The sequence below is a fragment of the Juglans regia genome, chromosome 11 (genome assembly GCF_001411555.2).
Source record: "Juglans regia cultivar Chandler chromosome 11, Walnut 2.0, whole genome shotgun sequence".
In the NCBI taxonomy this organism is placed as follows: domain Eukaryota; kingdom Viridiplantae; phylum Streptophyta; class Magnoliopsida; order Fagales; family Juglandaceae; genus Juglans; species Juglans regia.
Window position 1 is genome coordinate 7,056,916 of NC_049911.1, and position 71,873 is coordinate 7,128,788.

General features: G+C 36.0%; 5 protein-coding genes and 1 long non-coding RNA gene across 12 annotated transcripts; 4 read left to right on the top strand and 2 right to left on the bottom strand.

The window, feature by feature from the left end:
- Positions 1-5,920: 5,920 nt before the first annotated feature.
- On the top strand, positions 5,921-9,535 carry LOC108993548 (AAA-ATPase At5g17760-like). Of its 2 annotated transcripts, none has more exons than XM_018968511.2 (2): positions 5,921-7,081; positions 8,811-9,535. In XM_018968511.2, exons 1-2 carry the CDS (start codon positions 6,107-6,109, stop codon positions 9,318-9,320), a joined length of 1,485 nt encoding a protein of 494 aa, XP_018824056.1. In that variant the 5' UTR covers positions 5,921-6,106; the 3' UTR covers positions 9,321-9,535. The 2 variants fall into 2 exon arrangements, with proteins under 2 accessions (XP_018824056.1, XP_018824057.1); XM_018968512.2 differs by having other exon boundaries at positions 8,820-9,535.
- A 4,446-nt stretch (positions 9,536-13,981) lies between these two features.
- On the top strand, positions 13,982-16,016 carry LOC108993558 (AAA-ATPase At2g18193-like). Its single transcript, XM_018968528.2, has 2 exons — positions 13,982-15,288; positions 15,396-16,016. Exons 1-2 carry the CDS (start codon positions 14,314-14,316, stop codon positions 15,930-15,932), a joined length of 1,512 nt encoding a protein of 503 aa, XP_018824073.1. The 5' UTR covers positions 13,982-14,313; the 3' UTR covers positions 15,933-16,016.
- A 971-nt stretch (positions 16,017-16,987) lies between these two features.
- LOC108993528 lies at positions 16,988-18,956 on the top strand. 2 transcript variants are annotated; one of them, XR_001996517.2, is made up of 3 exons: positions 16,988-17,108; positions 17,474-17,598; positions 18,475-18,956. It is a non-coding gene; the product is annotated as an uncharacterized LOC108993528 (long non-coding RNA). The 2 variants fall into 2 exon arrangements; XR_001996516.2 differs by having other exon boundaries at positions 17,474-17,593.
- Positions 18,957-22,279: 3,323 nt separating this feature from the next.
- Positions 22,280-28,004, top strand: LOC108993556 (thioredoxin domain-containing protein PLP3B-like). 3 transcript variants are annotated; one of them, XM_018968524.2, is made up of 9 exons: positions 22,280-22,557; positions 25,175-25,280; positions 26,225-26,299; positions 26,389-26,436; positions 26,546-26,688; positions 26,822-26,894; positions 27,070-27,131; positions 27,475-27,572; positions 27,645-28,004. In XM_018968524.2, exons 2-9 carry the CDS (start codon positions 25,197-25,199, stop codon positions 27,752-27,754), a joined length of 693 nt encoding a protein of 230 aa, XP_018824069.1. In that variant the 5' UTR covers positions 22,280-22,557; positions 25,175-25,196; the 3' UTR covers positions 27,755-28,004. The 3 variants fall into 3 exon arrangements, with proteins under 3 accessions (XP_018824069.1, XP_035538969.1, XP_018824070.1); XM_035683076.1 differs by having other exon boundaries at positions 22,297-22,557; positions 27,449-27,572; XM_018968525.2 differs by having other exon boundaries at positions 22,300-22,557; positions 25,161-25,280.
- Positions 28,005-30,561: 2,557 nt separating this feature from the next.
- Positions 30,562-38,672, bottom strand: LOC108993523 (probable isoaspartyl peptidase/L-asparaginase 3). The gene is given in 5 exon segments (XM_018968472.1): positions 30,562-30,624; positions 30,700-31,092; positions 31,213-31,277; positions 35,866-35,980; positions 38,535-38,672. Coding segments are annotated over 5 exon segments (774 nt in total).
- Positions 38,673-44,707: 6,035 nt separating this feature from the next.
- Positions 44,708-48,613, bottom strand: LOC108993535 (serine/arginine repetitive matrix protein 2-like). Of its 3 annotated transcripts, none has more exons than XM_018968488.2 (3): positions 48,027-48,613; positions 45,204-47,164; positions 44,708-45,040 (listed from the first exon to the last, which is right to left on the bottom strand). In XM_018968488.2, exons 1-2 carry the CDS (start codon positions 48,377-48,379, stop codon positions 45,244-45,246), a joined length of 2,274 nt encoding a protein of 757 aa, XP_018824033.1. In that variant the 5' UTR covers positions 48,380-48,613; the 3' UTR covers positions 44,708-45,040; positions 45,204-45,243. The 3 variants fall into 3 exon arrangements, with proteins under 3 accessions (XP_018824033.1, XP_018824031.1, XP_018824030.1); XM_018968486.2 differs by having other exon boundaries at positions 44,708-45,043; XM_018968485.2 differs by having other exon boundaries at positions 44,708-47,164.
- Positions 48,614-71,873: the final 23,260 nt, after the last annotated feature.

Sequence of the window (71,873 nt, forward strand, 5' to 3'; positions counted from 1 at the left end):
CATGGATATCGAAGAGGGAGGACTGTGACTTCGAGGGGAGGGATGTGCTATCTTCGACGGAGGTGCTTCAAGGGGATAGACTCGTCGTCTTTGACAGTACTGTAATCGTGGAAGGATCGAGAGAGGGAGTTCTAGTTTGAGGAGGAGAGGAAACGCAGATGCAGAGTGGGAGGGAATGAAGAAAAAAATATTGAGGAGGGAAGGTCGTGGAATCGAAACGGTGCGTATCGATTAAATTTCTCCACATCAGCATATAAATTTAGCCACATAAAATAATTTATGAATTTATTTTGTAGGATCTCTTTGTAATTAGGGGTGTAACCGGTCTGATTCGATCAAATTTTGGAGAAATTTTAGAATCGATACAGACCGATTTATCACCAAAACCAAAACTTTCGATTTTTCCAATTTCGGTTTGGTCCGGTCCAATTTTTCGGTTTGCTATTTACACGTGTGTCACTATATATATTTAATATTATAAATTTTTTAATACTAAACTTAATTGTAAAAATTTAGTATTTATTATTTACAATTACTAATTCTTTAATTTTCAATTATAGTATTATACTAAAAGTTGTGTCTAATTTATTAGTGAGATTAATAAACTTGAATAATAATATTAAAATTTCATATTATATTAATTAGAATTGTAACATATAATATACAATAATAATAATATAAAAATTAAAAATATATATATATGTACGTTCTGATTCGATTTAAACTGATTTTTAAAATATAAAAATTAGTATCGTACTAGATTAAGATCGATTTTTATTTTTAAGAATCAATACCGCACCAGTCCAGTTACAACTCAGACCACTGGAATAATCGAGTTTCCCAATGACAAAAGGAAAGAAAATGAGGAGGTTGCGAATCAAAAGAGGGAAACGGAAGGAGGAAAAGAGAAACAAAGTGACGAGAAAGTGGAGATGAGTACGTGTCATACACGAGAAAGTGGAGAATGACAAAAAAGAGTGACTCCCAAGGATAAGATCTTAACAAGCTGGTCAAGTTTTCTTTGTTGTAATTATCGATACCTTTTTTTTTTTTTTTTTTTTTTACAATTAATATATATATAGTGTTTTCGGATACGACTCGTATACATCTATTTTATTTAGAAAAAGATTTCAATTACTTAAATATTTGAACTTACAAAGAACTAAGACGTTGATACTTGCAGGTAATATGTGAAGCCACCACATATTTTTCTTAGTTTTGATTGGTTAAAAAAATTAATAGGATTTTTTCTTTTTAATTAACTTATAATATCACAAGATATTATTTTTAAAAAATAAAAAAAGTAATGTTATGAAACTAGGATGTTATAAAAAAAATTAAAAAGTTGATTAAAATATTGTTAAAATATATTTTTTAATATTATTTTTATTTTAAAATTTAAAAAAATTAAATTATTTATTTTATTTTATATAAAAATTTAAAAAAATTATAGGGGATGAGACGAAAGTTTTTAAAATTTTAAGTTTTTTCGAAAGCAAACCAAGCGTGCTCTACAGCACCACGCGAATCTTTGAACAAAAAGTTTCTTACATTTACCTTTAAAAAGTACTGGTAGAATTGTTTTTCATCTTTTTAATTGCTTGCTGAATCTGATCTGCTCATGGGAATATTCTCTCTCTATATAAAATATGGTATATTCAGATTTCATGACAGCAAAAATGGAAGCCGTACAATAATCTAACGAGAGTAGTGTTACATAGTAGTCATTATACATACTACGTGGCTGCTTCTAATTTTTTTATTTTATTTTTATACAAAATGCACGCTTCTACCCCTGTCTCTCATCAATTCTTTCTCTCTCCTCGACTCTTTCTCATTAGATCTCTCTTTCATCCCTCATCGACTCTCTCTCATCTTGGTCTCTCTCTCATCGTCACTCTCTCTCTCATCCTCTCTCTCTCATCTCCGCTCTCTCTCATCCTCTCTCTAATTTCGAATTTAAGAGATATATAATTTAGATGATGTCATGTAAGGTATATAAAAATGACTGTTCTCAATAGTGACTATAATAATTTTCCTAATCTAATACCTTATAAGGAGAATTATATGGACGAAAATTTAGTTGACAAGAAAGATCACAGACAAGAAACTTTGTCTTGCTCAACAACCAGCTTACAAGCTCTTGCAGGACAGAATTAATACACATAAATATGTGTTTTAATAAAAATAAATAATATTTATAGTTGTAGAGTGCATGTAATTTTTTTTTTAAAATAAATAAATATGACACACATGAAAATTTTAATAATAAATCTAATATTTTCAAAATAATAACACAGTAATTACTTAATCCACGACCATATATTCTAGCATTACTGTTTAATAAAAGCTGTGATGAAAGTCTGGGATAGAAAAAAACTTGGAATTTTCGAACCTGACGCCGAAAGCTAGTAACGCCATGGCCCCATCTGTTTGCAATGATAAGAGTGTTTGGTTTGTAATTTCCTGGAAAAAAGACACTGACATGAGTGGTACCTACAGCATTCATATTGATTTATACATGCTTTTATATTTGCAAAATCATCTCTTTTAAACATTCATTTTACAGCAAAGTTTTCATATTAATTTATGTATATTTAAAGTAAAATAATAATAAATATTATTATTTTATTATTATTAATTTTTACCTAAATGTTTTGTTATTTTTTAGAGTTTGCAATTAGCACCCAGTAGAAATTCCATTATTTAATCTATGCTCAAAAACAACAATTTCATGCATCCATATTTAGCAATTCCTATAATAAAATACATCAAATTTATATACACCAAAAAATGAATCCCATGTGCTCATAAAATAATCCCCTTGGGGAGTGTTGTCCGAGAGAAAAATAATGAGTAAAATATATTTTATAAAGTGAATAGTAGATCTCCAAACTTACATAGATATTGTTTATAGCTAATTAAATATTTAGAGATGTATAAACTAATATAGATAAATTTAAACTCATATTATATAAATATAACTTTGTAAATAAAGATATATATATTTTTTTTATAAACGGCAGAATTTCATTCATAATAGAGGATATTATAATTTTGACTTAAAAAAAGTCAGTTACAGACGATAAAAGCTCCCCAGCACACTTTTGTGACTGACAAGGTCTAGTCCAGACGGCAGATCTCTGAAGACCTAAGTCTAAGAGGTCTATCATACACAGTAACCGGGTGACAACCCATATTCCGACTAAGCGGATTAGGGTACACCAACCCCATACACCGCCTAAACGGAGAGGAGAGAACATACCAATCGGACCGAAGTCCCGAAGGACATATTTTTAGATTTTTATTTTCTAAAAAGTAAATACAGGATACGAAATAAATACAATAAAACATAATGAATGTAGGAATAGTGCTCCAATGAGGCTGTTGTGGCGAGTGTAGTACACGCGCCGCCCTGAGAGGAGATCGACGGTCGATCTTGGAGACTCCGGACTCACAGACCCCGTAGGCGCCACGTGTGACGTTGGCAGAAGGCCTTCCGGTGGGGCGTGAGAGCCACTCGCCGAACGTTTTTGAGAGTTTTAGCCATGCGTGTGAGCGACTCGCCACTCAGACTGACGCCGTATTTGGTGGTCTTGAAGATCGACTGCTAGGGATCATCATGGAGGGGTGCATGTTGGTCTATGATCGTCAAAAAATCTAGATCGATGACTCTCTCTTATTTAGCCTGTAAACACACAAAATACAAAAAAAAAAGAACACTACACAAAAAAAAAGAAAGTGGGAAAAGAGGGAGGGAGGGGGGACCCCGTCGAGTCAGATCTGTAGTGGAAAGTTTGAGAGAGTTTTGGTTTGAGAGAGTCGAGATGTTAACCAGTGGGATATCTCCAGGTGTGACTCAACAGCTTGGTCGTTTTATTTGGTGAAAATGGTGACTTTGAGATAAACCGTAAATAGAGATATATAGACAAATATAAATGTTCAAAATGAAAATAGTACATATAAAGAGCATTCATGGTGGGCTCGGCAAAGCTACTGCATGCTTCGCTATATTTTATTAGCCGGTTCTCTCAAGAGGTAATATACAGCGAACTAGGTAGTTAAACATGACTAAAAATATATAGCTAGAATTATTTTTGGAGGTTGAGCCAAATACGCTGACCATTCAATTTCTTAGCTTATTTTATTTGTTAAAAATTATCATGTTTTTTTACATGTATCTGTTTTTTATACGATTACTTCAAATTAACTTTTCCAACTACCATAAAAATAAAAATTGTAAAGAAGTACTAATGGAAATAAATATTTAAATAGAATAGATATAGATTGAGAGAATTGGTTATAATTTGGTGTTGTTATTTGAGTTTTTTTATGTATCTTGACCATTTGGAATTAATTATATTATATTAAAGTTGCGTTTAGATGTTGAGCTGATTTCAGTTATTTATAAATAAAAATAAGTTGAATATTGAATGGAATTATGTAGGATTTATCTAAACTGAGTTTAAAGTGTATTTTGAATGTTAAGATGAGTTTGGTAATTTTAATGAGAAGTTAAAAAATATTGTGGATTTCACGTATAAAGATATATTAAATTGAAAAAGGTTGTAAGTCTCACATGTAAGAAGTTTTTGAATTGAGATGAGTTTAATAATTTGAGTGTTGAGTGTTTGAATGTTAGACTCAGCTTAAAATTAAACTAAGTTCAACTGAGTCTAAAATCATTTCATCTCATGATGCCTAAATCCAACCAGTCCATAATTAATGACTTGGTACTCACGATGAACTAAAATTAACGTCCGACAGGAGACAATTAATTATTAGTACATGAATTGCCAGTACTACTCTTTGCTAAAAATGTATAGTCGAGCTATATATGTATTTTATCAACATGATGGCCGACATGATCATAATGGAAAGGATTAGACGATCCATCAAATTATATAAATACGAGATCATTCATCATGCATGATGCAGTAATCTTTGAAAAAAGTAATTACGTACGACCTGGGACTTTTTTCCCTTCTTGCAATATGCCAATTTCAAAGTGAATTGAAACGACCTTGATTACAATCGTACCGCGTGTTGATTGTGACAATCAATATAAGAAAATTATTTATTAACGATCAAGATATAATATACGATCATACCTTGTCCAACACGCCCACCGCCCGGCCTGGTATTATTATAAATTAATTAGTTTGACGAATAATCTATATATACTACAAGTACGTAGTACTACTGTAAGAATCTTGATGCAATTGATCCATTCCGCGCGATGATAAAAGAGACAATACCCTAACCCTAAAAAGTAGGGGTTTTCACATAGCTCGCTAGACCTCCCAGCTTTAAAGATCAAAAGTAATATATACATATATAAATTATGAGTAATATTAGAGAAAAATTACTATAATAATATATATTTTATATTCATTGTATAGCTGCTTTTAGTTAATTATTTTTAACAATCTACATAATACTCCATCGTATATACAAAATGAATACCTTCCATAAACTAGAAACTAGAGATCGATTTGTTTTCAGAAAATGGTCTCGATATATGTGTATTTTCAAATATACGAAAGTTGGCTGCAACCCTATCAGCTATATGCATGCACCCCAGCCTGCAGTGGTACTGCTCAAGTGTACCGAGTACTCTGGAATTTCTTTGAGGGGATATTAGTCTTGATTTCTGTGAGCACTCATGAAATATTTCTCTTTGAGAGACGGACAACGGGTTCGACACGCAATTGGATTGTGGAAAAAGTAAGTACATGCATTGAACCAGCATACTTTTTATGCCATTTGTACCTTATATCATTCGTGCCACAGAAGCTTTTCTTGTCGTCTTTTTTTTATGAATATTTAATAAGACAACGTGTCAACGACTCTAAAAGAAGGGGAAAAAAAAAAAAATGAAAGAAAGTCGATCATCTCATGCTATGGTCCTCCCATTCGAAAGATAAAGTAAATAGTTATTAAATGATCTTTATATATACATATATGATGATGTTTTGGGAGCACTACTACAACTTCTGTACTACTACTCCCACAGCTCAAGCTAGTTCCTTCAGAGCTCTAACTTGGTTTTGAAACCTTGAAACAACAGTCAAACGTGGTTGAGCGAGCTCAAAGTTTTGCAATCATGTTTCCCACCAGAGACATACCTTCACCATCATCGCTATTTTCAGCCTATGCTTCCATGGCCGCTTCAATGATGCTTGTCCGCTCAATGGCCAACGAAATCATTCCCCAACCGGTTCGTGGCTTTCTTCTATCCACCCTCAGATACTATTTCAAGCCTCATTCGGATAGACTTACCCTAATCATCGAAGAGAACTGTGGCATGTCCCGGAACCAAGTCTACGATGCTGCAGAGGTTTACCTCTGCACCAAGATCAGCCCCAACACCGAGAGGCTTAAGATCAGCAAAAGCCCCAAGGAGAAGAATCTTATGATCCGGCTGGAGAAGGGAGAGAAACTGATTGATTTATACGATGGGGTTGAGCTTAAGTGGAGATTTGTTTGTGCCGAGTCAGAGAAAAGCAACCCCAACGATTCTCAACCGAGATCTGAAAAGCGCTTCTTTGAGCTGACTTTTCTCAAGAAACACAAGGAACAGATCTTGAACACGTACGTGCCGTTTTTCCTTGAGAGAGCCAAGGCCATTAAAGATGAGGAGAGGGACTTGAAGATGTACACACTGAATAGTTCCTACGCTTATCATGGAGTCAAGTGGGAGTCCATTAATCTGGAGCACCCGGCTACGTTTGAGACGCTAGCCATGGACCCAGAACTGAAAAATTCTGTTATAGAGGACCTAGACAGGTTTGTGAAGAGGAAAGAGTTTTATAAGAGAGTAGGGAGGGCATGGAAACGAGGGTACTTGTTGTATGGACCTCCAGGCACCGGAAAATCCAGCTTGATTGCAGCCATGGCTAATCACTTGAGGTTTGACGTCTATGATCTTCAACTTGCAAATATACTGCGGGATTCTGACCTGAGAAAATTGTTGCTGGCTACTGCAAATCGGTCCATACTTGTGATTGAAGATATTGATTGCAGCGTCGAGCTTCAAGATCGTCGGCGTGTAGATGGGCGTAAGCAATCTGATGTACAGGTATTTATGATCACTTTTCAAGTTCTTTTTTTCCCCATTATTTGCATTCGGATTCTGCACTCCTTTTGATTTGTATGAAAGTTACTATTCCACGTAAAAAGAAAAGTTTAAAATTGCTGGCTGCCTTGACTAATCTGCCAATGGAAAATTTGCTCTTGAGTGGTGCATCTATACCATAATTAAATATAATGGGCTTCTTGTCCCTTTTTAGATTCTGATTTGAACACTTGTTTTTTTACAATAATGGGTATTGGGTAGCCTCATGTGTTGCACTTTTTGCACATGCACTCCTCCTTTTCCAATGCCTTTGGCAAATTAATTAATTGTTTTGATTATTTGTCTCTTTGCATGTTGGTCATGAATCACAATTCTGATTACATGAGTATTTGATTGGGTTGAAAAAACAGGATCTGGTAAATGAATTCCAGCTGAACACAGTTACACTTGCTAGCCTATAAGTAATGAAAGCACAAAAATCAGATGATCAAGCACATGATTTCAGCAAACATATTCCCTGAGCTGCCATGTGAAATCACTTGTTCTAAAAGTTTAGGGTTCAAGAATTTCTTCATATATAATCTGTCAAAAGATAAATGGGGACCCATATTATTTATCCCGTAATAATGATCAAAAAAAATATTGATTTGTACGTGAGGAGGGTGTTAAAGAATAATCTTATATTTTAAACATATTTATAAAAAATAAATAATTATTTTTTATAAAACCGATTTTCTGATATAAGTTATGGGGTTATATTTGCTGAGATCATGTGATCATCTCTGATTTGGTGCTTTCATTCCTTCGACCAGCACTGGCAAGCATGCATCTATGGGGCCACTTGGCATGCTAAAAACATGGATGGGGCCCATGCATTTCTTTTCTATGACCATTAATATCTTCACACACCACCACCAATTACAGAACACATTTCATGTTAGGTAGGAAAGTCATTTGAAGAATAGTACGTTGTGGGTACCACAGAAGGATCTTCGTTCGTGTAAAGCTAGATAGCCATTCCATCTTTCAGCATGGTCATGTCTATTTCACGTACAGGGTTTACCTTTTTTTCATCTATTTATGTTGAACAATGGCTCAAAAACAATTGTCCTCTTATATATGTTTGGTTTCCAACCGACACTATCTAACAATATGATTCAAATAGCCTCCTATAGCCTATAAGACTTTTACTGCATGGGCTTTCTACGCACGGCCTAATTGTATGAAAGGAGTGAGTTTGAACCCAATTGTATTGTTGTAGAGAATTTGATTGACCATTTTCATGCTTTTAAAGAGGCCCAGTTTGGTTTGATCTGACTCTCATACATGACCCAAGTGGCCACTTTGCAGAGGCCGAAGGGCTTGGACTTTTTCCCAATGCCACCCAGCTTAAAGAAAAGATAAATGATTGTTCGAAAAATGCTGTCTTTTAATTTGATCATTTGATGGGATAGTAAGTAATTATACGTACAATTATGAAGTGCATAAATCCGTATAATCGTTTTGAAAAAAATAAAAATTTATTATTAAAAAATTAATTTTTTTCATGTGAATCTCATGTTTTATTTACTTTTTTAAAATGATTACGTGGTAATTATACAATTCGGTTGTAAAAATCTTTTCTCCTCCTATTAACAACAGAGATATCATAATTTTTTTTTAAAAAAAAAGAAAGAAAAAAAAAAGGAAAACATATCAACGTATTATGCTCAACTCAAAATTTGGGTTTTAGCTGGTGCAGTTGACACTCTCTGGACTACTAAACTTCATAGACGGGTTATGGTCAAGCTGTGGAGATGAGAGAATCATCGTCTTCACCACCAACCACAAGGAAAGGTTAGATCCTGCACTGTTGCGTCCTGGGCGCATGGACATGCACATTCACATGTCCTACTGCACCTCGCATGGCTTCAAGCAACTGGCCAACACTTACCTGGGAATCCGCGGCCACCACTCCCTGTTTTCAGAGATCGAAGGCTACCTAGAAAACACACATGTAACTCCTGCACAGGTTGCCGAAGAGTTGATGAAGAGTGACAATGCTGATGTTGCACTCCAAGGACTCATCAAGCTTCTCAAGCGGAAGAACATAGAAGGCGATGATGCTGCTGCTGATGCTGCTGCAGATCAGAAAAATGCTGGAATTCAGAAGGCCAAAAGGCAGAAATTGGAGAACAAACCAAGAAAATCTACGAGGAACACTAGAGCAAAGAGCGTGATCAGAAGAAGAAAATGTTTGTAACCAGCCATGCCAGCGATATATAGAATTGAGTAGCGCCTTATCTTTTCAGACTGGGGTTAGATTCATGTCTCGACTAAAGGCTACTCTAGGGTTTAAATGACAAGAGAACCAAGTGTTATGGAAGAAGCCCAGATGATTAATTTTCCCATCGAACAGAATAGGACTAGAAAATTAAGGAACTCCAAGTCATATACTTGAGTTGGGTTTTCCAGTCATCTCTATCATCCTGTGGATTCATCCCAAGCGTTGACTTCATATCCAAATCTGGGCCGCTCAATATAAATTGAAATTTAAAGTGAAATTTAAGTGAGTTATTCGTAATTATAATATAATAAAATATAAATTATTATATAGAATATTTTCAAACTTTACAATAAAATGAGATTTTATTTAAAATCTTTAAATACAATTTTATGAATTTATATTTACAACAATTTAATACGAGGTCTCAATGTAGATTTTGTACCTCAATTTAGCAAGATCTTGATGAAAATATTATTTAAAATATAAATAATTTATTATATTATTTATAAAAAAATTCATTTTATATAAATATTAAATTTAGTATTATGGGGCCTTGCATACATTGAAAACTATAAAAATTATTTAAAATTTTATTTAATGAAATGGTTTTTATTTTTTTTTTCATAAGAAATTAAAAAAAAATATCTCATTTTTATTTTTAGAGACTTTACATAGGATAGGGGCCTTAGGCAATGGCTTAAATGGCCTTACCATTGAGCCGGCCCTGATCTAAATAGAAATCTTCTCTATTTTTAACGTGTAATTCTAAAATCAGTAGCTGAATTTTTACTTTTTTGCACGCAATTCAAAATCTCACTGTATAACTCTTAAATTTCAAAAACTTGCAATCACGGATATATATCTAGGGGTGTAAGGAGTCCGGTCCGAATCGGATCGAAATTGAGACCAGTCGATCTCGATCTCATAAATTGTGGATCAAAAAAATTTGGCCCGGGTCTATAAATTTTGGATCGGACAGGACCGAACTCCTATATATATTTTAAAAATATTTGTAATAATTTAATATATTATTTTTATATAGTAATTATATAAATTAATGATGTAATTTTTATTTAATTTATTACCATTGATCATATAAAAAGATTAAATAATATATACTATCAATTAATAATAAATCATAAATTATGTAATAATTTATGTCATTATATATAAATAATTAATACTTCATACATTCATAAATACTCTACTATTTACACTTAATTAAAATAATTAAGTATTTTTTTTTAAGAGTAATGCTAGATACAAGTTTCAAATAGACAAGGCTCATACAAACCTTTTGTAAAACAATAGGTCCCACTAATAAATTATAGTTTTTTTTACACTTTTTTAAGGTAGAGTCTTCTTTTTTATAAAGACTTGTATGGGACTTGTCTATTTGGAACTTGTACAAATCATTTCCTATATAATAATGTATAATATTATTAATAATTATATATAATAAATAGTAAAGTCTAAATTAGTAATAATTATTATCAATATCATAAATATAATTATAATAAAATATTTTTTAATGAATTAATTATATAATCTACATTAATAATTAACTTGATTTTAATTAAATAATTTTTTTTATTAATTTACTTAAAAATAATAATAAAATAATTAGATCAAATCAGACCGATAGCTATCAATTTTTACGAATATTCGATCTAATCCGATTCGAAAAAATAATAAATCCAAAATTTAGATCCATCAAACTCCCAACCGTACCGGACCAATTTATAACCCAATCTATATCAGTCGCACGTTAGAATATTAACGGGAGGCCACATATCAATCTATGATTAGCTGGCAGGTGGCATCAATATCCTTGTCAACTAATCGAAGACTCACACATGATATAATTGATGTGATATAGTACTTCTCTAATTAATTATCTAACAAAAGATTAATAAAAATATTTAATTACGAATTTCTTAAAATTCATAAATCAATTTTACTATATTTAAAAATGGAGATCGATGATAGTCTTTTTTTTTTTTTCCGACAAGTTTAAACTAATTTCATTATAACAAAATAATACAATTGAAAGCAGTCCAATTTATTTATAACTTATCATAATTTTTTTTTTTTTAATTTCAAACACATCAAATCGGAATTAAAATTAAAATAAATATTTTAAAAAATATATTATTTTATTAGAAAATTGTAGACAAATTGTAAAGGGGTAGTTATTATATCATTTTCCTTCTTTTAATATTCAACTTGATTCCTTTCAATTCATAAAGTTAAAGTAACGTACAATCATATCGGGCAAGAATCTCAGCACGACTAAATGGGGACAGCAAATATCAAGAGAGTCGGCTACTCTGCCGCCAGGGTAGCCCAAGATGACCTCTTGTTATTTTTTAGCTCTTTATTTTTTATTTTTTTTATTATTATTTTTTTTCATATTTTTTAAATATATTTAAATAATTTTAAAAAATAAAAAAATATTTCAATATACTTAAAATCATTTCTTTAATGTTTAAATAAAAAAAAATTTATCAAACGGTCAAATTGAACGATACAACTTGAGAGGCAAAGTAATTTTTTCTATCAATTAAACATGATGTATTTAGTCATTCCTAAATTACGTTTTGATGTTGAGCTGAGTTAAATTGAATTGAGTTCTTTATGAATAAAAATGAATTGAGATAATAGAGTAAGTTTTATAAGATTCACTTAATATGAATTTAAATGTGTTTAAATATTAAAATGAGTTTAAATATATATATATATATATATATATATAGAAAATTGAAAAAAGTTGTGAGTCCCGTGTGTAAAGAAGTGTTGAATTAAAAAAATTATAAGTCTCACGTGTAAAGAGATTTTGAGTTGAGATGAGTTTAGTAATTTGAGAGTTAAATGTTTAGATATTAGATTCAGTTTAAAATTAGATTGAACTCAGTTAAATTCAATTTAGTCTATCAACCAAACGAAGCCTAGGGTTGGTACTTTTTCTCTCTCCGAGTCAAAAATAAAAAATAAAAATGTTTCAGCATCTCATTGAAAATATTGATTAGCAATTTATATGTAGCTAAAAATCGTAAATCAATTAAAATAAAGTGAAATCAAAATTGATTTCTACTTCAAGCGTTCGAATTGGATTGTATTAAATTTAAATAAATTTTACCCTCCCATTCCCGTTTTACGAATTTGTAATCAAATGGAAACTTTGATAAAGAGAACTGATATAAATATGTTACACATATTAAATTTATAAATTTATGTAATTTTATTAAATTTGTTAGATCTATTTTATAATAAAAGTAACTTTACAATATGACATAACACATCAAGACACATCATTTTCTAAATTTATTTTTGTGTAATTATTTTATGACGAATTTTTTTTTTATAAAATAATTTATAAAAAAAAGTAATGCTAATATAGTACCACATGCTTATTGAAAAATTAAAAACACAAATATAAAAAAAAAATAGATAGAATTTAGGATTTTACTATTTTTCTCTTTATGTTTTAGAATGTCATTTTGTTATAAATATATATATATATATATTTTTAATTTTTTATTTTATTTTATTCGCTGAGACTCAGATAACGTATCATGTCAGCCATGTTTCAAGTACTTCTTGACCAAAGAAAAAAAAAAAGAATGTCTTGGCCAAACGAAGAATATAATAATATGGCACAAGAATTGAATTGGGTCACTCTTTCCATAAGTGGTAGAAAACCAGCCTCGCACAAAGTCATCAAACTTGGTGTCCAAGCTGAGTTATGTTACTCTGTAATCGGTAACGAATCGGAATGATGTACTCGCCTCTCTTATAAGACAATCACCTAAAATGAGAGAAAATGCGTGATTTTAAGATTAATTGCAAAATTAATATTTGGATTTTAAGATCTCTCGTTTTTTTATTTTTTACAAAATTAATGCGTGAAATTCATAAAACTCACAATTAAGTACATTTGTGTCAGCCTTTGATTGGTTAATATGAATATTTATGTCATATGTCAGTCAATAAAAGAAAATTAAATAAGGCATCCCATTTATTTTCTAACCAAAAATTGACGGATTTACTATCTGCATGCTTCATGAAAACTAAAATACGTATTGCAAAAATTTTAAAATTCAAATATTGGTCCTAAAATTTAAATAAATGGCTGGTTTTAAATCAGATATGAGATGAGATAAGATGATTTTAGATAAAAGATAAAAGTTATAAAAATATTATTAGAATATTATTTTTTAATATTATTATTATTTTAGAATTTGAAAAAGTTGATTTGAAATTTGTAAAAGTTTGAAAAAATTGAATTATTTATTATATTTTGTATAAAAATTTAAGAAAATTGTAAAGATAAGATAAGATGAGATGAAATACTTTCCGAATCCAAACAGAGCCTAGTGGTGGAGTTTCACGTATATCAACTCCACCAAATTGATATCCTTTACAATTCCATTACTATTTATTATTTTATTATTATTTTTATTTATTTATTATTATTATTTAATATTTTATTATTATTTTTTATTACTATTTACAAAATATTTAAGATCATTTTCTTATTCAAATGCAACTTAAAAAAAAGTAATATTTTAAAATAAATAATAATATTTTCTTGAGACTGAATTCAAACCCCACCATATAGCTTTCCTTCGCAACCTTTTCCACGACAAGCTCGTATCATTTGTGAATCTATCGTTGAAGCTGAACAAAATATCATTTCCAAATCAACAAATTATCTTTCTGCGTTTGTCTTTTTGGATGTACTGAATAGAATTTGGTGCTTGATGCATAGGATCCTGACCCTTTAATAATTATCCAGCATCTGAACTTGCTCGACAAGGTAGATTAGTTTTTGGCTCCCTAGCCAGACCGAAGGGCAAAACAACACCTCGTCTCTTGACCCCTCCTATATATATTAATAAACAATTCTGTGCAACTGTTCCAAGCATCCATTGCTGAATTCTCCAAGCTCTGAGTTCAGTTTTGTACGATGTTCTCTCTCAAAGATATGCCCCCCTCAGCCTCCACATTGTTCTCCGCCTATGCTTCCTTCTCCGCCTCCATGATGCTAGTCCGCTCCATGGCCAACGAGCTCGTCCCGCACCAGTTCCGCTCCTACCTCTTCTCCGCCTTCCGCTATCTCTTCACCCCTCTCTCCTCTACTCTCACCCTCGTCATTGACGAGCGCTGCGGCATGGCCCGGAACCAGGTCTACGACGCTGCCGAGGTCTACCTCGGCACCAAGATCAGCCCCTCCACCGAGCGCCTCCTCGTCGGCAAAACCCAACGCCAAAAGAACCTCAGCGTCTCCATCATGAAGGGCGAGGAGACCCTGGATAGGTTCGAGAACATCCAGCTCAGATGGCGGTTTGTCTGCATCGAACCCAAGCACCCGCACTCCAACGAGCAGCGTTGCTTCGAGCTGATCTTCAACAAAAAATTCAAAGACAAGGTTATCGACTCTTACCTCCCTCATGTTCTGCTCAGAGCCAAAGCCATTAAAGAGGAGGGCAAGGTAGTGAAGCTTTACAACCGTGAGTGCCCATTCGGCGATGAGGATGGAGGGGGCCGGGGCATGTGGGGGTCGATCAATCTGGAGCATCCGTCCACATTCGACACTCTGGCCATGGATCCCGACCTCAAAAAGGCCATAATTGATGACTTGGAAAGGTTCTTAAGGAGGAAGGAGTTTTACAAAAGGGTGGGAAAGGCTTGGAAGAGAGGGTATTTGTTGTACGGCCCTCCTGGTACTGGCAAATCGAGCTTGATCGCTGCCATGGCTAATTACCTCAAGTTTGACATCTATGATTTGGAGCTAACCAGCATTTACTCCGATTCCGATCTGAGAGGGGTCTTGTTGTCCACCACCAATAGGTCTATTCTGGTCATTGAAGATATAGATTGCAGCGTGGAAATGCAGGATCGGCAAAATCAGGATGCCCTCCATGAACCTTCTCGTACCAAGGTAAATTCCTATGCTTTTTACATACATTTTCTGTCCATAATTCATTAATCTTAATCTTAAATAAAAATTGACTTTCGGTTTCTTTGTTTTATGCTTGTTTGTTGCAGTTGACGTTGTCGGGTCTACTAAACTTCATTGATGGTCTGTGGTCGAGCTGTGGGGACGAGCGAATCATCGTGTTCACGACCAACCACAAGGACCGGCTCGACCCAGCCCTGTTGCGTCCCGGCCGGATGGACATGCATATCAACATGTCATACTGCACCAGCCGTGGGTTCAAGCTCTTGGCCTCTAACTACCTCGGTACCGGCGCTCACGACCGCGACTGCCACCACCTGTACGCAGAGATCGAAGGCCTGATAGACAGCACGCAGGTGACCCCAGCCGAGGTTGCCGAAGAGCTAATGAAGAGTGATGATGCCAATGCTGCTTTCCAAGAGCTTGTGAATTTCCTCAAACGCAAAAAGGATGAAACCGAGGAGATTAAAGATGGTGTAGGGACTAACAAGAGTGAAGAAGATCATGAGGCAAAGAGGTTGAAAACTAATGGTAACGTGAATAGATTCCTTGGGAGCAAAATCAGGGGAAGAGGTGGAAGATTTGTAAGAGCAGGAAGAGGACGTGGATTATTTTCATACCACTAGTGTAAAGTGTGGTGTATTTCGGCTATCTATTTCTTGAATAAAAAATAAAAGAAAGAGAGAAATATTTTGTCAGATATTTTAAAATATGATTTTAAGAAACAATGTGGTTTGATAATTTTTTTTTTAAGATAAATTTAACCTATTATACTAAAGCATGTTAATTTGTAACTCTTTATTTTTATAATTTTATAATAATAAAAAAAAGAATAGAGGAATATTATTTTAATAGAATAAAAAATAATATTCCTAAGAGAGGTAGGGAATTTTTGAAAAATGAGTAAAATTTAGAAGAAAATTTTAAGAAGTCTGTTTTTTAAATTATAAGAAAATTTACAGTGATATGATGCTTTGAATGTTTATATTTTAGCAACAATTTGTTAGGTAATATATATATATATAAAGGATAATGAGAGGCCTGCTATTCCCTACTATCCTTTTTTTTATTTTATAGTGTATTTGATTTTTTTAAAGTATTTTTTAAACATCCTTAATCATTAAGAAAAAATTAAAAATATATACAATTTCACTAATAGTCATTTCCTTAACCATTAAGTAAAAAAAATTAAATAAATAAAATAATAAATAGATGATAGGAAATAGTAAATATATCATTATCCATACATATATATATATTCTATTATAATAAGCGTCTATCCGCGGATTTTCCATCTTTCATTTTTTTGTGTTGTTCCGTTTTTGCCTTCTTGTTAAGTGTCTGTTGTGTATTGTGTGTGCATAATGGCCTTTTGGCATGAGTAATGATATACACACAATATATTATATAATACATTGCACAACAATATTATAAAATGAGGATATTTTTGTAAAATTATGTTACTTTTATAAGGTGTTTTACAAAGATACCCCTCATTTAAAATATTATTGTGCAATGTGTTGTACAAAATGTTGTGTATAAATCATTTTCCTTTTGGCATTTGGGAGGGAAACGAACGATTTGCGTATTGGGGTGGAGAAAATCTTCTCATATGTTAGTTATTAAATTCTAGACCATACACCATTGTGGCAAACCGTGTTCACCCATTAAAAATAAAAACAATGTGTCCTCTTCTCTCCCTAAGCTCAATCTCTCCATGCCCAAAGTATTCCTCTCCTCCCCCCTCTTCTCTGTCTTCATCAGCTTTCACCGAGCAAAAGCTCTCAATGCTGGCTCTCATGGTGCTCCCTCTCTCCCTTCCTCCCGCGTCACTCTCTCTCCCTTTTTACTCATCTGTCTCACCTGTCTGTGATTTTAGGTCATGGGTTTGTGACTTTTGTATTTGAATCTGAGGAAGAGAACTCGTCCTCATGGAAATCTAAATAATTATTGAAGATCCTGTATCCCTTATTTGGTTCTGGTTAAGTAATGGTAGGAAGTGGTTCTTTTTGGGACATCATACTTGGTGGATTTTCTTTTTTGGATGGATGATTGGGACCTTGATTGCACTTGTAGATTGTGCCAACGGCTCTGTTTGTAAATCTTCTAATAGTTTGTGTTTCGAGTACGTACCTTTGCTCAATGAACTGTTGTTGTTTCTTGCAAGGTGGTGAAACAGGCTGATGGACTTCTAGTCGGTCGAATTGGTGCTTTCTTTTTGCTATGATTACGTTGAGCTATCATGTGATTTCGTGTTGAAACATCTTTCAATAATTCAAAAATAGACGTAAGGTTTGATTTTTATTGTTTTAGTTTTAGATGAGTTGTTTGCTGGCCTCTAAGCATAATCAAAATTCCATGATAACCCAATATTGTAGTCTAGCTATGCGATACATGTGTTTAAGATATATTTTATATATGTGAATCCATATTTAAATGGCCTCTAAGCATGTTTTATATATGTGATTTTTTAAAAAGTCACCCACATTGTATCTGAAAATTGTATGTTTCCTGATGTTTTCAAGTGTTCCTTGAGTCGACGGTTACAATATATCTAAAAGATTGCATTCGGATCTTATTTAATTGTGACATATAGAGGTCGTTTAGATTCAGAGAGTGTTTCATTTTATCTCATCTCATCATTACAACTTTTTCAAAATTTCATATAAAATATAATAAATAATTTAAAATTTTCAAATCTCAAAATAATAATAATACTAAAAAATAATATTCTAATAATATTTTATTCACCTTTCAACTTTTATCTAAAACCATTTTATTTTATCCCACTATCCAAACCAGCAATCTTACATTGACCTTGATTGTGGAGCTGCACAGGTAATTAAATTATTGCCCCTGGTCAAGGTCAATGTGGGACTATATACCTCATCACAGACACACAAACACATATTTACCATTATCTCTAATTTTTTCTTGTATTATATTTTTCTCGTATTAAACATCATCAATAGGATCTATTATGCTAGGGCCTTGTTCAGGCATCCTACGTAGTACCACCTGAAAATAAAAATGATTAAAAAGATGACTAAAAAAATGATGAATGGTATAACACGATAAAACAAATTTATCTTTGTTATATATGCATATTGCTTTTCAGTTTGCAGAGTGTGCTTTATTATGTTAATTAAATGTTTACATTGTGCGCAGGGAGAAAGGAGATGTGAATTTTTTGTATAGGCAAATATACTTCATTTGATAGAGAACATTTGTAGAAGAGAGAATGTAGTTTGGAAGACGTGGGATTGCGTATTGCTACCCGAGTATGAAGTTCAAAAAAGGGAAGATAAAGTGAGAGAGAGAGAGAGAGAGAGAGAGAGACGTTCACAAGGAAAAGAAAAAATTATTGTGTTTGTACTGGGTTATATCAATTATAATAGTTTTTGCTTGATTCAGATGAATTGTAACATGCCATTGTAAATAGCTGGGTATGATCTATATAGTTCTTGTATGGATCAACTGTAATAGTACTCTCCCTATGCTTTCTGTTTGCACTTGGACAGTAATTAACTTATAATGTTTTGGTTATGATGTACAAAATGGGGTATCCATATGTATGATATCCATATGTGCAAGAAAATGCTGGTTGTGAAATTAACCTGCCAGTATGGAATATGTATATTAATTTGTTTGTGAAATGTCGATCTTGAACTTGCAATTAACTTATATGAATTGTTGTTTGACTATCAAATACAACAACCTGTGAATGAGAGTGGTCAACAAGTTGGTAATGAAAACCTATGTAATTAACCTGATAGTATGGAGTATGTAATTGTTGTTTGAAAACTAAACAAAAATTCTAGCATGAACTAAATAAAAATGGGCCATCTTCTAGGTTGAAAACTAAACAAAAAATGTATGGAGTTAAAGAAATTCTTGCAAGAATGCATAAAATTTAGAGCTAAACCAAAAAAAAAAAAAAATAATAGAAATTTATATAAAATTGTTATATTCATCAGAGTCTAAATTTTAGGTACATATCAATATATACACACAGTACACATAGGTGGATGCTACCAACGCCCCTAGTCTACATAGTACACCACAACATCTCCACATACTACAGCATAGCATTTCCACAAGGTACACAAACTACACCACAATATCTCCACAACACAACAAGTGTTTGCACACAAAGCCCCTAGTCTATAAGCAATACAAGCAACACCAAGTGCATCTCCATAACTGGATACAAAATGTTGTTTCACGACACAATATACACAAGACAAAAAAACTGCTTGGGTCACCCGCAGCACTACATTCAAATTGACATCTTCACAACTGGACAAGCTGTACTAACAGCCCCTTCACAACACAACATATGCAAATAGAAGCATATTATGAACATTAAAAAGTTAATATTTAGACACAAAACAAGTAGATAAAAAGTTAATAATTATACCAAACAGGTAAGTAATTATTAAGCAACACATTAAGAACACCATATGACATACTGAGTATGACTTTGCAAAATCTCCATGGAGTTACAAAGCATCAATATAGTCATATATTTGAAACAACACAAATAAAATTTAAATAATGCCTACATTCTTCAATTGGAAAAAAAAAAAAAAATCCATCGAAACAATTAAACAAAGAATCAAAACATGTCAAACAAACTTTTAAAAAAATCAAAGTCATCTACTTGGCTACCCAAAGGGTACAAGTCTGGATTTCGATATATATTTTGAGGCCTCATAAATGGCGGGTAGTATGGATTTATGGGACCATAATATCCCTAGGTTTGTGAAATTGACATAGAAGGCCTTGGTGGCATTCCATCTTCCCCTTTCCCGATTACTTTTTTTTTTTTAATTTTATTCATCAAAATGCAGGCGAGCCCATGTACACAAGAAGTATACAAAAGAAACATTTAAATACATTCTAATACTAGAAAAACAAGGACAAAAACTCATTGACAGCCCCTACACTGAGTACAATAGCTAAAAACCAACTAAACAAAGAACACATAAAAAATTCCCAGAGTTCTTCTACATTGCATTCCCTATTATTAAAACACATATAATTCCTTTCCAACCAAATGCACCATATGTACAAAGAAATCATCTTCCATGTAGCTGCCACTTGAGAGCAAATATGAAGTCTAGTCCAACATTCGAGTAAATCTATCACTGATTTTGGCATAACCCTAGTCAGTCCGGATCTTCTAAACACATCATCCTATAACACTTTAGCCACATCACAATGTAGAAATAAATGATTCACTGATTCCGCAACTTTCTTGCACATGAAACACCACTCCATAACAATCATTTCACCCTATTTTTTTTAAGATGTTTACTAATAAATATAGATTTTTACTTTTATGTGAAATTATATTAATCAGATCAAATGAGTTATGTGTTTTAGTTCAATCCATTTACATGAAACAAACAGGTTTAAATGAGTCGTATCATGTTAACATATTTTTAACAAATTATTAAACGAGTCAAAATGGGTGACACGATATGACCCATTATCTAAATGAGTTGAATTAGAGTTTGAAAATTTGACACGTTTAGTTTAATGAGTTGGGTTTAAATTGATCTATATAATCAAATGTTCATAATTTGATACGACACGAACACGACACTAAACCCTTAATAATACCACGCATGGCAAATATGTCTTTTAAAAAACAGAAATGCTTTGGAGTGGTTCGGCTGTTTTTAAGAGAATATCAGCCACCAATTATAAGCCGCCACATCAGCGATTCTACACAATTAACATGAGATCATCCAAATGCTCCAATCGAATGCCCCTGCCAAAAAACTCAACCCAGTTGAAGGAATTTGCGCCCTTCACAAATTGCAGATCCATCGAATGCCCCAGTCTAGTGCCGTCAGCTAGTCACCGTTGAACGCCCCAGTACAGTGCCCTCAGTCGAACCCCCCTGTGCAGTCAAATGCCTCAACAGTTTCGTCGGACACCAATTTCGGCACCACCATCTCCGTCGCACCCACCATCTTCGTCGAGCCTAGCATCTCCATTGTGCCTAGCATCTCCGTCGCGCCCACCATCTCTTTCGCCCACGACTACTTTATTAAGTGGTTTCCCAATATATGATAACGGAGAATTTCATAGATTCCCCTCCCCTTAGTTATTTTGCAGATACCCAAATCTAACTTGAGGAAGTTTATCATGGTTGTAGAAATATATAAATTTTTATTTTTCTGTTGGGATTTTGAGTTTTGAGTTTTTTCATCGTTAGATAAATCTTTTGTTCTTGTGGTCTTTCAAGTATTTGAGTAGATCTACTTCAAAACTTGCATATAATTTTGTTTAGAACTGAAGTTCAATGATGAATTTCGTGGGATTGAATAAGTGGTGTTACTGGTTCTCGTGAAATACGGAAATCAAAAGATCGGGACCAGAAATGCATTCCAACTTGTCAAAGTTAAAGTTTGGTAGAACTTGTCATTTTGATAGCATTCTAACAGGGGGAGTTATATTATGTGACTCAGTTTTTTGTTTATTGAACTTGTTTTACTTGTATCCATGAATCCCGGTTGATATTGGGAACACGTATATGGGAAGACGAAGGGTGGGAGAGTCATCCCTTTGTGGAAATGCACAACTTTGTGGGAGGAAGGAAGGTTTAGGGCATGCGAAGAAGAAGATGAGAAGAACCTGTTTTTGTCTTCATCTTCGTCTGTTTGTGGAAGGAAGGAAGGGTTAGCTGCGTGAATAAGGAGATGGGTTTGAGTGAAGAGGGAGATGACCCAGACGAAGGGTTTGAGCGAAGGAGGCTCTTACATGCAGTCCCATATGTGTTTCAAATGAATTGCCTACATGGCGATTACTTATTAGTGAGCTGTTTTTTATAATAAAACAGACGAATCGATTCTAAGTTATTCTCTTCAAAAAAAATACTATAACCCGACCCGGCTGATAAATCAGTCCGTTCCACCCGTTAAATGCGGATTCAACTAGACAACGGGTTGGAAAACATCCAACCCGCTACTTAACGGGCGAAAGAGCAGCCCGTCCGGGCTTATCTGATATCTCCATTCCAAACCGGCAAACCCTAGACATCTCTCTCTCTCTCTCTCTCCTCGATCACGCCTGCAGGAAACCGAGTCTCTCTCTCTCACCTCGATCGCGCCTCCAAGCAACCGAGTATTGTCTGTCTGCCGACTTCTCCAGCCCACCAAGCAGCGTTCCTTCGAAGCTCACCAAGCAGTCGTTCCTTCGCAGCTCACCATAGCAGTCCAGCTCCATCCACCGTCCACGGTAAGCTACTTTTCTCGGTGCATTGTGGGTTGAGTTCGTTTTCAAAAGCCGAAAACAGACCAGATGAAATCGGTTTTCCATTAATCCCATTTTTAGCAGAACACAAAATGGGATGCAGTGCAGACCACGCTGCTCAATTATTAATATAATTAATAACAATAAAATTACATAATCACAGTGCATTATGCCACATTATGCCCTTTTTTTTCCCAATTTGACCTGTTTTAAGTCTTCCCCAATGATTTCCTTGTGACCAATATTGCAACTGGGCCTGAAGTAAAAGTTTGGCTTTAGTCAATTGGGTCAGGCAAAACATCCAAACCTGATTCAAATTAGACCAGATTTAAGATTTGTTTATAGTGTTGGCAGAGTTGGAGCTAAGTAGATCGAACCCAATTCATATCCAAATGTTATAGAAAATAATTAAATTATTAAAGCTCATGTATTTACATGAAACCAAATCCCAATTTTTATATCCTATACAACAAGTTAGTATTTTTTTAGTTGTCCTTGCAGTTCTTATTTATATTTTGCATCACTTCCTGTCAGCATAGAGTTGGTATTTCAGCATCATGTTTTGAAGTGAGACCAGAATTAGGGCCACAAGGTGTTGTGGAGAAAAAGTGGTCTTAATAGTTATATCTCTCATACACTTGAAGACTGAAGTTGCTCTTGTTAGGAGGATCAGAAGGTCAAAAGTGACATTCAGTGAATATGGAAATTCTAATTCAAGTAACTATCAATTAAAACTGACTTGTATTTATTAAAGCTCTTGAGAAGAGGTGAACCAATCGCTAAGGGCCTCAGACCTGAATCGTTGTGCTCTTTGAATCATTATAATCATATCCCTACAACTTGTTAAGACTGAAAAGTATGAATGCTGGTATAAATTTGTTGGATTTTGCAAGTATAAAGGCACGTAAAAGGGAGAAAGGGAAAACAATCTAAGGGTACTGGGCCTACTGGCCCTGCTATGAAATTCTTAGTTTTATCCATTTTTTTTATAAGTAGTTTTATCCATTTTTTCAGAGAACATTTATCCTCTTCAAATTAAAGTCCCTCTGAAAGTTTGTCACTGATACAAGTATTAACTCAGAAAAAACATGGGCATTTCTAAAACGACTTGATTGAATGATATACATGGTAGTGACTCATATTTTAAGTGTGTGCATTGCTGCTCTTATGTTAGAAACAAATTTGGTCCAATCAAGAAGATGAAGATAGAAATCTTGACACCCTTATAAAACAGTGTGCGGTCATAAAGATTTGCATGTAATTATAGGATCAAATACCACTAAAACCTCTATGAATAATATTACAAAATTTGGGATAGCAGAAGTCCTAATTGGAAATAAGTATAAGAGACAGTTTCTTTTGACAAAAAAGAAGTATGAGAGGCAGTTAACAACTGGTGCAAGTTTCTTTTGAGCCCCTTGTTTCTATCTTGGACAAACCAAAACCATGATATTTTTTAGTTCATTTCCCACATTTGGTTGAAAAATCATAAATTCACCAATTTAGGGATAAATATGTGTAAACTGTTATGTATTTGTTTTGCTGGGTTCTAGGCATATGATCTTAGATAATGCATGCACATGTTCTATCTATTTGTTGAAATCTTATTGGTATAGTGTTGCTGAGTTTTTATATTTTCTCATGTTTTTATGTGATAATTATATGTCAGTTCATATCATGGATTGCTTCAGAAGTGACACTCCTACAAATTTAAGAGACGATGAGATTATTACTCCTTTAGCTTCAAACGTTAACTTATCTAGTAATAGTAACACCAGTCTCCCTCCCAAAAGGAAGGCAAGTAAGGACCCATCAATGGTGTGGGAACATTTCACAAAAATAGATGGATGTTCATTAAGTCATAATTAATCAATTATTTAGAGTTTGTTATTTTCTAATTGTTTCCTATAGTTGTGATGATTGTAACTAGATTATTGACACAATTTTGACAATTATCTTCCCTAAATCTTGTTTGTTGTAATATACAATTTACCTCTTATTTCTCGGCCTTATTTTTCTTTCTGTTATTTTAACTTTCCTACCACTACGACGTAAGATAGATATGAATACTATTTTGATAAGAATCCCAGAACAAATTCTAGCAATAAAATGGCTATGAAATTGATATAATTAAATAGGTAGGGATTTGCATCCTTTTTTTTATCTGACATTGGGTTGAGATGATTCTGGTAGCGTTGGAAAGCTAACTCAGTTCTCTACAAATTTATATTTTACAAGAATCTTCAAATTTTAACTTTTACTTGGTCAAAACAGCTCGGCATCGAACCAATCGAACAACTAAACATATAGTTAGTTTGACTTTAGCTTGACCTTGACTCGAGTGAACATTGCAGGAAACACTATTTCACTTGGGTTTGGAGTCTCTGAATGATCTAATAAAATCCTAACTATATGTAGATCATTATGCATGACTTCCCTTGAACATTTCAAGAGAATTTGCTGATCAAAGATTTTATGGAACAGATTAATTAGTCAGTTTCCTATCTTTGCACCTTAAAAATGTTCTTGATTTTTATTTCTTATTTTTTTTTATGTTACAAGTTTCATTTGAAAGCAATACAATATAGTTTAAATCTTTCAGATATAAAGGAAAGAGGAAACAGATGGATCCGGATTCAGTGAAATCAACTCTGTCTAACTTAGCATTTGGAAATGTGATGGCAGCTGCTGCTCGTGATTATCAGAAGGTTTTTCTCTTGATTTTTTTTTTATCTCCCATATCGTTTATAATCCATTCTGTCATCTTTAAATTGAATTTTGAAGTGGAAGTTTATCAACTATACCCTTCTTTTTATTATGTAATTTTATGTTAGTATGTTATGTTCCAATGATGGGTTTTTGCAAGTAAAGAAATGCGATTTAACACTTCCTAGTTTTTATGGTTTATATATAACAATTTTCTTAACAAACAACGATCTCAACAGCTACTGTAGCGTGCAATTACCTTTTTAATTCCGGTATAGCCATCTCCTCTGGCGAAGCTTTAAGGCATTCCATTGAATTAGTTCAGGCATCAGATATCTCTCTGTCAATATGTTAAGCATTGAACCCCTAGGGGTGTGCTCAGGTGGTAAATTCCTTGGTCTTGGAGGTATGCTCCTTCCAGGTGTAAGGTTCAAACCCTTAAATGCAAACAATTTTTAGGAGTCATGTCCCATTGGTGAAGCCGATGATTTACTTGATTTGTGTTGTGCTGCTGCATTATATTCATCCAACATTTAACCGGGTAAAAGACATGTTGCGTTTACACAGTTTCTAGAATTCCTTATCATAAAAAAATATGTTAAGCAATGATCTGAGACCATCATTGATATTCTACCCCCATCTAAATTAAGCCTGTTTATTTCCCTGCTGAATAAGTGAATCTAGAGTTTTTGTTTTTGGGATTATGCAAATTTCCGCTGTACTATAACTCTCTTTTGGTTGAAGCGGGCTGAGTAGTGGTTAGCTTAGATGACAGTAAATGATGGGTTTACTAGGTTATATTACTTTCCTCCCGAGTTGCATGAAAGTGGGTATGCTTTTTAAGCAACTGATTAAAAATATATTGTTTAATTGCATTAGTTTGCAAGCCACATTGAATAGTATGTTGATTGTTGTTTGTTGTCTAATGTGGTCTAGTATCTTATAGGAGTTGCTTGCTCAAGGGAAGCCACAGGCATCAAGTTCTTTCAACCAGGAGGTCGACCTTGATGAGTTGATGGATGTAAGTTTGATGGTGCTTCTATTTAATCCATCTGGTAATTAATGCACTTGTTTCTATTTATGAGGTGTACTTGCATCGGGTGATATTAGGACCCGGAGCTGGAAAAATTGCATGCAGATCGGATTGCAGCTCTCAAGGTTAGAGTTTTGATGTTTTTTTAAATTTTCTTGGATGTACTTTGATAAATTGATTTGGTGGAAGTATATTGTAATTAGTAAGTATTTATGATGGAATTGATTTGAATAGAAAGAAGCTGAGAAGCGGGAAGCATTAAAAAGGCAAGGGCATGGAGAATACAGGGAGATTACTGAGGGGGATTTCTTGGGCGAAGTTACCAGTAGTGAAAAAGTGATTTGTCATTTCTATCATCAGGAGTTCTATCGCTGCAAGTAAAACATTTAGTTTAATCTTGTATTCTCTCTCTCTCTCTCCCTCCCCTCCCCCAAAATAGATGCACACGATCATGTACTTGAATATATGAATTGAAAAGTTCATGTGTTCATACCAAATGGATCTGTGTAGGATAATGGATAAGCATTTGAAGTCCCTAGCACCAAGGCACATTGGTACAAAGTTCATCAAGCTGGATGCAGAGGTCTGTATACATTAGTTTGTGTAAATATGTTGCAAGAAAGAACTTTTTTTGGTGTTTCTCTTTTGAGTATACTTGATCCCAACATTGGAATTTGAAGATTCAATTGTTGCAAAAGTCTGACCTAATAAAAAAATCAAGTTGCATACTTAGATACATTTGCTGAAATGAAATGCAGAATGCACCCTTCTTCATTGCGAAACTAGGAGTCAAGACTTTGCCTTGTGTCATATTGTTCAGGTGAGGGCATATCTGTTAGTCTTTTAAATGTTCTGTTCCTTGTAGATGCTAGAGGCATGTCAGTACTGTCCGATTTGGTAATTTTGAAAGACAGGATAAGTCAAAAGAAGTTGGAATTCTAAAAATAGAGCTGTGTTATTCTGGACCTCTTTTAGTTTATTTCTTGAAAACAGTAAGGATGAACAATTGGTGTTATTTTCCTGGAGCTTAGCCCAGATAATGATACCTCAATGATTGTTAGCCTAAGGTTGGCAGTGCTGATATGCCTATATGAAACTATATGACCTTCAGATCTAAGTTCAAGCTTATGCATCAAGACATTCTTGTCACAATTTTTACTCAGGAAAGGAATCGCAGTTGATAGGCTGGTTGGATTTCAAGATCTTGGAGGAAAAGATGATTTCACCACAAAGACAATGGAAGTGCTACTAATAAAGAAAGGTAAATGCTTTTGCCTGGCATGTTTTGCGTTCTTTTAGCTCATGACAAGAGTCTCAACAATCGTTATTACAGGTATTATTAGTGAGAAGAAAGAAGATGAAGATGAAGACAACGATGGAAATCATGAAAATATGCGCAGGGCAGTGAGATCCTCAATGAATCCTGATTCTGATTCCGACTGAAAATGGAAGAATTGCACTTAGTCTACATGGATTCTCATTTTAGGTCATTTGGGTGAGGAGAGGGTTTTAAACGCGTGTGTTGTTAAATTCACTTATAATTAATTTGGATTTATCCCAATGGCTTTCTTTTTGGATTCTGATTACTAAATACTAATTTGGGGAATTTCTATGTGTGTGGAGTGTTTATGGGACACCAAGGATTCATGAAAGTAATGGATGGTTACAAAAAGGTGTAGTTCTTGTTTGGTTATTACATATGAGATGAGATAAAAGTTGAAAATTGAACAAAATATTGTTAGAATATATTTTTTTAATATTATTTTTATTTTAGAATTTGAAAATGTTGAATGTTATTGTATTTTGTAGGAAAGTTTAGAAAAGTTGTAATGATTAAATGAGATGAGATAGTTTGTGTAACCAAACAAGGCCTGATCTTAGGTGGACCAAATGAAAAATAATAATTTCAGAATGCCTAGGAAGCCCCATGAATTATCCTGTTTGATAATAATTGTTTCACCAAAAACACTTGTTTCATTAAAAAAAAAAAAAAAAATGCACGTTGAGCACCAACTATAGGCTATAGCAAATCAAACATGGGACACCACATAGAGCAGCAACAACAAAAACATGCTCTCACGACAAGTATCAGATCATGACATCGTAGATGTAGGAAGTTGGTCTCGGGCATGCAGCAGATATGTAATACAGGCTCAAGAGCATTTACAATGCATTTGCTTTATCAATGAGTCTCAGGAATTCTCGACCTTCTAATACTCAAATAGTTACGAGACATGTATTTACAATGCATTTTACCTGTTAGCTCTCTGTCTTCGTCTGCCTACCATCTCATGAGCCATGCGTGAGATTTTGTCTAAAGTTCAAAAATTCTGATATAAAAGGTAAATTACTCTCATTCAACAGTAAGCATGAAAAAATCATCAAAAAAAAAAATTTTTTTTTTATGCTGAAGATTGACCATATCAATACCATGGAAGTACAAGCACCAGCATGCTTCCCATTCTTATTCAAATGGGAGAATTTCTTAAGACTAAAAAACAGACCAGAAAATAGGACATTATAGTTCTTCTATTCAGCAGCATTACACCACACATCTGCTGAGGGAAAATAAATAAATAAAAAAAAAAGATAAAAAATAAAAATAGGCGTGTAGTGAAAGGCTGCTAAATAGATTTTTTCTTATATTAATGGTGTAGCAGCTGTAGATAAAATAGGGACTGATTCAAGCATGTGAACAAACCAAATGTTAATATACAAAATGCACAAGGCAGTATATATTCCAGTGCTTTCCAGATTTTCAAAGAGCTTATGGAATTCAGATTGTGAATGATTAAAAATTAGTGCCATGAATGATCCCAAACTGAGAGAAACTTGAAGTTATGTACATCATCACCATGGAAGCAGTGGCGGACCCACGTTGGGCTTATATTATCTATTTTCAGAGAATATGGCCTCACTAAGACTAATTTAAACTAAGTTTAGAAGAAATAATAAATTTATTAACATGTATTCTAAAGTTTTTTGTTATACAATATTAGACTTCTTAATATGAAATTTAAAGTAAAAATATAAGAAAAATCATTTAAAACTGATTATCTATATGAAAAGTAGTTGAGAGGTTTCATCCTCTAGACTTCATTGAGCAAAAAAAAATTTATTTAAGATCTCAAATATATTATTATATGTTTAATGTTATACGAAAAATATTTAGATTTACATGAAACTTAAAAACTAGATTGCCTTTTAATAAAAGATTACTCATTAGAATGAAAGATTGTCTTCTAAAAGATCACATGATAGATTTTGTAAAAAAAAAAAAAAAAATTCTAAATATTTCCTTAGAAAAATAATAATGGATAAATATTATTTCTTTCATGATAAATCTGAAATGTATATTAAGTTATGTTTTTAGAATTTTATTTTTATACGTATGTAATAAATTATCGAAATCTAATTTTATATATAATAATTTTTTTTTTTTTAAATTTGTAATCTCCTTTTTATTTTACATAAACGTATTACACGATGGAAAAGTTGTTGCCCTCCCTAAAAAAAAAAAAAAGAAAAAAAAATTAACTCTGCTGGTTTCGTCAATGCATGGAAGGAAGTGCATCATAATATCACCTCTCCAGTTGCCCCACATGTACCAATTTCGCCATCAGCATATGCTCAGAGTGCTCAAGTCTGCTTCTAGTATCTGACAGCTAGCCAAAGAATATCTGTTTCACTAGAGCACCTTATATACCATACACATTAATATTTACTTCATTTCTGAACAAAATTAATTTTTTGACAAACTCATTTTCACTAGTCATATCGTCAATTTTTCAGTTAGCATGGCATGTGGTTAAGAAAGATTATTCCCAATCAGAATTGAAAGAGCCACTTGGCATTGTCACATGACAAAATGTTAAGTGTTCAAGAATGTGTTCAAACTCCACAACGACCTAAAAATGATGAATTGCCAAAGAATGACTGAAAAGAACATTAACATAGAACCCCTAGGGGCCGGTTCAAGCGGCAAGAGCCTTGTTCTAAGTCTAACGTTCAAATCCTTGAGTGCAAATAATTTTTAGAGGCCATTAGACTGGAAGAATTTCTTCTTGGATTACCCGATGTGCATTTGTAGAAAACTTATTGCTGAGGGCCTTTGCACCTCCTTGACATATTAATGTTTAGAATTGTGTTTAACCAATTAAATCAAAACAACATCAACAAGATCACTGGTTTAATATGGTTTCATTGTATAATCAGATCAACTCCAATGGTTGTAAGGACTCATGTCAAACTTACTTGCCAGGGATCTTATATGTTGCTCCATTAGTTGATGTACCAACGGCAAGGTGCCCCATCTATGCAAGAAACAAGAATTTCACTTAAATTTAGTGAATATAATTAATGGAACAATGCTTTCATCAACAACTTACTCTATCAATGACAGCCATTGCTATAGTGTCATGATTGTGAAGACCAACAAGGGATGATCTAAATTCAATAGTTTCCATAAGCTTGGCTTTGGAACATGCCCCTTTAGTTAGGTCAAGAGAATCCCTTGGATGATATGGGCCACAACTATTGATAGGTACAACATTTTGCCTAAAATTAGGTTGGCAGCGATTTTCCTTCCATTTACTCCACTTCCCCAAAGACTCGGATGAACTAAGGTTTGTGGGTCCCGGGAGACTCATTGATAAAGCAAATGCAAAGGCTTGCTCTCCAACAAGCAAAGTGTGTTTAGTGTGCTGGATTACTAATCTAGCAGCTTTGATGCCGTCCTTCACGTACCTCAAAGCAGCGACAGCTCCAACCTCCATTGTCACCTATGTGTGTTCTTAGCAGACACATGATAGATGGTCATTTCTATTGTGCATCGAGAAACATGCTACAATGGAGAGAACAAAATGGATGGCAAAAACATCAAACATGAAAATGGTGGTTACCCAATCCATGACCAGAGCATCAATCATAGTTTCTCCATTCTCATTTGGACTTCCACCAGGCCCAACTGTTCGGAGTAAAATCATAAAAGTCCAAAGGATAGTTAAGCTTATTAACCATTCTGTGCTCAACAGTGATAACTAAATGCCAGAGGTAATACTCCGTTTGTTAGAATGAGTGCATTGGAAGTTCTTGGTATTAGCATAGAGGGTAGTAATGCACATCAAAGTACCACTCAAGAGCAATCGTAGGCAATTTTGTTGTTATTTCTCTCAAGTGCTTGTAACTATTTTTTATTCTCCTTTTGATTCCTTAGCCTCTTGTAAACTTGTGTATAAATACACTCAGAAATGCAATACAAAATATACTGAATTCATGCAAATATGGTTCTTTGATATGGTATCAGAGCATTGCGACTCACAGTCCCTCTGATCCATGGCGTTAGCATCTCCTTCCCTCCCTTCCCCAAATCCCTCCATTGTCTCTTCCTTTTCTCATATTGTCACTACTAAACTTACTACAAAAAACTATCCATTATGGAAAGTGCAAATTAATGCTTACCTTCGAGGCCAAGACCTCTATCAATATGTCAATGGCACCCTCTCTTGTCCTACTGAATTTCTACCCACTCAATCAGATTCTATCCCACAACCCAACCCAACCCAGATTTTTCTTCTTGGAAACTTACAGATCAACTGGTCCTTAGCATTTTACTTTCCTCCCTCTCTGAATCTGTAATCAGTCATGTCCTCTTTGCCAACACCTCTCGTGAACTATGGCTTACACTGACTTCCTTGTTTGCCTCTCATTCACAAGTAAAGCAGTTTCAGGTCAGATTTCAACTTGCTAACCTCACACGAGGAAATCAAACAATTACAGATTATTTTGGGAAGGTACATTCCCTTTCAAATATCCTAGCTGCAATTGGTAATCCCTTACCCGATCAAGAGTTTTTCACTTATCTTCTTACTGGCCTTGGTTCTGCATATGAACCCTTTATTACATCTGTCACTATACGGGCTGAGCCCATTTCTTCTCATGAGCTTTATCAATTGTTGCTTGTTCATGAAAGTCGAATTTCACACAATGCAAGGAGTACTACCTCCTCCCTTGAGCCTATAGTTCACTTTACTACTGCTGGTGGTCGTGATCAACGTGGTAGAAGCTTCACTAGTGGTGGTCAAAATGGCCGCAGTGGCAGAGGAAGGTCAAACTACTTTGCTCATGGTGCCAGACATTTCTCCACTACTGCACCTACAAATATGCAATACTTTAACAATCAACGTTCAACATGCCAAGTGTGTCACAAATCAGGCCATGTAGCCTTACAATGTCGCCATCGGTTTGACCACTCTTATCAGTATGAGGCTCCTCACTCTCTCTGCAAATTTTACAAGTCCAAGCATCTTCTTCGACGCCACATGGTTCTCAGATTCTGCTGCAACGCACCACATCACCCATGACTTAACCAATTTAAACCTCTCCTTGGAGCCGTACAATGGTGGTGAGCAGATCTGAGTGGTTGATGGTTCAAGACTTCCCATACAAAACATTGGTGACTCCTCTCTTTCTTCCACTTCTTCCTTTCTTCTTTGAAAAATCACCAAAAAATTGGTCTCCGTTTCTAAATTCTATAGTGACAACTCTTGTTATTTTGAGTTTCATGCCTCTCACTTTTCTGTGAATGACACATCGACAGGGAAGCTCCTCCTCATCGGACCCACCCGTGACTACCTCTGTGTTTTTCCCTTTGCGTTGGCCTCTTCCTCATCACCATCTGCTCATCTAGGCAAGAGAACCTCCGTTGCTTAGTGGCATCGTCGGCTGGGCCATCTCTCCCTCACTCTTGTTTCTCTCATCTTGCATAACAAGTATTTAAAGGTTTATCCTACAGCCATCAACTTCAAATGTACCGAGTGTCCCTTAGAGTTAATTTATGTTGACCCCTAGGGCCCAACCTCTTATGTTTCTTGTAATGGATACAAGTACTATATTTCTTTTGTTGATCAGTTTACACGGTTTACTTGGTTCTTTCCTTTGGAATTTAAATTTGATGTTCTCAATATTTTTTCTACTTTTTTACCTTATATTGAAAGACTATTCAATACTAAACTCATCACCCTACAAACCGATGGAGGTGGTGAATTTAAACCCCTCACTCCATTGTGCCAAAAACCTGGTATCCATAAACTTGGTATCTATCACCGTTTTTCATGTTCACATACCCATCAATAAAATGGGTTTGCTAAAAGAAAACATAGACATATCGTTAAAACTGAGCTCGCCCTTTTAGCCTATACCTCTCTCCCATTTACTTTTTGAGCCGAAGCCTTTGAGACGACAGTTTACCTCATTAATCTACTACCTTCCCCAAGTCTCAAAAATAGATCTCCCTTGTTTAATTTTATCGTCGTGTCCCAGACTATCATTTTTTAAAGGTTTTTGGATGTGAGTGTTGGCCCAATTACCTATTCTCCCACTGTCAATCCTTGGCCCAGGCCTAGGCCCATTGCCCATTTCTTCCCCAAATCCCACTTATTCTTCTTCCCAATCCCCTGTTATCAGTTCTTCCCCTACGACAATTTCTTCTCCTCAAAACACATCCACTGCTCCTCCTATCCTGAATCCACCACGTTCTCCGATCATTACAAGAGCTCAAACAAATTCCTCTTGTCCTTGCATTCGTATGGATGGTACCGTGCCCGACCCCCCTTGATAATGTCTCGCTACCACAATACAAGTTCTAGAAATCCCTACCAGTTACTTGGCAGCCTCCAAACTGTTGGAATGGCGTGAAGCCATGACCCAGGAGTACAATGCCTTGATTCAAAACAAAACCTGGACCTTAGTACCTCATAATCCTTCCTCTAAGGTTCTTGGATGTAGGTGGGTTTATTGAACCAAACTCCATGCCGATAGCTCCATTGAACGTTGGAAGGCTCGACTGGTAGCCAAAGGCTACCATTAACATCCTGGAATCAATTTTCACGAGACATTCAATCTTGTGGTGAAGTCCCCCACAATTCGGTTGATCATGTCCATAGTTGTTGCTTGTGGGTGGCCTCTGCCCTAGATCGACATACAAGATGCTTTCTTCCATAGAAATTTAATTGATAAGGTATACATGCACCAACCTCAAGGTTTCACCAATCCACTGCATTCCACTTATGTTTGTCAACTGCATAAAGCCATCTATGGCTTCAAGCAGGCACCACGGGCATGGTTTGCCCAGTTAAGTTCTTGGCTTCTTGACTATGGCTTTAAAGCCTTTCAATCTAATCATCTCTATTCATTCGAAGTCATGGCGATCTTCGAATATATCTCTTAGTTTATGTCGATGATTTCATAATCACTTCTTCTGCTGCATCTGCCATTGACACTCTCATTTGTGACTTATGCACTTTCCTATTAAGGACTTGGGACCCTAGTCCTATTTTCTTGGGTTGGAAATTAACTACTTGCGTGATCGCCTACTGTTCTCTCAAAGAAAGTATATCAAAGCCTTGCTTATTAGAAGCAAAATGTTGCATGCCAAGCCGATGACTTCACCTATAGCTGCTTTCTTAAAATTATCAAACTTTGACTCACCTGGTTTTAAGGATGTTACACTCTTTCGAAGCATGATTGTTGGATTACAATATCTGTCTCTAACCATGCCAGATATCTCCTTCGTGGTTAATAAGGTGTGCCAATTCATGCACTCACCCAAATTGCCACACTAGAGTGTAGTAAAGAGAATCTTGCGCTATCTAAAAGCTACCATCAATCATGGTCTCTTCTTCTCATCCAAGTCATCTTTCTAGTTGCAAGCTTACTCAGACGCCGATTGAGCTAGATGTCCCGATGATCGTAGATCCACCGGTGAATTTTGCATCTTCCTAGGAAACATCTAATTTCATGGAGCTCAAAGAAGCAACGGACAACGGCACGGTCAAGCACAGAAGCTGAGTATAAATTTGCAGCTTCATCTGCAGCAGAACTTATTTGGCTTCAAACTCTCATATGTGAACTCGGTTTGCCTCTTTCTTAAGCTCCACTATTATGGTGTGACAATATTGGAGCTACCTATTTGGCTGCCAATCCCGTTTATCATTCAAGGGCAAAGCATATGGACATTGACTTTCACTTTATAAGAGATAGAGTTGTTGCCAAGACACTTAGTGTTTCCTTCATTAGTTCAAAGGATAAACTTGCGGATGTCTTTACAAAGCTATTAGTGGCTGAATTTTTTTTTTACCTTTAGGACAAGTCTTAATGTGATTGATACACCATTGGACTTGAAGGGGCGTATTAGCATAGAGGGTATTGTTGCAAAATAGAGTACCACTCAAGAGCAACTGTAGGCAATTTTGTTGTTATTTCTCTCAAGTGCTTGTAACTATTTTTTATTCTCCTTTTGATTCATTAGCCTCTTGTAAAGTTGTGTATAAATACACTCAGAAATGTAATACAAAATATACTGAATTCAAGCAAATATGCTTCTCAGATACTTTAAGACTAGATAAAAAGATGATAAATCATACACTCAGGAGAGAGAATATTAATAAATTTCTTTTATGGTGTTCTTCTGTAGCATGAAAATTTAGACTTAAGAAAATTTCAATTTATAATGATACTGTCTGCTATTAATATAAAATCAAGATTCAAGTTCCCACCTGTTCCATCACACTACAGTTCCTAGCAGGCAGAGCAACCCTCCACAACAGCGTCAACTGCTGAAAACCCACCATCAATAGCTCTCCAAAGAGCTCTAACATCATCTAAGAAGGACCATCATTGGCAGATCCAGTATCACTTCACTAGGTATCTCAAAGCTAGCAAAGCCTCTTAATTGTGAAGACCTATGCAAGTGGAAAAAGTTACTGAAACCAATTACTTAATATTTATGAAGAAGAAATTAAAGATCAATGGTGTTTGGATCATCTTAGATGTTTGGTATGTTTCTCGATTAATTTCTTTTTTCTTATATCTTGTGAGAGGAGGGTTTGATGTTGATTCCTAGCTAGATGGAATCTAAGACCTTCATTTTTTAGAGAAGTAGAAGGGTGGTTAAGTTTGTTTCTCTTAGAGTGCCGGTGTTGTCATGGGTGGGCCAGGTTGCAAAGGTGTTGGAGGAATGTTTGGCACACCCTTGGAGTGATGGGTTTCTCAGAAAGTTGAGGGAGGGAAATGGCGTTGTGATTATTTGCTGTGAGTGCAAGAATTGAAAATTAAAATTGTAAAAGATATCGCCTACTCGAGGTGCCAAGGCCTCCACACTTAGAAATTTCTAGATGTAATTCGATGTCTTTCTTTTAGATGCTTACATGATATAAATAGATAAATATGGATTGATCCACGACCAACACATTGGACACACCCTGAGGCCTGATCTAGACATTACCTTTAACTAACCCACTTATGAAATAACTGACCCACGTACAAAATAACTGGCACACTACGACTTAGTTAATACCCATTTAAAATATAAAAAATACATAACTCACCCTTTAAGAAAAGAAAAAGACATTACATACCCAACCCTAGACACTTATATGGAAAAATGGAAGCCTAATGTTAATGTCCAAACCGCCGCACATAACAACACATTCCCCCTTAGAAGACATTCCCCACAAGGTTTGGGAACTTCCTCCAATGCTCATGCATTTCTTCCCAAATAGAATCTTTCATTTTGAAATCTGATGCACTAAGTCCTTGTAACTGAACTGATTTTTCATACTACATAAATCTCATAGTAAGTTTTGTAAAATCCCAAATAATTGGTCCCAACTGATAGAGCCAATTCACGCCTAAAATAAGGTCAAATCCTGCCAAAGGCAGTGAGTATAAATGTGCAAAAAAGGATTGACTTTGTAGGTGAAAGTGGACTATCTCACAATATCCCATGCTTGGTACTTGCTCTCCATTTGCCACCACTACTGTTAGGTTGTGACTCTCATCAATGTAAAGATTTGTCCTAATTATGTAAAGATTTGTCCATAATTAGGACAAATCTTTACATTGAAGTTGTGTGTGCTTCCTATATCAATTAGGACAACCACTGATTGGTCTCCTACTACACCCTATAATCGCATAGTCTGCGGGAACGATGTGCCCAAAATAGCATGAAGGAAAATTCCTAGCAATTCTCATTTTTTAGTGGGCTCTTGGACGATTCCCATCACCTGTTCATTGGGAATACCCTCAAATACTTCCTCTTCTCCCTCTGGTTCTAGTCCCTCCAACAAAAATAATTTAGGTGCTCGACACCTATGCCCTTGCTGAAATTTTTCGTCACAATAATAACATAGCCTTTTTTCTCACATTTCTTGCATTTGGGTTGGAGAGATTCTCTTAATACGTACGGTGAATCTTATGTTGGGAAGAGGTGGTAGGTTGTTAGGTTGGAGATTTCTTGCTTCAGGATGTGGCGGAGGTGGGGGTGGCCTTAGTATGGGTGTAGGTAGTCTAGGAGTATTGGGTTGGGATAGGTCGCGTGGTTTTCGGTGTTTGAACCTATGCCACACCTCTTCTTACGGTAACCTTGCAATCCCAAAAGCAGCCGACACCTTTGTAGGCTTTAAACATGGTCACCACAATTCGCTAGTCATCTCATAGCCCACTTAAAAAACTACTGATACAGAATTCCTTAGTAAGTCCACTGATCCTATTGGATAGTATCTCAAACTGGATTTGGTATTCCTCCACTAAGTCTGTCTAGTAGAGCTTTGTGAAAGCCCCAACTAGATCCTTATAAGCTGAAGGCCTAAAACAGGTTTTAAGGGCTACTACAAACTCCTCACAAGTGGTAACTGGACTAGACTCCGAAATATCTGGGATAAATATCTGGGATAACAAGGCATGTGACATACGTAGTGGAACGTGGACGTAGGGGACGTAAGGGGCACATGAAGAAAGGGACGTGAAGAAGGAAGAAGGACGCTTGATTGGGTCGCATGGCGCTGGGTCACATGCAGTTGCAAACTGCGAGTTTTACGTAGTTTATTTCCATTGTTTTTTATTTCCGTTGTAATGCTCTGTTTTACGTGGGCGTGCTCTGTTTTACGTTGTTCTGTTTTTATGTTATTTTGTTTTACATGCAAGTTGGGTTCCAAGTAATTAGCTAGCAGTTCGTCCTCAATTCCGAATTTCTTGTAAGTGGCTTACTTATTTAAGTAGCCCAGATTATCAATGAAAGGCAGGAATTATTTTGCATTCTAATTGAGGTACATTCTCACCCGAAGAGAATAAATTATATTCATACTTATTTTTCTGTGTTGGGACCTATCTAACTCTCTCCTGTGTTTTGACTTGCAGCAATAACCACCAAGTGATCATAACTAACCGCTAGATTATTGAGCTGTTGAAGGATGGCCTCCAACATTTGCTTTTGCCTTTTTTGCTCCTCCCATAGATGAACTGATTTGCCTTTCAATGCAGCAACTGCCTCAGTTAAGTGAGCATGGCGGGTGCCTTCAACCATGGTGCAGAAACTTGGCCATGATACCACTTGCTTTGCACGCAGGAATTGAAAGTTAAAACTGTAAAAGATATTGGCTATTCGAGGTGCCAAGGCTTCCACACTTAGAAGTTTCTGGGATTTAATTCAATGCCTTCCTTTCAGATGCTTACATGATACAAATAGAAAAATATGGACTAACTCACAACCAACACATTGGACACGGCCTGAGGCCTGATCTAGACATTACTAACAACTAACCCACTTACTAAATAACTAACCAACGTACAAAATAACTAGCCCACTACGTGTGACTCAGTCAATAACCATTTTAAATATAAAAATACATAACTTAAGAAAAGAAAAATACATTACATACCCAACCCTAGACACTTATACAGGAAAATGGAAGCCTAATGTTAATGTCAAACCGCTGCACATAAAATTATTCAGCGTCATGCTAATTCAAGGGGTCAAATTTTGACATTAGATGAGTATGATAATGGGAGCAAAAGGGGCTCTTTGATTGTTCTCGAAGGATTACACGGGAGAGGTTGAGAAGAATTCGCGCTTTATATGCGTTTGATGGTTGGTTCTGAAGTCCCTATTATGGAAGAGGAAAACATAAACCAATATGCTCAGGCTATTAATGTTCAAGAACGACATGGGAAGGGGCAAGAAACATGTCGTCAGTGGGTAGGGTCTTCCTCCCAAACGATGTATCTTTTGCGTCAGTCTTGAAAAAACCGGTAGGTAATAGGTTTAATAATACGAACGGTGATGGTCGGAGGAAGGGGAAGGTGATTGGTGGTGAAGTTCAAAATGAACGACCGTTCTTTTCACATGCTGACTAATGGTATCATAAGGAGGCTCGTGGGGTTGGCAGTTCGCATTCTGTGTGTATCCCGTTAGTGGGGGAAGTCGAAGGGATGTTGTGGGTAGCAAGAGCTGAGTTGTCGAGTGTTATGAAAGAGATCACTATCTTGATGAATAAAATTGATATGAGCTTGTGCTTGGTTATGGGCTTAAGTACATTTTGAAGGGCTCTGGTCACTTAAGTTCCTCTTCTGTCAAAACTTATATGCCTAAGACTGTAGGTGCTAGGGGAAATGGGCCTGGCTTGAAAGACAATATTGGAGGCAATGGGCTAGGCCCAAAGCCTGTTTCTCTTTCGTGGCGAGTCAAAGCCCATTCCGGGTCCTCTCCCTCAGACTCAATCATGAATATGTCTTAGACTTCGCAGGTGGTTGCTTAGAGGACCCTTTCGTCATTGCAAAACTTGTCGTTGGCAGTTGGTGAACCTCTTCTTATGCTAGCGCCAATGGTCAATGCTCAGCCCGGTGCCTTTTCCTCAGGCAAGAACATGTATTTGACTTGGACATCGCAAGTGGTTACTCAGGTGACCCTTCTGCAGCCATAGAAATTGTCGCCGGCAGCCGGTGACTCTCTTCTTATGCTAGCATCGAAGGTTAAAGCTCATCCTAGTGCCTTTTCCTTGAGCACGAACGTGAATAGCTCCCAGTGCTCGACAATGGTTGCTCAGGGAACCTCTCCGTCATCATAGAACATGGCACCGGTGACCAACTAGTTCCTTTAAAAAAGCTTTCACTTGGCCTCCCATCTCACCCCAGTTATTACCAACTGCACTTCTCTGCTTCCGGTGTAGTCATGGATGATGAATATGAGAGGGTGTCTCCTCAGATTTTTTATGAAGAGGATTTTTCTAGGGTTTTGTGTCCAAATGAGGATGCTGATTTGGTGATTTTGGATGTTGAGCAGGATGATGAACATGATTTGCAGTTGGTATGCAGGGGGACTAGGGTGGGTGTCTCTATTAATGGAGTGGAAGATACGGGGATGTGCCTAGTCCTATTTGTTCATTGCCTCCGGCTCACTCTTGAGCTGGATTACATTCCGATTGCGTTTTATAGAAGGTGGACGAAATTCATGACTGTGTAAGAATTTCTTGTGAGGGCTTTGAAGAGCAATTCAAACCTTTTCTCATAGCTATTAAAGCGAGACAACCACTTTTGGCTAAATCTTTTTCAGAAAAAGGAGAGCTTAAGAGATTGTCATGCACTATGATTTACGATGCAAGAGATGGTATTGCAAGCAAAGGTAGGCTTGAAGGCAGGGCAATCAACAGTGTTTTATGAAGCCGAAGATCCTCTCTTGGAATGTATAGGGGTTGAACAACCTGCACAAGCGTCTTCGTGTAAGAAATATGATTCAGGAAGGGAAAGTAGACATCATTTGTTTGCTGGAAACCAAATTGAAGTTTATTGATAGAAATAGGTTGTTCATGTGTTGGGTAGATCTCGCTGGCTTTTTAGGGGGCTTTGGGTGGTATTATTTTGATGTGGTACAACAAAGTTGTAACTCTGGTGGATGAGTATATTGGAGAATTTCTTGTGGCTTGTTCTTTCTTGAATGTTGATGATGGTTTTGGGTCGGCTTTTGCAGGTGTGTATGGGCCCAATGCTGACAAGGACAGGAGATTCCTTTGGGATGAGATTGCTGGTTTGTGCAGTTGGTGGGAGGGCCCATGGTGTATTGGAGGGGATTTGAACATCACTTAGTTTTCGAGTGAAAGGTCGGGGATTCCAACGTTGGTTCGGCCATGGTTGATTCTTTTAATTTAATCTTTGATCTAGACTTGGTTTATTTACGTTTGGCAGGGGGTTATATCACTTAGTCGAATGGGAGGGCATGGCCTAGGCTAGACAAATTTCTTGTTTCTCACTCTTGGAAGGTGCATTTTCTTGATTTATGTAAAAAAAGTCTGCCTAAATTATGCTCTGATCATTTTCCATCATTCTTTATTGTGGGGTTATTCATGAGGGGCGGAGATATTTTAAATTCGAGAACATGTGGCTCACATTTGATGGTTTTGTAGATAAGGTGAGAGTGTGGTGGTCTTCTTATCAGTTGTCGGGTACACCCAAATTTATCTTAGCTAGAAAACTCAAAACTTTGAAGAATAATGGAATAAGGAGGTGCTTGGGAACATTGGGGATCACAGAAAGTCTATTTTCAAGGAGTTGCATAGATTTGATGAAAAATAGGTTGTAGGGGTTCTCTTGATTGAAGAGAAGGAAAGGAAACTAATTGTTGCTACTGATCTCGAAAAAATTACTCTTATGGAGAAGATTTCATGGTGACAAAAGTCTAGAGCTCTTTGGTTGAAGGAAGGAGACAAATGCACCAAATTCTTTCATAGAGTTGTAAATTCTCATAGAAGAAATAATGCAATTGAGGTGCTCCACTTACATGGTTGTGTTCTTACGGATTATTCAACTATTAAGGATCACATTGTCAATTTTTATGAAAAGCTTCTTACGGAGTAGTTTTCTTGGAGACCCAAGGTTGATGGGCTTGTATTAGATTCTATTGACCAGCCTAGTGCAGTTTGGTTAGAGAGAATGTTTGAAGAGGAGAAAGTGCTTAATGTGATAAGAGCTATGAACAAAGATAAAGCGTTGGGACCTGATGTCTTTTCCATGACATTTTTTCAGGCATGTTGGGACATCGTCAAGGAGGATATCATGAAGGTTTCCCTTGAATTTCACTCTTTTATGAAATTTGAGAAAAGCCTTAATGCTCCGTTTATTGCACTTATCCCTAAAAAAGTTGGGTCAGTAGAGATGAAGGACTGACAACCCATCAATCTTGTTAGTGGTGTGTATAAGATTATCTCGAAAGTGCTCGCTAACCGTTTGAGTTTGGTTATGGACAAGATATTCACAAAATCTCAAAATGCCTTTGCCAATGGTAGACAAATCCTTGACTTCGTTCTCATTGCTAATGAATGCTTGGAGGATAGAATTAGAGATGGAGTTCCAAGCATCATTTGCAAATTGGATATGAAGGAAGCTTTTGACCATGTCAATTGGGGTTTTTTGGTATATATCCTTGGTAGGCATGGTTTTGGAGAAAAATGGTATAAGTGGATGAAGTTTTGCATCTCTATAGCTAGATTCTCAGTTTTGGTTAACAGTATTCCAACTGGTTTTTTTAACAGCTCACAGGGATTAAGACAAGGGGGTCCTTTGTCCCATTTTCTCTTTGTTTAAGTTGTGGATGTGTTAAGTAGAATGTTGATGATGACGGTGGATAGAGGTTTTATCTCGAGCTTCTCGGTGGGCAGTTCCGTCCATGGCAACATTAATATCTCTCACTTACTCTTTGCTGATGATACTTTGATCTTGTGTGAGTCAAATTCAGACCAAATCCATTCTTTGAGGGCTCTTTTGTTATGTTTTGAAGCTGTATTTGGTTTAAAATTCAATTTGTTCAAATCTGAATTGGTCCCTGTAGGTTTAGTCAATAATCTAGGGGATTTGGTTGATATATTGGAATGTAAGGTGTTCTTTTTGCCAATGAAATATTTGGGTCTTCCCTTGGAGGCACCTTTCAAATCTAAAGGCAATTTGGCATGTTGTTTTAGAGAAAATTGAAAGTAGGTTGGCTGACTGGAAAATGATATACTTTTCCAAATGTGGTAGAATCACCTTAATCAAGAGTACTTTATCAAATATCCCAACCTATTTCCTATCTATATTCCCTTTGCCTGGAGGAGTGGCTAATAGAATTGAAAGGATTTTCCATGGCTTCTTGTGGGGTGGATGGGAGGATGAGAATAAATTCCATTTACTCAAATGGGATAAGATTTGCTCTCCTTTATTTTTGGGAGATTTGAGGATTAGAAAGTTGAAAACTTTTAATAAGGCACTTTTAGGGAAATGATTGTGGCGGTATCATCAAGAAGGGCATGCTCTCTGAAGGATTGTTATTGATGCCAAATATGAGAGTATTTGGAAAAGTTGGTGCTCAAATGAGGTTAGAGGAGTATATGGAGTGAAAGTGTGGAAATTTATTTGCAATGAATGGGGGAAATTCTTCAGAAATTTCATATTTGAAATGGATAGGGGTAATTGGATCAGTTTTTGACATGATATATTATGTGGAGACATAGCCATGAAGATTACTTTCCCTTCCCTCTTTAGAATTGCTTTGGATAAAGGCGCTTCTTTAGCTGATTGCATGAGCAACACTATTGCTCTTATTCAGTGGTTTGTAAGTTTTATTAGAGATGCTCAAAATTGGGAGGTGGGGGCTATCACTGATTTTTACAGTTTGCTCTATGCCTTAAATTGAAAATCTAGAGGGGAGGATAGATTAATATAGAATCAGCTTGGTAATAAGAGATTTTTGGTTAGATCTTTTTACAAAGTCTTGGTGTCACACTCTTCTAGTGATTTTTTCCCTTGAAAAAACATTTGGAGATGCAAAGTGCCTCTCAAAGTCCGATTCTCCAGGTGGTTGGCTGCTCATGGGAAAATACTTACTATTGATAAGCTGAGAAAGTGTGGAATTATTGTAATGGATTGGTGCTTTATGTGCAAAAGGTATGGAGAATCAGTAGATCACCTTCTTCTTTATTGCGAGGTGTCAAGAGTTTTGTGAGATGAGATCTTTGTCACGTTCGGCATTTCTTGTGTGATGCCTTAGAGTGTAGGGAACCTTTTGGCTTGTTGGAGAGAGATTCATGAAAATCGTCAAATATCAACTGTTTGGAAGATAATTCCTGTGTCTTATGTGGTGTATTTAGAATGAGAGGAATGAATGTTGTTATGATAATAGAGAACGCTTGGTGGATAGGATTATGACTTTTTTTTCATACTTTGTTGCTTTGGCTTCGGTTACTGCAATGTATGGACTTAGTTTCAATGACTTTCGATTTGTTTTTAGCTTTAATTTGTAATTATGTGTTTACTCTTGTATACTTCCATTGTAATTGGGCTATCCCTAATTACGAGTTTAAAGACCAACACATAAAAATGACGATTGTTTGAAAATGTATAAAGAATATTGTATCAATCTATTTAGTCTAATGACTCCTGTTGGGATAATTAGATCGAAACGAGATTATTGAGTAAGTCCTAGTTTGTTTAAATTAAGAATATCCCCTCCGATGAGACAAAAAGATTGCAATGTCATAACAGGATCAAGCATGATACTCTAATCATAAAACCAAAAAATAAAAAAAAAGGAACACGTAATAACATCCTCTCACCATCCTTGTAAATAATCAGATATAGCAAGGTTTATAAACTGAGGTAAAATCACATTCACATGATCACAATGAAAACAACACACCCTTACAAACTTGTTCAAAGTAAAAAATGACCGAGTACCAAGTTTCGATGAAAAGAACACTCCCTTAGATCTATATTACCAAGTTTTTTTTTGATCGGTAGATCTATATTACCAAGTTACAAACTTCTGCATAGCCATCCGTCTGGTACATTGGAGTAGAGAATCTTCCACCGTAAACCCTCTCTCTGCAAGTAGGATTTGTCTCTCTCCCCGGCGACAGCTTATTTAGGCACCTTCTATGTAACAAGCACAGTAACAACACATTGAAAATCAGAAAACCACCAAAGGAAACCGCAAAATTCGGATGGAGAAGAAACCCCAGCCCAGCCCAACTTCGATCTTTTTAGATAACAAGCAATGCATGTATATAGATTTCTAGGGAGGATACCAACTCACCATCCGCATTGCAACTCCAAGATAAATGGCAGTATTATTCTCAGCGCCTGGCTCTGTCATCATCACGTCTGTCATCATACCTTTTTCTCTCGCTTGATCGCAAATCATCGTATCTTGCTCTCTTGGAGTAATCCATACGTCTGTCCATCTCATGACTTCTATTTTCACGCTCTACTTCCTCACCTCTTGCCTGCCTTCTACTTCCGCCCCGCTGCTCTGCAGCATTAGCCCTCTCATGCCTTATATATTCATAATCTTCATCTCTTCTGTGCTTTCTCACTCTGTGCTCCTCTTCATATCTGTTTTGTCCTCCCCTTCCCCCAAGCTCCTCATGCTCCCGGTCATCCTTTCTACTGATGCGTTGTGGTTCATCATCCTTGCTATAACTTCTGCCACCCTGTTCAACAGTTTTGCTATCCTGCTGTCCCACAGATCTAAGCCTTGTGTCCCTCTTATGATCATCCTTGCTCAAGTGTGCTTTGGTATTCAATTCATACTTGATTTTAGAGTCCTTCAATTGCTCCTCAATGTGCTCTGCCTCTTTCACATAATTGCGACTTGATAACTTGGACTCAGGATCTTCTTTTCCATCATCAGGATTCCTCTTCCCCCCCTTCATTACTTCTTGACTCCTGTACCTGGATCTATCCATGGTATCTCTCCCTGACCTGTACAGATCATTATCAATGTCATTGAGTGGAGAAACTGCTGCCTCTTCAACTGTTTTATGTTTCCCTGCAGTCCTATTAGCATTTCTCCGATCATAACTGACACCATAGTCCTCATCAGTATTGTGCCTCCTAATTCCACCCTTCTTTATTTGTTCATCTGTACCAGTACCAAAATCATCATCGTCAGAGTCACGCCTCCGACTTCTCAGACTTTTATCTGTTATTTCCCTTTTATGTTTTCTTGCTCTTTCAGAATCATATTCATCAACCACATCATTCATTCTGCTTCTTTTCCCATGTCTACCATTGCTGCTCTTTTTTATATCTTCCACATCAGAGTCACCTCCCTCTTTCCATCGGCCCCTACTATGCTGATCATTCTCTTTCTCCAGTTGAATTCTTCTCTCTTCTACTTCACTATTGGTATCATCAGTTTCATCCTCTGAGTCATGTCTTCCCCTAGTTCGTGTTTGCTGATTCCCCTTCTGACTTTGCTGCTTGGACGAGCCTTCATCAAAATCAGAATCATCATCAGAACCATGCCTCCTACTTGACTTCTTGTACTTGGCCTGTTTTTTGGAACTCTCATGGCCAATACCATCCTCATCAGTAGCAGAATCAGAATCAGAATCAGACTCAGAATCATCACTATCGTGCTTTCTGTTCTTGTGATTCTTTGAGGTCTTGCGCTTGTTGCCAACATCCCTATCAGAATCAGTAGCAGAATCAGAATCGTCACTGCCATGCACCCTGCTTTTATTGTGATTCTTTGAAGTCTTGCGCACATCGACATTCTCACCAGAATCTGTGGCAGAATCCGAATCATCACTGTCATGCACCCTGCTTTTCTTGTGCTTCTTTAAAGGCCTGTGTTTCTTATCAACAGAAATGTCATGATCACTCCGCCTATTACTTCTGTGGTGCTTTGCTTGAAGACCTTTTGCATGTTTCCCACTGCTATCTGTATCAGAAGAATCAGACTCATGCCTTCTCTTTTTAGTTTCTTCCTTCTTGTGGCGCCCAGATTCTTTAACACCCTTTTTCTTATCATCTTTTTCAACTTTCTGATCTTCCTCCATATTTTTCTTTGACCTGAACTCTCTATCTAGAAAAGCATGTTCACGCTTGATATTGTCACTAGGAACATTCTTCCGGCCATCTCTTGCATCATCATTCCCTTCAATACTGTGTTCCTCAAGTTCCGATGCAGAAATCCCAAAAGCAGCTCTTAATGTTTCCAGCTGCTTCTCTTTTCTAGCAGCAATTTGGTGGGTCTGTGTCTCTGAAAGCCTGGTAAAAATGAAAACACAAACTCTCAGAGAATGTACATCATTGAAAGCTAGAAAAATAAACCTATTAAAAGTCATTGTGGTAAGAATAGATAGAACTACTTTTTAAGACATTCTTCTTTTATGTTGAGGGATGTTACTTACGGGACAGAATAATTCTTCCTTGAAGTTTATCATATGTTCTTCCTCAAAGAAAAAAATCTATTGTAGTTTTTTTAATTTATACACAAAGTTACATGTAGCCTCATACGCCAAAACTTGTCTCCTGGCACACACACCTGCATTTCATATCTAAAGAGATGAATAGCAAGCACAAAAGAGGCCTATTGCAATATACCTGTGCTTAATATAACAAGCTCTCAAGTCTGCTCCATTTGAAAATCCATTAAGGAAATAATTACAGATATACAGAAGTAAAAACATAAAATGAGATAAATAAATGAAAGTTATTCGAAAGAGAACCAAGTAGTTAGAAGTCAGAAACATAAATTCCCAACTGAACCCCAGCTCTGGATAAAAAATAAGCCTGCATTCATTACACCTTGCAGCCAAGAGGGCGAAACAGCTTATTCCAATAGCACGGTATACTAACATTTTGGTGAGTGTTACATCGTGCCACACTAATCTTATTAGTCTATCATTACTGTTAATATATCACGAAAACGTTACTTATAAAATACACACACACACACACACACACACAAACATATATATCATGAAAACGCATACCAGTATCAACCATAAACCAGCATTTTTAAAAAATTAAGACAAGCTATTAATACAGCAGCAACTGCGGGAAGAAGGTAAAAAAACAAAACGCTTCAACTTTCTGAACTTGAAAAAACTGAAAAGAGAGAAATTACTTATTGTTAGCCCCAGCAATGGCCGTGGGCCCATCCTGGGAGGTGGCTGCAGCGGCTTCCAGAGTCCTCCGGGCATCCTCAAGCTTCTCTGCAATCTCAGCGTCAGTGTAACCTTGATCTATGAGTGTATCCTGGAGTACGACAAGCTTGAGCTCGATCTGACGCTTGCAATCATGCTCAAGAATGTCCTTATTCGGCTTCCTGGTGATACCAGCCGTGCCCTGGTTTGCCTCAAATCCCTTGGTGGTTTCGGAGACCCTCCCAGTCTTTGACTTGATTAAGAACCTGTTGCTCTGTATGTACCCATTAGTTCCGGAACCTCTCGGGGTTTGTAACCCTATTCCGTTGTACATCTCGGCCCCTCTTAGTCCAAGCAATAAAAAATCAACGATCAGAAAACCTAAAAATCCAAATCCATACAAAAGGCCCGATGAGAGAGAACAAGGCGATGATCGAAAGCTCCGATGGCGGTCTCTGTGAAGGAACGTTGGTGGAGTGTAACGAGACCTTCAAGATCTAGGGTTCAGCACTTCAGTCTGAGATGGAAGGGGTGAAGTATCGAAGAGATGGAGGCTCTGTCCGTGTGCTTGCTGGAGTTTGGTTTAACTGAAGTGAAGAGTCTTGGGCCGGGTCTACTTTTACGGGCTCATGGTCTTCTCACGTGGGCTTTCTCCATGCAGTTTATTTCTTTGTTTAGGTGTGGGCCGGGAGCATGTTCCCTTGGGCCTTGGGCCAGTTATGTATTTAGCACTTAGGTGTTGGACCTGCTTGCAGCCTTGTTTCGGCCTTAGCCTTTTATCTGCTTTTATTTGTTTTGTTGTGATTTCCGATAGTAGCCTGACAGCATATACGCTGGTCAGTCTCCTTGGTAGTGGTATTCTGAATGCTAATACAATTTGTCTTTTTCTCTATCATCTTTCTCTCTCTACTCTTTCTTCTTCCTGGAGGAGCTCTCCTCCAAGAGAACAAAACCCTAGCCTACTAATTGATCGTTTGGTCTGTTACATGGAGGCTTGAGCTGGTGAGAAACTAGGTTTTCATTGGGCGTTCGCCGAGAGAGAGAGGACCGGTTTTTTATATATATATATATATATATATATATATATATTTTTAATTTTTTATATTGTATAAAATATTTTTTATATTATATATAATTTATATATAAAATAATTTTGTATTATATGATAAATTACTAATTAATATAATTTTAAATTTTAAAATCCTATATAAATAACTATATATCATCACTATAGTCTATTGTATTAGTAGTTATACTAATACTATATCACTATATATTATAATATACTATAATATCAATATATTATATATTATAATATATCACTATAGTCTATAATACAATTATAATATATATATTATAATATACTACAATATATTATCACTATATTATTATATACTATATTATATACATACTATATTATATACCAGAAAAGGGGGATTGGAACCAATAAAACCAGAAGTACCGATTTAGGGGTGTAACTGGTGTGGTATCGGTTTTTCAAATCTCAAAATCGGTATATACCGGTTCGGTTATAAAATATATCCAAAATCAGACCGAACTGAACCAGTTACACCCCTAACAACACACAATACTAATTTGGTTTGCCACACAACATTTAAGCACCAAGTACGTAAAACGTTAATTTACTTATATATATATATATATAAATAATAAGAGTAATGTTATACACTACACTCTTGATAAGTGTGATTTTTATTACTTTTTTATTTACCACTCGGTAGGTTGGCGAGATGAGTTTTTCATATAATATATATATATATATATATATAATAAGAATAATGTTATGCACTACACTCTTGATAAGTGTGATTTTTATTATTTTTTTATTTACCGCTCGGTAGGTTGGCGAGATGAGTTTTTCATCTCGGTTAGGAACCTTACATCTTGACCATTGGGCAAGGAGACCAGTTATATTCAGTGCACAAGACATCTACCCTGTGAGACCCTTCCGGGTTCCGCAATCAATCTTCTGACCACCAAATCTTCCCGAATTTCGCAAATCAAGCTGCTTATTACTGAATCTTCCATTTTAGATAATACCGTTATTCTTGGGATAATTTTATTTTATGTTAATATTTATTTTTAGAAACTATTTTCAGAACTTTAGGCTAGATTGTAGCCGCCTTTATCTTGTTTCCGGATTTAAATTTTGACATCTATTTAATCCCAACTTGTGGGATGAATAGGGGGTCTGAGTTTTAGAATCCAATAGTCCAGAGATTATTCTTTAAGTTTCTTTCAAGGAGGCGGATCTGGAGGGCAGAGGTGAGAGCTGCATGCTTCATCAACCGACTCCAACAAAAGACACTAGTTTTATTCTTTTTCCTTCCAATTTCATGATAAGCTAATTTTATTTTCTAGCACTTTGATGTAGTCTAACATTGAACACACAATTGATATTCTGAGTTATTTTATTTCCAATATTTCTATGATTGAGTGTTTATTCTTTGTTCTTAATACTTGTAATTTTTCACCTAATTATTGTTCGATCTATTGAATCGCAATGAGACCAAGAGGTGATTTGTGATTAGAGAGCTTTAGATTAAGCACTATTAGTTAAGCGAAAGTAGAGATACTTTATCGCAATTAGTGTGATTTTTACGAAAAATCAAAAGACCTTAATGAATCTCCAATAAATTAAATTCACATAAATATATGAAGTTATTAATTGGAGATATTTTTAGTATTGCTCAAGAGAAAATATTGAATAGTTAATGGATTTTTATCATCAACTTGGGATAATTGAAATTCTATAACAAGGAAAAATAAATTGTGTGAGATTTGCTAGGTGAAATCAATAGCATTCTTTTTATTTAAAATCTATTCATATTATTTTTAAAATCTTAATTTTAATGCTCTTTTTTCCAGTTTAATTTAGATAATTCATTCTTAAAATTTCGGTTCTCCAAATAGTAATTAATTTAGTAAATTTCAGTACTCAATAGCATAATTAATCTCTGTGAGTTCGACATTAATTTTCTTTAAAACACTTTACTACTTGTTACGATTCTGTGCACTTGTAGATATTCTCAGTACAACAACTCTCATCTTATTTTCATCGCACTATATAATATATGACATATTTATCACTATTTGATGATAAAAAATTATCAAATAAAAAATCATTTAATAGTAATAAATATGTCACATCTTATATAATAAGATGGTAGTGTAGTAAATAGAATTTTTCATATAATAAATGATTTTAGCTTGCGACGTGTTTGATCGAATAGATACGTATATACACGATGATCTACATGCATGAAGTCATGAATTAAAGGTTTGCATGGAAACATTTTGAGGACAGATATATAAGATGATCAACAATTGATGAGGACCTCGATTTGACCAATCGAGTTATACACCGACTAATTAAACAGTTGGAAAACAGTCACACTCATGGGAGTGAAGAACAATGAATATGGAAAGTGAAAACAAACCAACATACCATATTCTATAAATAAATATATATATATATTCTACTATAAAAGAGGCTATGCGTTTATAAACAATATATTTTCTCCAAATTTAGTTTTGCTTTATTCACAAATTTAGGTTTTTGTCTCTTTGTTTTATTGCAAAATTTACGTCTTTGCCCCTGTTTGGTTGGCTGTAGCCTATTGTCTATCCGTTTGTGAACAATAGTTTTTTCCAAATTTCGTTTCCAATTGTGTCCCTCTGCATTTCTTGTTTTTCGCTTTTGTCCTTCTGATTGGCTTTGTTCACTTCGCATGTTTATATTTTTACTCATGTTTGACCGGTAAACTCTATTTTGGCCCTTTGGGGTCTTTTCAGACCACACGTAGAAACCACTCTCTATCTTTGTCGGCTCCCTCTTCCTCCTTGAGTTCTCTCTCTCCGCCTCACGGTGTTTGCCACCGTCAGCAGCCATAGAGCACGCCGGACAGTAGCTCACATGGGATCTCTCCTACGTTTCCCTCTCACAGCCTGATGGCTTTTTAAATCTGGCTTTCAAGTGCAGAAGCTATCAAAGTAGTACATGGATGAGTTCCATGGTCATTTCCACAGGGACAACAATATTCACACAGAGCAAATTTGTATTGACTTATGCTTGGGTGGGGAATTTTTCTGAAAGAAAAAAAAAAATATTTATAAGGCCAAAGAGAAACAGTAAGAAACATGGTTAAGTACTGATGTGGAGTTTACTAATGATAAGGATGGTTTTGGTTTTTGGACAAAACAAGTTGAAGAATGAAGTGAACTTGATTTTCTAATTGCTTGTCAAATTAAAAAAAATGAGAAATATGAGCATTAGTAAAATGGATGCAAGAAATATCAAAACTAGTGACACAAAATGTCGAACACTTGGGCTACAAGAATGTTTCCTCATTTTCCAAATTATGATTAAGAGGTCCAACTCTACTACTTAATTGTCAATCTAGTCTAAGCATTAACAATCGGAAAATGAAGATTTAAAACCAGATTTTCAGTCCAAAGTATCTATAGAATGCAAATAAATTTACTATGAATACCAACCATGAAAAACCTTAAAAATATTACCAAGTTTCTGCTATGCCTTCCGTCAACAGTAGAACAAGAACAAGAGTTTCTGATTTTTGACTTATCTCAACAAAATCGACTTCCAAAACTATAAAATGGATTTTTATCGTATCATAATCACTCTAATTAGTAGTTTAGAGCAAGAGAATCCATATCTTGTAGCTCAAGATGAAAACTTAGCCTAAAATCATTCTCTCAGGAAAAGCAACTAAACGAGTAAACTCCAACTCAAAAATAATGGTTGCTCTGTGCAAAAACAAAGCTGCCGATAAGACCAAAAAATATTCCAGATCAACTACTGAGAAAAATAAAATCTCCCTCCAGAAAATCCAAAATAGAAAACAAACAAGAGAAAAAATAAAACTGCTAAAAAAAAGAGTGCCCCTCCGCATGAAAAAAAATCCTTTTATACTCTGCGTGCCTCCCGTTTCAGCCCTTCCGTTTCGCGTCTTGCGTAAGTTTCTGAGGCCACGATCCCCTGCATTTTGCGTCGTTCCAAGTCTTGCAGTTCGCGTTTTGTTCTGCCTCCAGCCCCTGTAGTGTGCCACAATCTCAGTCCCGCGTGAGCTGCTCTTCCAGATCTTGCCATAACTGTCCGTCCTTGATTCTTGAATTGATGCCCTTTGCATTTTGTTGTCCCCCTCATCTTTTGCGTGAACTGATGCGTGAGTCTGCTGCATAGTGCCTTCTCTTGGGTATTACCGTGCCAGTTAGGTATTTCTAAGAATACCCAAGTGCTTTTAACATCTTTTCCATAATGCCCTGCAACATAAGTAAGATATGAGAGGAGTAAAATTTTGGGGTATTAATTTTGGTGTGGACCAGCTGCATTACAACTCTTTTTAAGTGCAAAATAGCATAATTTAACATTGAGTTAAGTACTAAAAACTACTACATAATGAAGTGCTTAATTCATTTTTTTGGTTAAACAATTCATTCACTTTAATAGCTTAACTATATAGTTTTTGACACTTTATCACACCCCCAACTAGATTTTTATTAGTATCTAGCAAATAATGCGATAAAAATATTGAGGATCCAAGAGTAAGCCACTAAACTTAAAAATCTCAACAAAAGATCAATCATATTGAAATCCTGGCATTAGAATGTAGTCAAGTCAGGTTTTAGCTCAAAACAAAAGCTTATAAAATTCTCAAGAGCTCAAACAAGAAAATGTACTTAAGCTGAAGATCTTTGAGTGCATCAAGTGTGTGAACAGATTGCCATTTGTTAGTTTCAAGATTTCTCACAATAGTTTCAGCCTAACAACTTTTTCAAGAAAAACCAAAAGGCATTTACTCCAATTCAAAACCATTACATTAGCGGCTTTCAAGCTATCACACTTTGAAAGACCCATTTTTTTTTAAATAGATCCCGGTGATAGGCAGCCTTTTCCAATGTACTTGCACCTTTTTTTTTTTTTTTTTCCGTGTGCATGATCTCTAGCCTGTCCCTTTTCTCATGTATTTTTACAACCAGTTCTTTTATTTTTTTTCTTTTTTTGTGTTGGTTTTTTAATCACACTTTTCCTAGGCCATTAAGATATGGTTCATTGTAGTTCTTGCTAGTTGCTTAGAAGAAGCCACTGGTTGTCATCAAACAAACAACAAAAAGTATCTGCTTGTGTCAATTAAAGTCATCAATCAATAGCTTTGAAATAAATTTCCCAAGTTTGAGTTGCTAAGACTTATCATAAGGTCTAGTGTTGAGCTTAAACCTAAACCAATGGGAATTAGTGTAGCCCAAGACTGCAACTATCTGATCTTAAGTAGAGAAGTGTGAAAATAGTAACTTGGCAGCAACAAAAAAATTCAAACCCCATAATTATAAATTTTGAGAGACTAATGGTAGAAGACTCTCCTTACCCCCCAACTAAAATGGGCAGTGTCCTCACTGCAAACCAAGAGTAAAATAAGGCATGAAAGAAAATAGGGCCGAAGGAAAATACCTGAGATGGCTGAAGGGATCATGAACGTAAAAATGAAACCAGAAAAAAAAAACAGTGCTGAACCTGAAAAGATATATTGAAGAAAAAGAAAAAAAAAAAAGAACAAAACATAGAAGTGAAACAAATAAAAGCAAAAAAAGAAAAGAAAAATTAAAGCAAAACAAAAATGAGCTAAGGACTATGAGAATAAGTGGGATCTTCCAAAGGAATGGAAGTATCCTCATGTGAAAGTTTTGCCAAAAAATGTTTAAGTCGTTGGCCATTGACTTTGAAAGAATTTCCATTTTGAGGATTAGTAATCTCAACAGTTCCATATGGAAACACAGCCTTAACTACATATGGACCACTCTACCTCGATCTTAATTTGCCTGGAAATAGATGAAGGCGAGAATTGTAAAGTAAGACTTGTTCATTGGGCTCAAAATTTTTTCTCTGGATGTGCTTGTCATGTAACAACTTCATGCACTCCTTTGACAATTTAGAATTGTCATATGCATCTTGCTTAAGCTCATCCAATTATGAAATCTGAAACTTTCTCGTAGAATCATCATGGTCAATGGAAAAATTAAATTGTTTAACAGCCCAATATGCCTTACGTTCAAGCTCAATGGAAAGATGACATGCTTTTCCATATACCAAGCGATAAGGGGACATGTTAATAGAGGTTTTAAAGGTTGTCCTATAAGCCCAAAGTGCATCAGTCAGCCTTAAAGATCAATCTTTTCTATTGGGTTGACTGTTTTTCCTAAGATGTGCTTAACTTCCCTATTAGCTAATTCAGCTTGCCCATTCGTTTGAGGGTGATATGGAGTGGAAACCTTATGGTGTATACCATATTTTTTCATGAGGGCAGCAAATGGTTTGTTGCAAAAATGGGTTCCATTATCACTAATGATAGCTCTAGGCATGCCAAATCTAGTAAAAATATTTTCTTTCAAGAACTTAAGCACAGCCTTATGGTCATTTTTTTTACATGGGATGGCTTCAACCCACTTGGAAACATAATCAACAGCCACGAGGATATACAAATAACCAAAAGAAGATGGAAATGGTCATATAAAATCAATCCCCCAACAATAAAAAATCTCAATGACCAAAATGGGTTGTAAAGGCATCATGTTTCTCTTAGTGACTGTGCCTAGTTTTTGACATGGTTCACAAGTTTTGTAAAAATTATACGCATCTTTAAACATATGCGGCCAATAAAACCCACTTTGTAAAATTTTTGCAAAGGTTTTATGTGTAGAAAAATGTCCTCCACAAGCCTCATTATGACAAAAAGAAAGAACAACTTGTATTTCATGATCAGGCACACATTTCCTTATGATTTGGTCAGAACAATATTTAAACAAGTAAGGATCATCATAGAAGAATGACTTTACCTCATGCTTGAATTTTCGTATGTTTTGAGCACTCCAATGGGGTGGAGTTTATTCTGTCACCAAAAAATTAACTATGTCAGGAAACCAATGCAAATTTTCAACTGACATTAATTGTTCATCAGGAAAAGAGTCAAGGATAGGGACAATGTGCTCATTTTTAGCAAATGTAAGCCGAGACAAGTGGTCGGCGACTACGTTTTCAGCACCCTTCTTGTCCTTGATGATAAGGTCGAATTCTTGGATAAGAAGAATCCATCGAATTAAACGTGGTTTAGCATCCTTCTTCGATGGTAAGTACTTTAACGTTGCATGGTCAGTGAAAACAACCACAGGAGAACCAAGAATATAAGTTCGAAACTTGTCTTATGCAAAAACTACATCAAGCAATCATTTTCTGTGGTAGAATAATTTCTTTGGGCTCCATTTAGAGTTCTACTTGCATAAGAAATGACATGTGGGAACTTATTTAAACTTTGTCCAAGAACAGCTCTTATGGCTACATTGCTAGCATCACACATTATCTCAAAAGGAATAGACCAAACAGGGGTTTACATGATAGGGGCTGTAGTGAGCAAAATTTTCAACTTATCAAAAGCATTTTAACATGAAGAGGTCCATTCAAAAGCAACATCATGCATAAGTAACTCACACAAGGACTTAGAGATAAAACTAAAATTTTGAATTAATCTCCTATAGAACCCAGCATGCCCAAGAAATGATCTGATTTCTTTTACTGTTTTGGGTATAGGAAGCTTGGAGATAAGCTCAATCTTAACTTTATCAACCTCAATACCTCGTGATGAGACTATGTGACCAAGAACTATGCCTTGTTGAACCATGAAATGACACTTTTTCCAATTGAAAAGCAAATGCTTCTCTTCACACCTGGCTAAAACAGCTTGTAAGTTAGTCAAACATGCATCAAAAGAACTACCAAACACTGAAAATCATCCATGAATACTTCCAAACAGTTTTCAATCATGTCTCTGAAAATACTAAGCATACATCTTTGGAAAGTAGCTGGTGCATTACATAGTCCAAAATGCATTATTCTAAATGCAAAAGTGCCAAACGGGCAGGTAAAAGTTGTTTTCTCTTGATCTTCAGGTGTTATTTCTATTTGGTAGAAACCAGAAAATCCATCAAGAAAGCAATAGAAATTATGGCCAGCAACTTTTTCTAACACTTGATCAAGAAATGGCAAAAGGAAATGATCTTTCCTAGTGGTGGCATTCAACTTCCTATAATCTATACACATTCGCCAACCAGTAGAAATCCTAGTAGGAATTAGTTTATTTTTCACATTTTTCACAATAGTAAGCCTAGATTTTTTTGGAATTACATGAATGGGACTTACCCACTTGCTGTCCGCAATAGGGTAGATAATTCCCACGTCAAGTAGTTTTAAAATCTCTGTTTTTACTACCTCTTTCATGGTAGGATTTAGTCCTTTTTGCATCTCCTTAGAGACTTTAGCATTTTCTTCTAAATAAATCATATGAGTGCACACAAGAGGAGTTATACCTTTTATATCCACGATTGTCCATCCAATAGCACATTTGTGCTGCCTTAAGACTTCCATTAGTCTCCCTTTTTGGTCATGAGTGAGTTGGGCTGAAATCACTACTGGGAAGGTGCTGTCCGGACCCAAAAATGCATATTTCAGGTCATTCGGCAATGGCTTCAGCTCTAGTGTTGGGATTTAATTTGCTGAAGGTTTCAAACTTGCTGTCAATGGTGGGAGCTGCTCAATTTTTGGCCTCCATTTAGCCTCAAATTTATTTTCTGCATTAAAAACAGGAGAAACATCAATGGGGGTGTCATCAGTGATGAGATCGCAAATATTTTCTAACTCAAACAGCAGGTCAGTGGGCTGGTATGCCAAATAAGCCTCTTCCTCAAGGATGCTTTCCAGCAAATTTACTTATTGTACATCTTCCAAGCCTTGAGGTTGCCTACAAATATTAAAAATGTTTAGTTCAAGGGTCATGTTTCAGTCAGCTTTAAAACACCACTCCTACAATTTATTAATGCATTTGAAGTAGCAAGAAAATGTCTCCCAAGAATCATAGGTGCTTGAAAAGAAAATTTTAGTGTCAAGTGAACATCCAACACAACAAAATCTACGGGGTAAAAAAATTTATCTACTTGAACTAAGACATCCTCAACAACCCCTCTTGACATTTTAATTGACCTGTCTGCTAGTTGTAAAATGATAAGAGTTGGCTTTAATTCCCCCAAACCAAACTGCTCATAAACATTATAAGGCAGTAAATTCATGCTTGAACCTAGATCTAACAATGCTTGACCAATTTTTGAACTTCCTATAACACAAACAATTGTTGGTGAACCGGGGTCTTTATATTTTGGTGGGGTATTTCTCTGAATTATGGCATTGATCTGCTCAGTAAGAAAAACTTTCTTTTACACATTTAATTTCCTTTTAACAGTACACAAATCGTTTAGAAACTTAGCATATGTAGGAATTTGTTGAATAGCATCCAACAAAGGGATGTTAATCCTAACTTGCTTGAATATTTCTAAAATTTTAGATTGGTGTTTGTCTTTGTGCAGGGGAGCCAATCTTTGAGGAAAAGGAGCAAGTACAGGACATAAAATCTTTTCAGTTTCATTTTGTTCAACCTCACCCTTTTCAGCCTCATTCTGTACAGGTTTAGAGACTTTACCAGCCTTGTCTGAACCTTGAGCTGGAATGTTCACCACCTACCATTTCTCAAAGTAGTGACTGCCTTCACTTGTCTTACATTTAACCTCTCAACCGCTCCTTGAAGTGGCTGACTTTTTGGATTGGGTTGAGGTTGTGCTGAGAATTTTCCTTTTTCTTGAGAGCTCCATGCAGTAGTCATCTTTGTAAGTGTGCTTCGAATGTCATTTATCGCTGAGAGTTTTGATTGTTGATTGTTGTTTGACCTTGCATAAACTGTTGCAAGGTGTTTGACAGCTGTTGTACCGTCTCCTCAAGTCCTTTCTTTTGCATTGGAGGTGATTGAATTATGAGTTGAGAGGGTCCCGGAGCCAAGGCTGCTGGAGCTACTTGTTGGTCACTCCTCCACCCAAAATTTGGGTGGTTTCTCCATCATGGATTGTAAGAATTAGAGTAAGGACCAGAATATGGTTTATGTATCATATTTACAACATTAGATTGATCCAACAATACCTCTTTTAATGTGGGGATTGGGGGACACTCATTAGTTGAATGCCCATGATCCTCACATATGCCATACTTCTCAATTTTTATGGACAGCATGCACTTCATTTACTTTTTTCAATTCCATGGCTTCCATTTTTTTGGACAACAAGCTTAATTTAGCACGTAAATCATCATCTTCCTTTAAAGTATATTTTCCATGATCAGACTCAACTTGCCTAGACCTATCATGCACATCAGTTGTGTCCCAAGATTGAGCATTTTCAGCAAGATAATCAAAATATTCAAATGCTTCATCAGGCTCTTTGTAGAAAAATTCTCCATTACGCATGGTTTGTACAAACTGACGCATTTTAGGTATCAAACTTTCATAAAAAAAACTTATCACACGCCAATTTTCATAACCATGACGAGAACAAACATTTAAAAGATTCTTGAACTTTTCCCAACTTTGATAAGAAGTTTCAGAATCTTTTTGGGTAAAGTTCATGATTTGTCTTTTAAGTGCATTTGTCCTATGTATTGGAAATAATTTTTTCTAAAATTCAATTTGCATTTCTTGCCATGTGCCTATGGTTTTAGGTCTTAATGAATTTAGCCACGTTTTAGCCTTATCTTTCAAGGATAATGGAAACAGCTTTAGTCTAATAACCTCCTCAGTGCATGTCCGGTCCATGAATGTAGAACAAACCTCTTCAAATCTAATAACCTCCTCAGTGCATGTCTGGTCCATGAATGTAGAACAAACCTCTTCAAACTCTTTGATATGAAGGTAAGGGTTCTCGGATTCCATGCCATGAAAATGTGGAATTAATGGAATCATTCCAGGTTTGAAATTAAAGGCATTTGCATTCAAATGTTGGATTATGCATGAGGGTGTGCTAGTTCTGACAGGTTGTAAATAATCTCTAAGTGTCATGTTCTGATTTACTACTTCCCTATCATGATTCTCATTTTCAGCCATGGTGCTACTAGTGTCAGAAGATGACTTAAGAGAAAGTGATGCTGAGGTAAAAGATGCTAGTGATTCTGTCCTAACCAACCGAGAAGTATGGTCCCTAGTCCAACCAGTCATACAAATAAGAGCAGAAAATAAAAAAAAATATGTAAGACAAACAAGAAGAAAAAATAATAAAGTAAAATAAAACAAAGAAGAATGTCACCCAAACTGTGAAGAGGTTTATAGCACTACAAACGTCTTCTCAACAGTATGAGAATGCTCTGATAAACACCAGTTGTCCCCGACAACGGCACAAAAAACTTGATGGCTTTCTAAATCTGTCTTCCAAGTGCAGAAGTTATCAAAGTAATACATGGATGAGTTCCATGGTCATTTCCACAGGGACAACAATATTCACATAGAGCAAATTTGTATTGAGTTATGCTTGGATGGAGAATTTTTCTGAAAGAAAAACAAAACTATTTATACGGCCAAAGAGAAACAATAAGAAAGATGATTATGTACTAATCTGGAGTTTACTAATGATAAGGATGGTTTTGATTTTTGGACAAAACAAGTTGAAGAATGAAGTGAACCTGATTTTCTAATTGCTTGTCAAATTAAAAGAAATGAGAAATATGAGCATTAGTAAAATGTAGTGACACAAAATGTCGAACACTTGGGCTACAAGAATGTTTTCTCCTTTTCCAAACTCTGATTAAGATGTCCAACTCTACTACTCAATTGTCAATCTAGTCTAAGCATTAATAATTGGAAAATGAAGATTTAAGACCAGATTTTCAGTCCAAAGTATCTATAGAATGTAAATAAATTTACTATGAATACCAACTATGAAAAACCTTGAAAATATTACCAAGTTTCTGCTGTGCCTTCCGTCAACAGTTGAACAAGAACAAGAGTTTCTGATTTTTGACTTATCTCAACAAAATCGACTTGCAAAACTATAAAATGGATTTTTATCGTATCCGAATCACTCTAATCAGTAGTTTAGAGCAGAAGAATCCATATCTTGTAGCTCAAGATGAAAACTTATCCTAACATCATTCTCTCAGGAAATAACAATTAAACGAGTAAACTCCAACCCAAAAATAATGGTTGCTCTGTGCAAAAACAAAGTTGCCGATAAGACCAAAAAAAATTCGAGATCAAGTACTGAGAAAAATAAAATCGCCCTCCAGAAAACCCAAAATAAAAAACAAACAAGAGAAAAAATAAAACTGCTAAAAAAAAAGAGAGCCCCTCTGCACGAAAAAAAAAATCCTTTTATACTCTACGTGCCTCCCATTTCAGCCCTTCTGTTTTGCCCTTCCGTTTTGCATCTTGCATGAGTTTCTGAGGCCATGATCCCCTGCATTTTGCATCGTTCCAGGTCCTGCAGTTTGCCTTTTGTTCTGCCTCCAGGCCCTGCAGTGTGCCACAATCTCAGTCTCCCGTGAGCTGCTCTTCCAGATCGTGCCATAACTGTCCGTCCTTGACGCGTGAATTGATGCCCTTTGCATTTCGTTGTCCCCCTCATCTTTTGCGTGAATTGATGTGTGAGTCTGCTGCCCAGTGCCTTCTCTTGGGTATTATCGTGCCAATTAGGTATTTCCAAGAATACTCACGTACTTTTAACATCTTTCTCATAATGCCCTGCAACATAAGTAAGATATGGGAGGAGTAAAATTTTAGGGTATTAATTTTGGTGTGAACCAGTTGCATTACAACTCTTTTTAAGTATAAAATATCAGAATTTAACATTGAATCAAGTATTAAAAACTGCTACATAATAAAGTGCTTAATTCATTTTTTTGATTAAACAATTCATTTACTTTAACAGCTTAATGCCGTGTAGTCAACTTATGGAAGACCCATTGAGCTGCCAACCGTCGTATGCAGCAGATCTAGCCTCTGGTTCTGCCTTAGACCACCACAGACAGTGCCGGCGTGACCCACACAACAAGCTTCATTGTGAGATCCAGCCCACAATGCCCTTCTCTCTCTCTCTCTCTCTTCCATTTCTTGGCTGCCACCCACGCTACCAGCCACCAAGGATAGTCCAAACCTCACGGACGTCCACCAGTTATCCTATGAGTTCTACATCCCTCCTCCTCCACTCTCTCGCACCTCGTCCTCTTCCTTTTCACAGCCGATTAAGGCCTCGGATGGAACCGGTTCAAGGTACCCTATTTGTGTCATTCAATTTAAACCCGCAATATGTTTGTATTATTCCATTAAAGTTCTCTTCTTTTTACGTTTAATTAGAGTTATTATTATTATATTTTTAGGGTGGGAGGGGGGGAGCGTTTTGGTTATTGTTTTGTTTGGAGGAAATTTGATTTTCGGGGAGACGCTGTGAATGCTTGCTTTATTTTAATCGATTTGAGAATGAAGGGAAAGATGGGAAAAGGAATTTGGCTTTGTTTGTAAGAGAAATTATTTTATGCAATTTGGTTGTGTGCTTGTCTATGGTGAATATGGGCTATTGTTTTGTTGGATACCCAATAGTTAATGACTAAAAATATTGCATGAGGACGTGAAGCATTAGAGATATTGGTGTTTATGTTGCTTCTTACCTGAGAAAAGCAGGAACTTTACAAGATGAAGCGAATTCCAATATAAAACCATTGATTCTTTTTGTGACTTGTTGGTGTAAGAAGGTTGACAATTCAATTTTGAAAAGCAATAAGAAATCAAACCATAAAACCAATAAATTTATCTTTCCCCCTCAGCTACCAAGTGGTGGGTTTTGCGGTGAGAGAGTTTGTTCCATAGTTTTTTCTGAAATTCAGACGCTTCTGTGGTCTGGTAGTTGTTTTCGGCTTGTTTGAAATTGAGATGCTCTCTTTGGTCTTGTTTTTTAGGCAAACTACTCAATCAGATGCACCATCTTCTTCCTCATCGGCTTCTTCTCTTGCTGCTACTCCTTCATCGACATTATCAACGTCATTTACCACGCAGAGTCGCAGTGCTATTCTTGTGAGCCACAAACATGTAAGTATTGAACTACGGCATCTTATGACATTACAGTGAATTATATGCTCCCATTCTGTTTAATTTGTTTTTCAGCAATGAGTATGCATCATTGCCCTTGGGGCTTACAATATGTGGCTATCGCTTAGGCCTCTGTTAGTTGTGTAAGCTTTAGGCATTTCAGTGCTTGCATCTTTCTTTGCACATGTCTTTCCCTATGTATACATCTAAATTTGTTTGTAATGGTAGATGTGTCATAATAGTGTCGTTGCATGTGTTGGACTTGTTTATAAAATAATATATGAAACAAATTTTGGATTCTATTTTTCTATTAATGTTATAGATGTTGCAAGTTATTTGTTAGTGTAATATTCATGTTGTAATGGGTCTTATTATGACTATAGTTGATATCAATGCAAAATGGTAAGAAAATTATCTTTGGTTATGTTAATTTAACAAAGATGATAGACCTACTACTTGTTAACAATTTGTTTGCAACTATGAATTAAAATAATATATTTTTTAAAATTTAAGTTTGACTTTTATTTTGATTTGATGTTTTTAAATATTTAAAAAATATTATTTTATTAAGAATTGTAAATTAATTGTGATTGGGCTGTAAGCGTATCACTACTACTTATATATAAAAAAAGCATATCACTACTCTTAATTTAATACTATTATCATTCCAGGATCACTTTTCTGTTGCTTAAGGGCTAAGATGGAGTCAATCTTGCTAATCCAATAAGTTCAACACAATAACATCTATAGATGCTTTACAATAAGTTTAATCATAATCATATATTGTGTTAAACTTACAATTTTGTGCCTTACTGAAAATTGGTTATGATAACTATGGATAGTGTTGCGTTAAACAGTTTGACCAATCTACTGTTCAACTATAGATGGTGTTTTGTTAAACTATTGTTAAATATACCTTAAGAATATAGATGGTGTCGAGTTGACTTTGTGATGAGCATGCTTTTGTTAAGTTTGCACGGATGGAATCAGTTTGGATTATGTGTATAGCATCTTTCTGAATTGTGTGGAATAGATATAAAAAGAAGAAGATGAATGTTCCCATTGTGCTTTCCTAGAGAACACTCTCGTAGTTAATAGAGTGCAGGCTTAATCTTTGTTGCATATATTCTGAATCACATTATTTGAAAATGTGTGTTCAAAATCAAGTGTTAAAGAACCCCAAAAACTTGAACCCAAAATTACATGATTTATAATTGTGTGTTTGGTAGCAAAAATTATGAATAATGATAGCAGGTTCTCAAATATCAGCCTCTTTTTGCTGCACAACCTTAATGTGGTCGCATTAAGAGAGCATGAAATAAGAAAAAACCGACTCACAACCAGTTTAGATAAGAAATATCGACATGTAGCTAGCCTCTAAATTTGTTTCTCGGCATTTCTCATTTGTTATTCTCTTCATGTGCTTTACCTTCATCTTTTAAGGTATGAAGAGATTATATTATTCGTCCTTTTTTTGAGAAATCTAAAATAGCAATAATGAAAATTAAACTTATGGGACACCAAACCCATATAGACTAGATTATTGTCATAACAATACAGTGGTTTCCTTGTTAACTTAATTTGCAGTTGATAACTGCAGTATCTTCAAAAGTGTTTTTTATCAGTAGCGTAACAATCAAAGCTTTTGGATGTCGTATGTATTTGTGTTTCACTGCTATCATGATTTTGTTCTCTTTTTTTCATTGACCAAAAAATAAACTGTGGCCTACTTGATTACTTTCCTATGATGTTATTGTAGCATGTGGCACCCGGCCAATGTATATGATTTGGTTGTTTATTAGAAATAGCTAATGGTGGCTATATGTTGGCCCATCAGGCTGATTGTCTCTAAACTAACTCTAGATATGGTCAATCTATTTTGGTTTGGAAATATTTATCACAAACTGAAGTAATGAAGAAATCCATATATATGATCCATAGATGTTTTACAACAACTTGTTTTTCTTTCAACCGGGCAATGCGCGAACCTGGCAAACATGCCTCGCACGTTGCCCCACTACTAGTATATATATATATATATGCCTCACGTAGCATGAATGAAGTGCTTTTCAGAAAACTATATAATATGGGTACTCATCCAACGAGAAATGATTTGTACAAGCTTCAAATAGACAAGTTTCATGCGAGCAAGAATTTATAAAAAGTGGATCTCACCTAAAAAAAATTTAAAAAAACTTTTCTTTATTAGTGGAACCCATTTTTTTAAAAAAAGGACTTGTATGAGGTTTGTGTATTTGAACCTTATACCTAACATTACTCCTCATGCAACTTTCCAAATTTGGGTTGAAATTATAGATATATATATAGAATTATAAATCAATTTAATTAATTGATTAGAGTGGTGTCTCTAATTATAAGGTGGATAATCTTCATTTGTATATAGAATAGCTAGATCTTGGGATCGAATTCCGCAATAGGAAATGCTCAGGATTGTTGGTGATCCATTGACTCATGGACTATTGATGCCCTTGTGGGGCTGGGGCCAGGCTATGGCTCAAGTCCAACTTGTAGGGAGCACCTGCGGTTCTCGCCGTAGGCTCTTTCTGTCTGGCTCTCCAGTGGGTTGGGTGCTACTATGGTCACGTCCTGGTAGGGAAGCCATCTCTAGCTAAGCTAGTTAAGGGCGGGCCTGCAAGGTGTGATATAGACCACATGTCAAAAAGTAGGGTACATATATGGTATTAATCTTTAAACAAACGATGATGATCAGTTCCAGCTCATTGGCAAAAGTAGGCAAGTTGCACTACTACTAATTGTTTCAAAGGGAACCTTCTCTCTCTCTCTCTCTCTTTTATTTATTTTTTGGTTGTGGAAGAGTTGTGTGATCAAGTATTAGCACAAAACGTAGGAAGAAGAAAGAAAAACGCAGTGCCCATTCCCATCCATACATAGATCGCTCGGAAAACGAAACCCATTTCTCTTACACTTCAAACCACTTGGAAAATGAATCCTGCTTTCCACATGTCATGCATCTCTCTCTCTCTCTCTCTCTAAAACTTTCTGGTTAATCTTGGTGGAAACCCATTAGGGTTACTTTCTATGGAAACCTTTTTAAAAACCTCAGTTTGGCTCCAATATGTGTGCATCCCTTCAATGCCTTCATGTCACGTACCTTCTTACTCCTCCCCCGGGCATGATTAGAGGAAATGCCATGCACATAAGACAGGAGATTAGGTGGACCATAACCATAAAGAGCCTCGAAAGGAGACATCTGAATGGAAGAATGAAGAGTAGTGTTATAACACCACTCAACCATAGCCATCCATGAAGTCCACTCCTTTGGTTGTTGACTGCAGTAACATCTCAAGTAACCCTCCAAGCATTTATTGAATGCTTCTGTCTGTCCTTTAGTATGAAGATGTAAAGTCCAGAGAAACACCTTGCAAGAGAAATAGCTGATTCCAAAAAGAACTTGTGAAAACTGTATCTCTGTCAGAAACTATGGATCAAGGTAAGCCATGCAACTTGAAAACACCATTAAAAAAAAATATGAGCTACCTTAACCGCAGTGTAAGGATGGGAGAGAGGGGAGAAATGAGCAAATTTAGTGAGCCTGTCCACTACAGACAACACTACAGACATCCCGTTAGAAAGGGGCAAACCCTCAATGAAATCCATGGATATATCCAACCATGGGGAATCAGGAATAGGTAAAGGTTGTAAAAGGCCTGGATACTTCACATTCTCACTTTTATTGACTTGACAAGTTTCACATTCCTTGACTAGCTTCCTCACATCCTTTCTCATACCTGGCCACCAGAAATCCCTTCGTGCTCTCTGAAGAGTCTTGTGATAACCAACATGGCTAGCTTGTGGGTTCTCATGAATATATTGCAAGATCTTGGACATAATAGATGAAGATGGAACCACAACCATTTTGCCCTTTCTGAGTAGCAACCCTTGTTGTGTGGAGAAATGTTTTGGACCTTGCTGCAATTTAGGAACCAAATCAACATAATCAGGAAAACAAGAATAACTCTGCTTGAGTTCTTCAATCCACAAGGGAGTGGGAAAAGAAATCATAGCTAACACAACTTGTTCTTCCTCATCTTTCCTTGAAAGAGCATCAGCAACCAGATTTTCCTTGCCCTTCTTATAATCCACTGTAAAATCATAACCAATGAGTTTGGAAACCCATTTATTTTGTGCCTCAGTACCAATTTTCTGTCCTACCAAAAACTTTAGAGCTTGTTGACTAGTCTTGATTTTAAAAGAATGACCCAACAGATAAGGCCTCCATCTCTGTACAGCAGATACCAAGGCCAAAAGTTCTTTTTCGTAGGTTGATAATAGCAAGGCTTTTCCCTTCAAAGCTTTGCTATAAAAGGCTATGGGTTGAGACTCTTGCATCAAAACTGCCCCAAGACCCAAACCAGAAGCATCACACTCGATGGTGAAGACTTGTAAAATCAGGTAACCTCAATACAGGAGGATTGCTAACTGCTGCATTCAACAATTCAAATGCAACAACAGCTTCCTCATTCCAACAAAAAGAATTTTTCTTCAATAAAGCTGTTAAAGGAGCTGCTATAGACCCATAGGCTCTTATAAATTTCTTGTAGTAGTCAGTTAATCCTAAAAATCCTCTCAAGGACTTCAAGGTCTTAGGAACAGGCCAATTAACCATGGCTGCAGTCTTGGCTGGATCTGTTTTTACACCCTCCCCAGATATGATACGGCCCAAATACTCAACCTCTTGCACTCCAAACTTGCACTTAGACATCTTTGCATAAAGAGTATGCTGCCTTAATGTACTTAGAACAGTCTTCACATGCAACAAATGCTCAGCCATATCCCTACTGTAGATGAGGATATCATAAAAAAAAACCAAGACAAACCTTCTCAAAAAAGGCTTGAAAATGTGGTTCATTAGACCTTGAAAAGTAGCAGGGGCATTAGTGAGTCCAAATGGCATAACTAGAAACTCATAATGTCCCTCATGAGTTCTAAAGGCTGTCTTTAGAATATCTCCTTTCCTCACACGAATTTGGTGGTATCCAGCTCTTAAATCCATCTTTGAGAAAATTCTAGCCCCAAACAATTCATCAAGTAATTCATCTATAACAGGGATTTGAAATTTATCTTTGATACTTTCCTGGTTTAGGGCCCTATAATCGATGCACATACGCCAAGTGCCATCAGTCTTCTTAACCAACAACACAGGAGAAGAAAAGGGACTTTGGCTAGGCCTGACCACACCAGATTGCAGCAATTCATGGACAATTTTCTCAATCTCAAATTTTTGATAATGAGGATACCTGTAGGGTCGAACTGAAATAGGGGAAACCCCCTCCTTGAGGTTGATTGGATGGTCACAAACTCTTATTGGAGGCAAACCAACAGGTTTCGCAAATACATCACTGAACTCCTCAAGTAAGTCAGTCATTGGTCCTTCCACACAAGCTTCCACTTGTTGCTGCTCCACAAGCAACAACTGTAACAACCAACCTTGTTTATTCACAAAATGGGACTTAAATCCTGTCATACCAGACATCATCTGTATACTGGCACAATTTAAACGTTGTAAGCTCACCATTTGACCACCCCACTCAAATTGCATGGTCATATTAACAAAATTCCAAGTGATAGAGCCCAAGGTCTTCAACCATTGAACACCGAGGACAACATCACAACCTCCCAAAGCCAAAACATGGAAGGGCACATAAAATCTTGAGCCTTGAATTTTAAAAGTCTCCACTCCACTGCCTTGACTCAACAGTTTTTCTCCATTGGCCACTCGAACTTGCAAAGTAGAGACTTGGTGAGGCATCAATTTAGCATCCTGGACTACTAAAGGATCCACAAAATTATGTGTGCTCCCAGAGTCTACTAGGATTTCAACAGCACAAGAACCTACACACCCATGTAGTCTCATAGCATTTGCACTGATAGAACCAGAAATAGCATTGACAGACACTTCTACGGCATCAGCATCTATAGGATCTTGTTCTGCATCTTCAATACACAAAGGCCCTTCACCATTAGATTGGTGTAAGTCATTAACATTAGCTTGAATAAAGTAAACCTTAGTCTTTTTACAAACATGATTCGGATTCCATTTCTCTTCACAATGAAAACATAAACCCTTCCTTCTCTTCTCATCCATGTGAGAAGCATTCACTCTCTTCCAGGGAAGAGCATTCTTGCTGCCTTCCTCACCAAGATCTTTAAGTGCATTATGATTAACTGGCCATTTCTCAGCAAAATGAGGATTTGGCCTCCAAGGTTTCCTTGAAGACAAAACATACTCTTCTTGTAACTTGGCCAAGCCAAGGGCAGCCCCTAAATTCATTGGATGAAACATTTTGACAGGGATTCTAATGTCATCTTTCAATCCACTGATATAATAGCTCATCTTATGTCTATCAGACAAACCTTTCAACCTGTTAGACAGTGCCTCAAATTGTGTGGAATACAGACCAACATAACTAGTCTATTTTAATCTCATTAAAGCCTCCATTGGATCATCAAATGCTGATGGTCCAAACCTACCTTGCATAGCCACCACCAAGGTCTCCCAAGAGTAAAATTGACTAGAATCCAAGGCATTTTGGTACCATACCAATGCCTCACCTTCCATATGATGTGATGCCACCATTAATTTCTGATGAAAAGGTACTTGAAAGCAATCAAAGTATTGATTAGCTTTAAAGATCCATCCCGCAGGATCAAGACCATTAAAACGAGGAAAATCCAACCTAATTCCTTTCCGAAAACCACCTCTTTCCTCATGATTCCTAGGAGGCTGATCTCTATCTCAGCTCCCTATCATTACGAGATATGTCATTTACAACTTCCACAACTGATCTCAACATATTGAAAAATTGATCTAACCTTTCTGTTATCCCCGTGATAGAGTGCTGATGATGTTGAAGCTGTAATTGGACTGCTTCATACTGTTTCTGAGATGCATCTTTAATTGCACCACGCGTTCCTTCTGCCATCGCGACCTTTGTTGTAAGGATCGCCTACTGCTGATACCAATTGTCACATACCTTCTTACTCCTCCCCCAAAACTCACGAACCAGATCCACAAGAACTTCCACACAGAGTGCACAAGCAATGGAATATTGAAATACTAAGCAATTAGCCAGAGAAGTAGGACACAAGAATGAATCACAGTATTACTGAACTAATTGAGAGATTTTCGAGCAATCCCCAAGCTCCTTACAATGGCAGTTCAACAAAATGATCAATAATGCCTTCTTTACACCATTCCACCCTTTTATAGAAAACACTAACAGAACTAATTAATAGACTCGTGAAAAACTTCCTAATTTCATCAAGAAGCAAAATGACGCCGCTCGACTTTATTCTTTATAACCTGTAACAACTCAAAACGAACCGTTTAATTAAAACCCAACACTCCCGTTGCGCACCGCTTTATTAACACTCAACGCACCGTATGGACTGGCCGTTAATATTGTTACTTTCTGAACCAATATTCCTCGATCCTTCAAGCCAACTCCCACACTGCCTTCAACCCAGATCCCACATAACACTTCATTTCACTTCCTATTCTCTTTAGTTAGTTTGTTTTTTTCCTGCGTCAGTAGACATTGTTATATTGACTAAATTGTGAGTGATTCTTTCTAGAGTTCAACACTTCTGCATGTATACAAATTAACTGTTATAGTAGAATTTTTTGATGCCGATTGTGTACTATGAGAATCTTGCTGATCCAATCACTTGAAACATTTGGACTCACAGCCAGGGTGGATGTATACAAATTAACTGTTATAGTAGAATTTTTTGATGCCGATTATGTACTATGAGAATCTTGCTGATCCAATCACTTGAAACATTTGGACTCACAGCCAGGGAGAAGATACGAAACTGATGAATTAAAAAAGGTTGCTCATTTAGAAGGGATTTGACCTGCAGGAGGCTTAGGGTTATGTTAATGAAACACACCGTTTCATCAGAAAGGATTTCAGTCCTGTAAGGCCGCGTATGTGCATCCTTCTGAAACCTCTCAATTCACTAAATGCAGCATATCATTAATACACGTTGGCTGGCGTGCACGAGACCTACCCCTTTATGCCTGCATTTAGAGTTTTTCTATATTATATAATGCAAGGACAATGCTACATTGCCTCCCAATGCTCTCTCCAAGTTTATGAATATTAATTAATTTACTCCAAGTGGAGTTTGAACAAAATGGCCGGGGATATATTAATTGCAATATGAACTTATTGAACTCCCGAGTCTAATTAGCTAAGGCCATCCCGGAATGAAAAAAAGTTGCATGTTTAGATCAAGATGGACCGGCCAACGATATTGTTCTTAATATATAAAAACATTGAGAAAGATAAGCTTGAAATTAAGCAACTTTTGAAAAATGAATCATAAGATTCCAAGGCATCTTAGAATCTGAATTTTTCTAAGAATATTAGCTAGCTAGGCCAGTAGGAGATCTAGCTAGTACTTTAAATGGCAAAAAATGATTTGGATAGTGAGATGAGATGAGATGATTTTAGATGAAAGTTGAATAAAATATTGTTAGAATATTATTTTTTAATATTATTATTATTTTGAGATTTGAAAAAGTTGAATTGTTTATTATATTTTGTATGGGAATCTGGGAAAGTTATAATGATGAGATGAGATGAGATGAAACACTTTCACTATCTAAACGCTTCTGCCTGGGTTCTAAACAATTTGATGGGGATGATCTATATCATGGGTTCTGATCTTTTACATACAAATTAAACGTCTACCTAGAAGTGAAGCAGCCCCGACCCTGAAATAAAAGAAGAAGAAGAAGAAGTTTTCATCACATTTAAACCGGTTCAGGCCAATGAAAAAAAGTTTCATTGCTTTATTTTCAGT

What these genes read in the sequence shown, in the direction of transcription:
- LOC108993558 (XM_018968528.2), top strand. Translation starts at nt 14,314, where the DNA reads ATGTTCTCTCTCAAAGATATGCCCCCCTCAGCCTCCACATTGTTCTCC. An exon ending in ATGAACCTTCTCGTACCAAG is followed by an intron (nt 15,289 to 15,395) that starts GTAAATTCCTAT and finishes TGTTTGTTGCAG; the next exon opens with TTGACGTTGTCGGGTCTACT.
- LOC108993548 (XM_018968511.2), top strand. Translation starts at nt 6,107, where the DNA reads ATGTTTCCCACCAGAGACATACCTTCACCATCATCGCTATTTTCAGCC. An exon ending in GTAAGCAATCTGATGTACAG is followed by an intron (nt 7,082 to 8,810) that starts GTATTTATGATC and finishes TTTGGGTTTTAG; the next exon opens with CTGGTGCAGTTGACACTCTC.
- LOC108993556 (XM_018968524.2), top strand. Translation starts at nt 25,197, where the DNA reads ATGGATCCGGATTCAGTGAAATCAACTCTGTCTAACTTAGCATTTGGA. An exon ending in ATCGGATTGCAGCTCTCAAG is followed by an intron (nt 26,437 to 26,545) that starts GTTAGAGTTTTG and finishes TGATTTGAATAG; the next exon opens with AAAGAAGCTGAGAAGCGGGA. An exon ending in TCATCAAGCTGGATGCAGAG is followed by an intron (nt 26,895 to 27,069) that starts GTCTGTATACAT and finishes AATGAAATGCAG; the next exon opens with AATGCACCCTTCTTCATTGC.
- LOC108993535 (XM_018968488.2), bottom strand. Translation starts at nt 48,379, where the DNA reads ATGTACAACGGAATAGGGTTACAAACCCCGAGAGGTTCCGGAACTAAT. An exon ending in ATTGCTGGGGCTAACAATAA is followed by an intron (nt 47,165 to 48,026) that starts GTAATTTCTCTC and finishes CATTTTTACCAG; the next exon opens with GCTTTCAGAGACACAGACCC.